We start from the raw sequence: 72,089 nt of genomic DNA, 5'->3' as shown, positions 1-72,089 counted from the left end.
TCTTTTCCAGAGGTCATTTCCTCTACCAGTACAACCTCAGCTATGCCATTAAAGGCAATACCCATGGAGCTGCACCTCCAGTCACAGAAAGAGTGGCACACAGGTGTGCCTCTGCAGTAGGGATGCCTCATCCACACATCAGCTCAACTTCTCCTTCCCATCCCCTTGTTACCACCTGCACTTCCAACACACAACAAAAGAAAAGGATATAAAATATTTTACAGCAGAAAAAATAGATATCTATTCCCCCCACCCTTTCTTTTCCAGGACACTTTCAGCCAAGCAGATGCAGCCCATCTTCTGGCTGCACAACCATCTGCCTGTGAAGGAGCTAAGAATTGGGAAGATTTTTTAAACAATCTCTGAAGAAGTGACACAAACTAAAAAGTGGGATGAGCTACCCCAAGAGTGGCTGTTTTGTTACCAAGAGTCACCAATAACAGCAAATCTGCTTTGCCTGTGTTCGGATTATAGTGCAGATACAGTGATGAACAATATGTGAAGTTGTTAGGTCAATAAAGAAAGATTATATCCCTCTTTTGAATTATTTTACTTTTATTGCTGGATAATAAACCTGAACAAATTTTCATATATCGAAAATATGTAAATACATAAACCAAAAATATGATTCAATATTTTTATACATTATTTAAGGTAAACCTGTTTTTAATCTTCGAAGTTTCCATCTCTAGGTATTTCATGATGAAACGTAATAAAAAAAATTATTAAAAAAAGAGAAAAAATATCTACATTTTTGTGCAGATGTGTTCACAAAAGCGAAATAATAAGCTAGCAATGTATGATATATTGTGGAACAAGTTATATCTCCATAAAAATGACACTCACTTTTGTTTGACAAATATTTTATTGCATGTCTCACAGCTATTAAATAATTCCCAGTTTAATTTTTGTTGTGTTCTAAACAGTCAATAGTAAATACTGTATTCCCTTGCTCTCTTATATTTTCATCTATATTCAGAAAGAAAACTTCCAGGTTTTATCTTGTTTTCTTTTTCATTTTATATACAGAACCCAGTAACTTTTTACCCTAGGGCTCAGTTCTTAGGATATATGGTGACAAACTTGCAAGCAATCAGATACAATCCTGCATATCTCAGCCTCTCTTCCAGGCTAGATAACTGGAATGTTAAGGAAGCTCAGTGTGCACACTTAAGAGCTCATTTTCTGTCTCTCTTCACTTGCCATTACATACGGGCTCCTTAATCCAGTTCTGGTTCTTATCAGCTTCATCCAGAATTGTACATTATCCCTGTAAAGATACCAAAATATGGAGACTTACATTAGCATGTCACAGGTGGATTAGTCAGACATCAAACTGGGAATTAGGGAACCTGTCCTGTGATGGCAAAACACAAATTACCTGGGAGACTGAGGATGCTGTAAGCCTTAGTGGTTGTTACTGCCACTTGACATTGCACTCCTCCTGAGGCACTCACTTGCTGTGTGGCAGGGGGATAACCCTTGTAGCTGATACTTTATTATTTTGTGAGTTCTGCACCAGACAGCAGGCACTGTTGATGTGTTCCTGGTGTGCCTGGCTGCACAGCCACTCCTACCTGTGGTCAGTGTGCCAGGGCTGCTTTGCACCCAGGAGCCCCCAGCTGGGAACCTGCATGCCACTCTGCTTCATTTCTGGACCCTGATCAGCTGCAGGCAAGAAATAGAAACACAGCTGCTTACCACAGAGTCATCCCAGGCATGTGCAAAGCATTTGGAGAACTTTCAGGTCAAATTGGGATGCCCCTTAGTGTGTGTAAGTGACTTTCCAGACTGCAGTGACTTCTGTTCTGGCCATATTTTTCAATATATTAGAAATGCATGTGACTTAACAGAAATAAAAGAACACTGCTGAAGCAAAATACTCAATTCACTTGATCTCAACAGAGATAAAATGAGATTCTAAATAAGTAGCTAAATGGCATAAAATTTGGAAGTGACCTTTGTCTTCAGTGAACTATAAACAGTGGCAAAATGCATGTGGCAAGAAACTGACCCATTTTTATTTAATTTTAATATGTCTCTGTAATCCTTCCTGACCTAACTGCCTTCCTCTGGTGTGACATGGCTAAATATCTATTAGATCCAGCTGATTACCAGATTTATGTGTTACTACATCACTTCTTAGTATAGGAATAGACTAAAATAAGGCTGGCATGTGCCAGCCTTGCAATTACATTAGGCAAAAAAATGTAATATGTAATTTATACTTAAAAATGGAGAATACTTGATGCAGGAAAGAGTCAGTCTGTCAGAAATTCAGGGTGAAGTCTGAATTGCTAGGCTGATACACTAAATCAGGGTTGTAGTGTGGCCATAGTGTTTGCAATCTTGTATTGGAAAGCCTTACACAGGATTTAATGTATTTTTCAATCCAAGCCTCATTGCTTTCCCTGGAGAGAAATAAATGTAGGAATGAAGGATTTTATTTTGTAAGTGGAGCAAAAAAATGTAATGGCAGGAAGCATCACAAGAGCAGTCAGCAATTTATTCTATAGTTTATGTGTTTGAAGTCTTTCAACATCAGTTTGTAGCTCTGTCAACTTTAATATCTTAGAGCTCAGTCAGGTGCTCCTGGCTTGATACCAGGATCTTTAAGTGTTTGCTTTCATAGACTATAATGATGGAGTCTTGTAAGAAGAGAAACCAAAAAGAAGTGTTGCTGCTGTGCTAGAAAACAGATGACAATACCTGCTCAATGTTCATACACAATGTCAGCTGGGTAATTAATACTAACCCCATTTCTGCTGATGGAGTGCTTTCATTACACTATTCCTCTCTATTTCTGTTACAAGACACCACAACCTTTGTCTTACAGATAGAAAAACTGAGTGTCAGAGAAGCTTAAATGACTTGTTTAGACCAACCCAGTGAGTCAGCATTACTGCCAAGCAGGAAAATTACACCTTTCAAGCTTCCATGGCAGGACATAGTCTACTACAAAACATCAGGACTCTGGTCAATATTGTATAGCATGTTAAAATGCTTTGTTTGGTATCTGTTTCTCCTTTCCAGCACAGAGCACCAGGGTGACCTTGCAACGAAGTTGTGTCTTCAGCTTTTCCCACCCAACCAACAAACCAAATACTCAAAGTACTGAATCTGTATGGCCTGGAAGTCACTGATGTTAAAGAATTTTCATCTTCCCAGCATTTCAATGTGCAGGGTGTGTCTGAATATGAAATTTGAAGGTTAGCTTCTGGGAAAGGGGAAAACCTAAAGGAGTGTCACCTATAAATTTACTTTCAGTGGAGAGATTAGGAAGTTTAAATGCAAGACCTTTTTCCAATATCCACCAGAGATGTGTAGTTTTAGCATGTCCACCCTCAGATACCTCCTAAAAGTTTACAATTAAAAAAGGACAAGTAAGGACAAATAAAAATTGCGGAATATAATATAATATTTACTGGTTGCAGTTCAGTTTTCTGGGTAGGAAAAGATGCAGTAGATCACAAGATAGATTCATTGTCAGCAAAGTTCAGTGAAATTTCTGTTATCTCAAATAAACTAGCTGTTAAAAGGTACTGCTGATAGGATTGTCAGCAAGAGGAAATTATTTTAGCTCTGTCCCAGTATTGAATTGTTACAAATGGAAAGTACTATAACCTTGAAAACTGAGATGTTCCTTAAACCAGCAATAAAAATCATCAAAACATGGCTTTGGACAGCCTTTTTAACAGAGTTTTACATCTGAAGTTAATGTTGTAGTATCTAAGGTGGAGACATTATGGAGATAGCAGCATCTTGGCTCTGATCATTAAAAATCTAAGGAATTAATGCTGTTCAGAAATAAATTCTACCAAAGTGCCTAAAAACTGGACAGTACAATCACATGTATCCAGACACTTCAGTCAATTTTAAAAAATTGGTATCAAGACTTAAAACGTAAATTTTGACAACAAAACATTATTATTTCTTTAAGACCATAATATTCAAAATTAAGACAATATTCAGAATTAAAAATGGTGCTAAACAAAATAAACAAACCCTATTTTATAGAATGTTCTTCCTAAATTTTACATCAATTACTACTAAATTCAGAGGGTCTTAAATTAAATACCTGAGAAAAAAAGTTTTCCTAGCAGTCTCTTCATGTTTTTGACTGGTACAACCCTTGTTATAAAAACTAAATTATAAAAGAATAAATGTATAAAATCCATTATATATATATATATATATATATATATATATATATATATATATAAATAAAAATGCATTACATAAAGATTTTTTTCTAATTTATCAACACATAGCAATATAGAATTTAAATGTATGGCCTTAATATTATTTTTAATATGTCTATAGAAATACATGATTTATTATATATATATATATATATATATATATATATATATATATATATATATATATATATATATATAATTTTTATATAATTTTTATATAATAAAAAAGCACTGAAAATTTTGGTCTGTAATTCCCTGTCACTGTCAGTGCACACTGCCCATATTTATCCCAGCCCATAGTATGATTTTTCCATTCTGTTCTTTTACAGAAACTTGTAAACATAGAGAAAGCTCTCTACATCTCTTGTTCAGCTTCCCCCTGATTTGTTTTGGCTCTCAGCCCCACTTCAGATGTACTCTCCTCGTGAAGGAAGAGATGTGGAAAGGACACTCAGAGGTCATCTAGTCCAAGGTGGGACCTAGCAAACTGCGTCACTGCTGCCATTCCTACAAATCAGGGTGATTGTGCATCCTCCCTCACAGTCTGGAGCACTTAGCTGTCCTTGAGACTCAACTTCTTCCCAGGGTCTGCATTAGATTTGTACTGCGACAAATCCATTACCTAAAATTTTATCAACACTGGACAAGAAGAAAAAATTATTTTTTTTACTTTTCAACAACTTTTGATATTTGAGGATTATTATCACATCCCTCTGAGCCTTTTTGAGGAATCCTGTTTCCTCCAGTGTTCCCTGGCAGGCTATAACTTGTAGTGAGCCCTGCTGCTCCCCTCTGAACTTGCCACAAATCCACCTCAAGTACCTCAGACCAGCTATATTAATCCAACTGCTTCTAGCCAGGGCTAGTCACAGTGGAAAGACTAATTCATGCTTTGCAGCCTCTACTCCTCCTTTGAAATCCCAACATGAAACCTGAGTTCTTCACAATAGCACACTCTTGCTAAATTGTGTTCAGCTTCTGATCCACCTACCTGGGTCTTTCCTTAAGGAACCAGCACTGCACCACCTGTTCCACAAGTATTATTTGAGAGTTAATAGCTTTACCTTGTATTAATGCATATAGAATTGGAGATAGCAAACATTTCTGGATGAGGGAGACCTTTCCAAAGATCCCAGTTGAATACATGCATTTTCCTGTTAGACTGTAGATTAATGTCAACTAAAGTTGTGGTTTCCTATTTTTTTTTTTTTTGGCACTAGTCTATAGAATTTGCCTCCAGACCTGATTTCCCTAACTTGTTAATGACAATGCTGCATGAGAATCAAAAGCTACATTAGAGTCAAGATATATTACATCTTCTGCTTTCCTTCTCTCTACAAAATCTGTTACTTTCTCATAGAAGAAAATTAGATTGATTTGATACAATTTGTACTTGGCAAATCCCTGTTGGCTATTGTTCATCTCATTTGTTATCTTCAAGGTGCTTGCAGACAGTTTGATTATTTGCCCCAGTGTTTTTCCAGGAACTTGAGCTGGTTGGTCTGTAATTCTCTGTTTCTGTCTTTCTCTTGTTCTCCTCTTTCTCTGTCTCTATCTTTTCCTCCACTCTCCCATTGCCTTCCTATTTATTAAACTAGGCATTATATTTACCCTTTCTAGTAATTTGAGTTCTCATACCTTTCTCTGAGCTCTCAAAGAGAATAGAAAACAACTTGTTTATCTAAGATGGTTTATAGGGCTATTTGCAGTCACTTCAAAAGAATTAAATACTGACATGTAAAGACTCAGGCCTACTCCAGTATTTACCTTCATACCCCAACCATTTTGGTGAAGTAGATGTGGAGATTCATTTGCATTAAGATGTCAAGCCATTAACTGAAGCAGCTGAAGCTGCTTTTTCCTTGTTCCACTGCTCCTGCTGAAGGACAGCGACCTGGAACAGAGGAAGGGACTGACAGGCAGAGGGATTGTTTTACACTCCTCCTGCCACACTCATCTGAGTACAGTGCTATGAGCCCCCAGTATCATTAAATCACTGCTGCACTTTAGCAATTTACTGCAGCTAGAGCCTCAACGAAATGGAACACAAATAGTTCTTGTCCTTCTGGTGACATCAGTGACTACAGTTTCCTCCCACTTACTACTGAGTCAGCTCTCCACTAGATTTTCCACATGCTAGTAATGTATTTACAGATGTTTTCTTTTTCCTCCTTGTGGTCTTTTCTGATTGTACCACACTTCACAGCTTGGTTTTCCTAATTTTGTCCATATATACTTACCCTGTTCTTTTATCCTTGTGCCTGATATACTGACCTAGTTTCAATTTCTTCATGCTTCCTTTTTGCGTTTGAGGTTAATGAAGAGCAGGAGATTTAGTCAAGCTGATTTCTTGCATAAGAAGAGCTTGTGATTGTGATCTTAATAGTGTTTCTGAGAGGAACAGCCAAATTTCCTTTTTTCTTTAGCCTTATTCCTCAGGAGAGCTAACCTACTAATTCTCTGAGGGCATAACTTTGCTCAGAAGCTTTTAACTCCATTTATTCTCCATTACTTTATTTAAGACAATCTGTCCTGCTTAGGATGGGACAAATGGGACAAGCTGTCTAAATAAAAACAGTCAGATCAAGTCCATGAATAAAATTCAGCTATTGCCTGTGGAATAGGTCTTCAACCGAAGTTTCTTCAGGGAGGCCCTGATTTTGAAACGTAAGAGTGTATTTCTAAAGTAAAATAAGAAATTGTAACTCCTGATGGCTGGACTTCTCAGTTTCACAAGAAGAATGTACAAATACTAACTTCCCCTTTCAGCAAGTTTGGAAAATCAGTATTGCAAGAAAGAAAGTGAAAAGTTTTCCTGCTGCAGAAAACAGCTAATGTGACTCTGCTATTTAAGCTCTACATTAAGAAATCACTCTACATTTTATTCTCCCTGAAATGTGTGAATTTCTTTGAGTTTTTGTGCCTTTACAGCAGCTCTAAGTCTCTAAAGGAGATCTCCTTCTGACATTAAACACCATTATGCATCGTGCAATCTTCTTTGATGTAGGATGTAATTTCAAGTATCCATATGCAGACTCATAGCTTGCAGCAGTCAGCACTGCCACTTAGAAGTTATTATCATGGGGTTTACATTTCGAAAATTTCTTTTAATCTTTGAAGTCTCTCTAGGGAAGTCACTCATGTTTCTCAATGAAAAGTTGAAATGGTAACAATCTTCTAAAAATGTTATATAGACAATTTCAGTATTTTTAACGACGTTGATTACTTAAATATATTTCAAGTCCAAATATAAGAGTTTTGAGTTTACAGTAATGGGTTAATAGATTGCCCATAGCAATTAGTGCTCAATGTGTAACTAACATTTTTTTTATTGCTGATCTGAACCTATCCAAACTATAAGAAGAAAAAATGAGAATAAAAACCCCAGTTGCTGCTGATATACAGTCAAGACCCATAGTCACAGGAAGCTGTATAGTCACTCCTGCACACAGGTGCAAGACTTTATTTGTTCATCCATCAGCTTTAACAGTTACTATAGTAAGTTGCAAATACCTAGAGTATTAAAATCAAATTTTGGAGATTCATGATAAATTATCTAGGATTAAGAATACTTTTTGGAGGTCAGTAAGAGAAAACATATGTGACATTATGACCGATCAGAAAGGAGATGAAACTGATTTTCTTTGTTGTAAATCAGAATATTGCAATTGTGAACATTCATGAGTGCACTTGCAAATTGTTTCGAGTGAGATCAAGCCTTAATCACTCAAGTTGTAAGTGAGGACCATCAAGTATTTAAGAAAGATAACATGGGTAAACACTAGAATTAGTAAAAAATTACTCTGTTACAAATACACTTTATTGTATAAGAGAGAACATCACTTTAATGAATATGCAACTCTATGAGTTGTGCACATGTAAATGATAATCAGATATCTACTTTTTGTGAGATCTTTAAATTCTCTGTAAGATAAGCTACTGACCAAGGCAAACCTGAGGTCAGTATTTTCTTCAAGGGGCAATAAATATCTGTGTTCACTGAAATATAGTTAACTAAATGTGAAACTAGCACAGGGTAAATGTAATAGGACCATCATTGGCTCTGGAAAATAAAACTATTTCATGGTGGGTTTTTTCCTTTCAAATGTACTGACTTTCACAGATCAGGAACAAATAATTGTAATGAAAAGAAAAAAAATATGGAGAATTTTGTTCGTGGGGCACTAATGGACTTGCAAAATTGCATCTTAAAAAAAATTATGGAATGTTAAACATCTTCTCTAATGGCTAAAAGCTCTGACTTTATTTGTGCAAACAAGGCCTGGCTTAGCTACCTCTGGTCTCTGCCTGACACTCTGCTCAATCAGCTTCTGAGACCCCAAATAGGCAATGACTTACCCTTAGTATCTGCCAAAAACTGCAGGAGTTCAGAGTGAGCTGCCTCACATCCAGGCTGCTGGAGCCAAGCATGCCACTCACCATGGAAATATCCATGGGTGCTTCAAACTAAACTGAAAAATGAGCTGTCTCAAGGTAGGAGAGAAATTGCCGTTGTGTTTTTTGTTCTGCCTTTAGATGTGGATTTCATTTTTCTAAAATTTTTTCACTCAAGCATGTGAGATTTTTATGAAAGCCTTGGGCTCTGATTTTGTTGATACTCAAAGAGTTTCCAGGTTGGTTCTGCAGGTCCTGAACTCCCATTAGAGGTGAGGTTTCTAGTCTGAACTCTTACTGAAGTTACCTAAAGTCACTGTGATGTATATCCATGCAGACAACAGTTGGCTTTGGCCCCATGAACTCCGTGACAAACACAGAAATAACTCAAATGTTCCCAGACTCTATATTTAGTCAGCCACTGTTTATGGATACATGTTGGTTGTAGAAGTTTGCCATTTTTGAGGCAGCAAAACAAAAAATATATTTCGTTTTCCATCAGGTGGAAGACCTAGTTTTACGTACTCGCTTGGTGAGAGAGTTCAGTCTCTAAAATAATTATGGATATCTTCAAAAGAATAATGCAGTGATGTTGATACACATTCAACCAGTCCAATTTTCTATCTCTGAAGGTACAGTAGTAAAACTCTCCCTGAGAATATCTCCCACAAAAGATTAAATATTTGGGAGGTAAATTAGAACTCAGTTATCATAAGCCATACCAGGAATTACCATTTCATGAAATCAGTGGGGACATGGTTTCGAGAAAGCCAAAGCAGTGAAGCTGATGTTACAAAGATATTTCCAGCTGCAGTTCTGGCTGTCTGCAACAGAATTTTTTATTTCAGAAGTTTGTGCTGGAGCAGCAAATCCAGAACCCTTAGAAATGTACAGTGTTTACCCTGTCCTGTGAAAATTGTGTGCTTAAGTAAAGCAGTTATATCATTGGCCTCCTCTAGGCAGTCCAGGGTAGCTGGTTTTGGTTATTATGATCAATACATACAAAATATTTGGAAATCTACAGTAACACATTTGGAGGAGCAATAAATGAAGAGCTGAAAGCATCACAAGGGACATTGACAAGTAGAGATGTACCAGGCTGACCAGTAGGAGCCCCTGACCATGGCAGATTCTTTCAGTGAAGTTCAGAGTATTAATCTCTGCATGCATTGCTGGGAGCAGGGCACAGGCCTGCCTAGGTACCCAGGCTAGAAGCCTGCAAAGTTGACTCTGTGTGTTTGTCTCACAGACTACCTCCCTATTCAGGTGTTGTTTTTTCCTCTGAAAAAACTAAAAAGTCCAGTGCTGGTCTTGAGATAGATCCCACAAAGTTAATTTATTGTTCAGTTAAAGAGTTGAAAATACCAACTGTCTTCCAAAAGGCTTCAGTGGTCATCTACTAATTCTTAGCACAGTCACCTATTTTCATCTTTCTAAGAAAAATACACAAATGAATAAATAATTGCTATGCTAGTTTCTGGCAGTATGTGTATGACTCACCAGGCACTGCTAAATTCCTTTCTCAACCAGATGAACTCTTATTGTACATTACATTTTTTATATGTTCACCAGGGTATTTAAATCTGCATACCCAAATTAATCCTAAAAGATTTATAATAAGATTATCTCAAATTCAGCCTTTCAAAACTACAACATGTAGCAGGGTTGTCTAGACTTCCTCCTAAGTAATAAAGACAGCTATCTTTGGGTGATGCCCTTCTCATCTGATGCTGTTATGAGTGCCAAAATTAGTTGAAATTATTTATCATCTGAGGACATTTCCATTTACTGACTGCAGAGAAATCCAGGGCAATAGCATAACGCCATCAAACTACATTTTGTCTTCAGTATGAAAACTGACTTTAAAAGACCCTGTCCACTCCAGGCACACATTTATTTCCATGTAAAATTGCCAGAGCTATAGAGAACTGCTCTGGGTCAAGCATAGCTGTTCAGTGAGTGAAGAAGGCATTGCAAACCCTTTTGCAGAGACACTACAGCTCCAATAGCAACTATTCTCTCAATACAGAGGCAGAGCTAGAGAGGAGTAGAATCGCCTGAAGTCACAGCCACAATTCCTTTTAACTAACTCGTTTGTAAGAATGTATCTTTTAGTTGGTTGAAACGGAACGACGTTCGCACTGCTGAGCGTACCGTTGCCATGGTTTCGGATTAGCCCTCCCCAATTCGGGGTCCCCACTGAGACTCTCCCAAAGCAGACGCTGCTCACCAGCTCCTTTCCCCCGGCCGCCCTCCCCCTTCCTGCTCTGAGGATGGAGTTGAGAATTGGAGGCACAAAAGCTGCAAATCACGGGTTGAAATGGGAACAATTTACTGGGAACAGAAATGAGATAAGAAAACTAACTGTAAATGAAACAATATTAACAACGAAAGGTATAAGACAAAGAAACGATTTACATGGAAAGGGATACTGACCCCACCGTGCCACTATTCCTCCAACCAGAAGGGAAAGTCCTTCTTTCCCCACTCCAGCAAAGATATTAAGTGGTATTGAGTAGCATTACAAATTTGGCCCTGCCTCATCCCACTGATTTGGGCTGAAACCGGGACAGTAGGGAATACAATTTAATACTTTTCTAAAAAACATCTTCTGTTTTAAACCAAAGATTGAAAAGTTAGCAGCATTTTTTAAATTGTTAAGAAATCCAGAAGGAAAGGTTTTTTTCCTTCCTTGATACCTTAAAATTTTATGACTTTTCACATATGTCCATGTATCAACCTCAGAATTCTGTAAGATAAAAGCTAATATAATCAGCAGGACCAAAAGAAATGAAGAGCAGAAGCTTTTCACTTACAGAGGAGGAGAGGAGAAGAGGACAGGGATCAAAGTGCAATAATTTTTATTGGATTAGCAAATAAATTATAATACAAAAGCTTTTTAGAACTGACAATTGAAAGAGGAACTGCAGAAGTCTGTAAAGTTATAATTGGTTCATCGAATTAAATCAGATAGTAAAATATTGGGTGTCACAACCTCTTCTAAAGACTAGCTCTTAAATAGACACTCTTTATAGGATTCATTTTCTGATGAGATGAGAGTCATTTCACCTAACTTTAAATATCTACTTTGTAGCTTTCTACATCTGAGAAAGTCTCCCTAACATCCCTTTATATCATCGATAAAAATGACAATTTAGAGTCCAATTAATTTGATTTATTTTGGTTGCCTACTGTGACATGAGATGAATAACATGCAAGAAGAATATTTTCTTCTCCACAGATTAAAAAAAGTCTGTGGGAGAACAAGGTCAGATATTTATATCTATATTGTGGGGCTCTGAGTTTGGATAAATTCATTTACATGGTTCACAGAATATCATCTTCATAAACCTTATTTATTTCAGGTATTGGAATCATTTAGGTGAAAAATGTCTTGTCTGGAGGTAAATGATGTAATATCTGGAGGTAAATGATAATATCTGAAAGAAAAGGGTAAAAGGACATGATAAGCTTTTGATTTAGTTTGTTGCTCACTTTTCAAGACATTTGGGATTTAAAATATTTCTGCTCTTATTCAAAATTAATTGCAAAAATCTCTGTCACAAAAAGTCTGTGTATTTATTTACTGGACTTCATTTTCCTGGATAAAGTGAACAGGTTCCATGTATGAGGGAGTTAATCCCAGCAGAGCAGTGTCAGAGTTTCAAAAGGCAATGAGAACTGCAAGAAGACAGTGGTGAGATGATATCTCCTTTTGGGTAATCTAATGTAGTTGGAAAGAGCAGACAAGGCTCCACGACATCATCTTGTCAAATGTCTGCCTTTTTTGATTGTGTTGTCTCATCTCTGCTAGATGACAAGGTCTCAGTAAGAGCTTGAGATATTGAGCATATGATTGCTTTTAATTGCTTACACAGAGAAGACAATTGTGATCACAGGGAAGCAGAACTTTTCTTGTGAGCAGGATTTTGGGCACCCTTCACTTATACATGTGAGGGACTTGTGTATTTTTGAGGGGAGCATCTTTGTGTCTTTTGTTTTACATATTCAGCATCTTTGAGCTTTGCAGTAAAACAGGCCAATGCCTTAAAAAACATAATTTGGATGCCAGGATCATACAGATTTCAAAACTTCCTCATACAATATGCTTTTTTAGACCTTGTGGCTCCCTCAGACAATGCAAGTACGTAACTCGTTGATAGAAATATCTACATGTCATGACAAAGTGCTCTAGAAATTTTATATAATCACATTGAGAAATCACATCTACCCTCAGAAAATAAGAGTAGCTGCAATCAGCTATCAGAAGGAAGATTGTACTGAGAGTTTCTCCATTTTTATCAAAGGATGTTGTGTTTTATTTGTATTCTTTCATATATGTTTAATCCAGTTTCTTCACAAAGGAAAACACCTGAGGTGCTTTTCCATAGAAACCAATGGGACTTGGCTACCTGTTTGCTGCACAAGTAGTGCCAGCATCAGTCCATAGGTTTTTGGGCCCTTGAGGATGGTCACAGAATGATGCATCTCATTGCTGCAGCTCCCAGTGACCTGTTCTGGTTCTGTCTCCTGATTATCTCATTAAAAATCTGCTTCACCTCTTCAGGTGGCTGCTTCCCCTCTTCAGTCACTGGGTGTGGGTTCCTGTGTGCAAACTCACCCTACCACACCCAGATTCCCCTGGGGATGGTGAGGTCCTCCCTTGGCTGGGGACCTGACTCCTCTGTGCAGCCTTGAGAGGGAAAATGAGGAGAGCTCCTTGAGCCAGTGGTTATTCTTAATGCAAACTACTTTTGTGGTGGTTACTTGTCTCGTGCTCTTAACTCTAAAATTCCAGTTGGATCAGGAATTTGAATGTGGTTCTGCTCTTTTACTAATCCTTAGTATCTTTAGGACTGGTACATTGCTGTTGTAGCTTTCCTCCATCTGTATATTATGTCTCAATTAGAATGTACTTTTTCTTGAGCCTGGTATAAAATGCCTTAAGTTTTCTAGAAAAATCAACATTAATTATTAATTAATTAACATTCACAGCAAAGGAAAAATAAGTTTTTTATTGCCCATTCTTCAATTAGAATAAAGTCTAAATCAAGTTCAATCTTCTTCCTTTTCTACTCAGATTCAACAGGATATTCCTTTTCATTTCTGTATATACAGTATGAGTATGAGTAAAGCTTTCTATTGATTGTTTGAAGATCTTTAATCACATTCAAGAAGACACCTGGGAGGAATTTTTATTCTTTTTACATTTAATCCCTAAGTCTATTAAAAGAATTCATTTCCAGAAGAATGAGCAGAACTTTGTAAAATCACTTCTTCAGTATCAGTGGCTTCTCTGATTAGCACCTGGTAACAAGAAAAGGACTTGTCAATGCAAAACTAGCAGGAGCCCCCAGTCCCTAGGGTGGTGATTCACAGATGGCAAGAGTGACTGGGAACTGGCTTGAAAGAGAGGGAACTACTGAAAATAGTTTAGATGCACTAAAATATTTGGTGAAGATCAGGACAAAGCAAATATACATCATCTAATTACCTGGAGAAAAGGCAAAAAAAATAGCATGCTCTGAAAATTTTTTGGTTTTATATGTAAAGTTTAAAATCTGAGGGTACAAGAAGAAGGAGCATCTGTAAGAAAGGTCACTTAAAAAAAAATGTTTTCATCATGTTAAGATATTACATCACTATTTTAGAAAATAGGCTAGAAAATAAAGGGTTTTCATAATTTCTGTGTCTCAAAGTAACATTTCTGCAGTAAAAAAATACTCAGCAGCTTGTCTGGAAATACAGTCCTATGATTCAAAGAGTATTGTGCTCTCATTCACCAGTGGAAATTTTTCTCCATGTCTGTAGCTTGTAGGAGCCATTATGTGGTGATATTACCAGACCTAGTATTTACTATGATTCCAATACTTAGAGAGGAAATTCTGGTAAGTTTTTTAGGAGTGATAAACACAGAGTGCACCTGCTGTTCCTTCTTACATCTGGCTTTCTGGACTTTTGATACAGGCATAGAAAAGAAGAGACTGCTACGGTAGCAGGAGCTATTCTCAGCTAGTCAGCACTATCTGCAGAAACAGACTGATTCACTGTGATTGCCACTCAGCAGGACTTCAGGTAGAAGTCATATGTAAATAGATGGGCTAGAAATGGATGCCTGTATTCATTAATCTTTCATTAGATTCAATCTCAAAATTACCCAAAGGTTTTACAAGGACTTTCTAAACTCTAATTTGGCCCCTGGCCTTTAAACCAAATGAAAGCTATTGATTGATGTTCTGGCCAGGATGCAAATGAGCCCATCATTTCCTGAATCAGGCTTTATTGGTTTAGATGCACTTTCATACATCTGAACAGAGAAGCTGCTTGGAGATGAAAATTTTTATAAAGCTTCATAGTAAGGTTAATATTGGGTTAAATTACCTAATTAAGTCTTAGTAAAAGCAAAGACTTATTCTACTATTTCCAGAAATTTACAAAAACTTACTTTGCTGTCCTTTAAAATGAGAAAAAACACAACAGAAGTTTAAAGACAGGAAAATACATATTCTCCAAATTAAATTTTAAAACACTACTCTCTGTGTTACCCAAGCCTGAAAAGCACAGATATCTGGATATAGAGCTTACATTCATATTCCTTATGGAATGATCCATAATCCTAAAGTGAATTTTGCTGTGCCCTCTACCATAAGAGAAGGAGCTCAAATTGTTGTACTGACCATCCCAAGGCCATGGGAGTGTCAGACATTATCCACAGCAAATTTTGCAAAACAACATAAGGGGAGGGAAGAAAAAATGAGAAGTAACAACAGACATATAATTTCTTTATATAAGGAAAAGTAAGTTCTAATTATATTGTCATTGAAAAATACTATCAATAACTTAGTACACTGTCTGTGTCAGTGAGGTTTTGACTTTTATCTGATAGACTATTTGGTTTTGGGGGCAAGAAAATAGAGAATATTTCTCACAGAAATAAGAGCCTTTCTGACCAGTTTTAGGCAGCTTTCATTGGAAATGATGCTATATTTCCCAAAGTAGAAAGTAGAAATGAAATACAAAGATCTTGATACGAGAATGGCCTTGTTATCATTCGGAAGACAACCCCAAGTCAGACCAGGGAATAAGGAGCAACATACTTTTTATCTAATGCAGTAACTTACCCCAATTTACTTTGGGGAGTAAATAAAAAAAGCATTAGATTAAAGTAAATTGGAGTAAGTTACTGCATTAGATAAAAAGCAACATACTTTTTATCTAATGCAGTAACTTACCCCAATTTACTTTGGGTCAGTGTTTTCATATTTTTGCCTGAAAAAGAGAATGTTTTACTTTTCAGAGGTCAGGCGTTAAAAATAAAGTTAGCTGAAGCTAGTTGGTATTTTACAAGAACAGCTTTTATTGAAACCAGTTTTCTGCTGAAAAAAGTCTGATTGAAAACTTCAAGTAATTCTTTTAAATACCTGGTTGAGGCTTCAGGTCCTTAAAAAGCTCCAAGAATGTGGAACATGTAGGCAACAACATTTCAGTGTGTTTTAACTTAGTTTTCTATTAATATATTTTTAAATCTATGAACATTCAGTTCAGTACAAAACAGTATTTTCAAAACTAACGCAGAAACAAGAAAGACGTTGTTGGTTTGGTGCTTCTAACGGATTTTTGCTTGAAAATACTAAGAAAACTGCAGAACTGGAATAATATAAATCAGAGCAATTGTTCCTACTGCTATTCCAGAAGAATATACACTTAGAATCACTGTAATCTAGTAAACAAAACATGCACTGGAGAATATAGGGGAGCACAAAATAGAATAATGGCTGATAACACATTGCTGCTGATATTAAAATGCTTGTAATATTCTGTTTTCAATACTGAAAATCAAGGAGTTCACAAGAAACAACAAAAAAGTGCCAAAGTTTGTGACATATTAAGAATAACGCTGGACTTAACTCTCTTTGTGTGTATTAAAATAACTAAGTGGAAAATATCTTCATTAAATTATGCACTTTTTTTTTTTTTTGCCATAGATATGTTTGCTGTCCAGGGATCATTGTCCATTCTTTTGATCTCAGTAGAGTATTATTTAACAGACAACCTACCTGAAGTTAGACAGATTTGAAAATTTTTGTCACATGACTTTAATCTTCTTTGGATGAAAAAATGTTCTGCTGGGCAATTAAAAAGATCAGAGTGGTGGTATGAGTCTGACCTACTCTAAATGCTAATGAGATCCAAACTGCTGCCATGAACTTCAGAGAAGGAAAAAGCCTAAAGAGACATATATATTGCTCATGAGACTGTTTCCTTTACTCTTTAACCCTCAGGTCTTACTACAGTGAAAAATCACATCCAGGGACATTGACTGTTTCTCATCACAGTCATCAGATTTCCCCAGAGAGGGTGGCAGAAGCTGGTGGAGTTGGTCCCTGTCCTGTACCTGTCCTGGGGATAGCTTTGCTAAGCTGGCATCCTTTCACACTACTCAAAATTCATTTTGGCTCCTAGATGTGTTTTTCTGTTAATCAGCTGCCAATCCATTGTATAAATCTTTCCAGAGTATTTTTTAAAAGTTTCCAGTCTAGCAAAGCAAGGCTGTATAGGCTGTTTCCAGACTTGCTGTCTCAGTTGTCTTGGCAGGATCCCAAGCTGTGGACATGGAGTGGCAGAAAGCCTGCTCACAAAGGGGAGATGGGGGGAAGAGGAGGGGAAAACTGAAATGTGAGTGCAGAAGAAGGAGCTAAATTTAAAGAAGAGGTCATAACCTTGAAAATGGGTAAGACCATGTGGAAACAGGATGGAGCAAAGGAGTTTGGGATAGTCAGTAGCCAAGGAAGGGTTTTGCAAGCTGCTAGTTCACCCTTCCTTCTCAGTGGTATCCTAAGGAGAAAGTGGTAATGCCACTATCTCCTTTAGCTCAGAATGCTAATCCTTCTTGGCAGGCAATTCTAGAGGGACAAGGAAAAGGGAGCAAAGAGACCATGGCTTCCAGTGACAGAAAACTTAGCAATATGCTGGACAGATATCTGAAATGTTGTGCAAAATACACTGCTGAGACTGAAGCAATAAATTCTTGCTTAAATAACTCTATTAAAAAGTTAGTTATAGGTGTCTAAAAGTGGCCATCCCAAAAATCATAGGGTGACAGACAGCTGCCACTTACCCTTGCATCTCTTGGACTTTAATTATATTATTAACAGGTTAGTGTGGGCTTATTGTTTTAATCTGTTTAAAGGAAATGGATTCCTCTCCTTTCAAGAAACAGGCACATTCTCTCACACATAATTGCACATGCATCCTTAGGAACAGAAACTACACTGACTGCTTATACCACAGAATATAAAACTTGGATAAGTTAGGCAAAGTCATACTCTGAATGTGCCTCACAGGTCTAAGTGTTAATACAATAAGATTTGTTATTTTCATGTTCACATAATAAAGAAGATAATTTCAAACTTCCTGTAAAAAAGAATAACTTTAAAGCTAGGACAGAATTTGCAATATTTCAGGTTTAAACAGGCCTGCAGACTGTAGTGGCATGTCAGGCAAGGGTAGATGCAGAGAGATCACAGCAGGAAGTGCAAATCTGCTTTAGTGCATTTAGAGTTTAGAGATGTGTCAAGAGATCTGTCCAGTTCAAACAAGCCTGCCTTTACACACATAAAAGGTCCCACATTTTTGGGGAGGTCTTGGCATATGACCTTATAGTTATTGGTTTGGGTTTTCCTTTTAAATAACTAAACCAAAGATGATCCACCACATGTTATGCTTAAAGCAAAAGTATTCAATATTGCAAAAGGAAAAATTGCACAGACTGGAAAGCTTTTCCCAAAGAAGGAAAAGCAAACCTCTTATAATTGCATTTCATCTGTAACAGAGAGCTGTATTCTCAGTGATAATGAATATCACTCTTAGAGCATCAATTAGTTGCACAAAATAATGGGTTCAACAGAATCCAAGAACTTTTTCCAACACACATTGAATATCCCTGCTTCTTTCTGTAGCAAATGTTTAAATGTTTAATGTACAAATTATTTTGAAGTTTCTGTTGTTATTATTTGACACACATTTTTGGTAGGGTTCTAGCTAAAGAGACAGTGTGTGCCCTTCTATCTACTCTCTAGTAGCAGTGCAGTGTCTGTTTCATTTGACTGATCCTAACACAGCTGATTTTCATCTGCCACACCTGAGTAAATCTCAGCAGCAGTTGTTGTGTTCAGTCAGAGATGCCAACTGGAAAGTAATCTTTTCATCTGTGACTGAAGTGGAACAAAGCACATGTCCTGTGTCCTGTGAGGAGTGGCTGAAGGAGCTGAGGGTCTTCAGCCTGGGGAAGAGGAGCCTTGGGGGAGGCTTTATCACACTCCACAAGTGCCTGAAAGGAGGGGAGAGCCAGGTGAGGCCCAGCCTCATCCCCCAGGACCCAAGTGACAGGACAAGAGCACACAGCCTCCAGCTGCCAGGGGAGGTTTAGGCTGGACATCAGGAAGACATTCTTCCCAGAAAGTTTGATTAGATGTTACAGCCTGTGAGGTTGTAAAGTCACAGTCTCCAGTGGTGTTTAAGGAAGAACTGGAGTTGGCACTCAGTGCCATGGTTTGTTGTCATGGTGGTGTTAGGTCACAGGTAGGACTTGATGATCTCAGAGGTCTTTTCCAGCCTAATTGATTTGATGATTCTGTAAAAAAAAAAAAGTTGGGAGTGATTTTTTTTTTATTTTTCAGAATATTCATAAGAGAATTGAGAAACTTTAAATTTTTTACTTAATTACTTGAAAAATAGTCCAGAAGTAATTAATCAGAATTCTTTTGTGAATATCAACATTCAAAACTTCTATATTTTTGGTAATTTACACAACTCACATGGTAATGTCTTTTGTGATAGATTGATCTCTATAATCAAGCATCAAAAATTAAGGTATAGAAATGAATAGAAATAATAAATATGTTTCAGCAAACATTTTAGCTCAAGTTTGTCTTGGGTTTTTTTTTTTCAAATTTGCCATTTTAAAAAGCTTGATACCTTTATTTTAATCTATTTTTAAATGAACATAAAAGGATGTAAACACAGTTGAAGTGACATTTTCCTGACTCAGTATTTGCAGGATACAGAGAACACTCACAGAATGGATGATGCTGTGAATGACTCTGCCAGCAAAACACATTTCATTGTCTTCTCAAAAGCTATGTGTATGTTTTGACACCAGCAAAACAGCAGAGTTCCCTTTACAGTGGGCTAAACTCACCAGACAGAAACATGCCTTATGAATAGTTCTTCTTTTGGCTGGGATAGAGTTAATTTTGTTCCTAGTGGCTGGTACACTGCTGTGTTTTGGATTTGGTATGAGAATAATGATAACACACTGATATTGATGTTTTGGCTGTGCTGAGTAGTGCTGACCCTAAGTCAAGGACTTTTCAGTGTCCCATGCTCTGCCAGTGAGGAGGTGCGCAAGAAGCTGGGAGGGAGGACAGCTGGGACAGCTGATCTAAACTGGTCAAAGTGTGTATTCAACACCATAAAATGTCATACCCAGTAAGTAAACTGGGGAGAGTTGGCCAGGAGGGGCCAATAGTTGATCAAGCCAGGCTGGGTATCAGTCAGATGGTGAGGAACCGTACTGGGCATCACTTATTTCTCTTGGGTTTTATTCCTCTCTGGTTTTACTGTGTCCCTTTTCTGTGCTATTATTTGTATTTATTGTTATTAATAAATATATTAATTATTTCAATCTTTAAACTATTTCAATTAATAAATTATTATCTTAACCCATGTTTTTAACCTTTTTTTTTCCAATTCTCCTCCCCATCCCACCAAGAAAGGGGGAGGCAGGTATGAGTGAGCAGCTGCATGGTACTTAGTCAACAAGCATCTCTATCACCATTAAAAATATTTTCTGTTCATTCTTATTTCTACTCTGAGTATGTGTTTACATGGGTTTTCTGTGCTTTTGATATATAAGTGTCAAAGCTGCCTAATTTCCTCCTGAGCTGTAGAACTGGGAATTGACATGAAACGTCTGTCATTCTGCAGCAGCACCAAGGATCTTGGCCTTGAAAACTCTGTTCTTCATTCTTTCTAAAAGAGAATATGCATCTTTCTGTAAAGAATATACAGAGCTTCTCAAAAGTAAGTAGGACTGGAGCCCAAATAAACTGTTTTTCATTTGCTTCAGCATTACAGCTTGATGCCGTGAATTTAAATTTCTACTGGACATCCAGGACTGCAAAGAATGCAGAGTTTCACATCACATGTCCCTGGTTTTGGCTTCAAGTGAAACTTGGTATTAATTAAAGATTCCTGTCATGATCCTTAACACAGGGAGAAAAAATATTTTGTTGAATAGTCAGAAGTGAATGGGTAGAAACAGCAATAAATATAGGAAATACAGAACATACAGAAAAAATATTATTCTGCTCCCCCAGAAAGGAAACAAACATCCTTACTTCCTTCTGTGCTTATTAGGGGGAAACAAAGAAAAGGAAATGGCATTTTATTTAAAAACATTTTTGCTTTTTGAGACCATGGGTGATTTGTAAAGTACACAGTTTTCATGGTGCCTAAGACAGTGACACAAGTTTTTCAAAGTACTAATTTCCGTCATAGAAATAATTCCCATTATGTACAACTTATGCTGTTCTAAGCAAATCTAAATCAAGTAACAGACTATATTTAGAATTATCAATCACATTTTGGAGAAATAGATGCAATTAAATCTTTTGTTGCTATATATAATGAAAAGGCAGAAAAGTATTATATAGCCATGGACATTGTCAGTTGAAGGGAACATCAGTGGTTTGGATAGAAGCTAAATAGACTAAGTTCTGCTTTTAGACATAATGACAATCCTCTCATTACGAGAATTTTATTTTATTGCAAGTATAAATTAAATATCCAAAACAAAGTTTTTTAGAAATTTTGGTTTTCCAAACCCCAAAAGTAGCATAATTCTGCAATTCTCTAATGCCCAAATGCAAAATTGCTACTCTGACCATTTTTCTGCTCTGTCTACTAGCTATATCATGCCAGAAACCTCAAGTTCTCTTTTTGACAAAGGCTTTGCTTAAACTAGCATTTGCACATATATTTTGATATACTTTAACGTCTACATCTGACTGAAATATTATTACAGTTTTTAAGTCTGGGTATGAAATTCAAGTACAAGCAATGTGTGCTATTATGGATACAGGAGCAAAAAATATATAAAGTCTGGGTAAACAATTTCTTTCTACCTTAGACAGAGAGTTAAGCAGGTGCTCTTTTCCACATTTGAAGGAATGTAAGCTTGCTGACAGTAGCAGACTATTTTATCTTTGAGTACTATAAGTACAAATACCACCTAGATGATTGATCTCTAAGGGTAATGCTAATTAATGTGTCACCTATATTTTTAATTACAAGTTTCTTTTCCTGCACAGTCCCTAGTTACTCTGTGGGCTAGTTCTGGCTGGGATAGAGTTAATTTTCTCAACAGAAGCTAGTTATGGGGCTGTGTTTGGGATTTGTGCTGGAAACTATTGATTACAAAGAGATATTTTAGCTAGTGCATAGCAGTGCATACATGGAGTCAAAGATTTTTCTGCTTCTCACATTATCCCCCCAGCAAGGAGGCTGGGAAGGCACAAGATGTTGGGAAGGGACACAGTCAGGACAGCTGATGCCAAATGACCCAAGGCATATTCCAAACCATAGGGCATCATTCTCAGTATATAAAGCTGGGGGAAGAAGAAGGAAGAGGGAAATGTTTCGAATGATCTTTCCAAGTTGCTGCCACATGTGATGGAGCCCTGCTTTCCTTGAGATGGCTGAACATCTGTCTGCTCATGGGAAGTGGTGAATGAATTCCTTATTTTGCTTTATTTCTGTGGCTTTTGCTATCCCAACTGAACTGGTTTTGTCTCCATCCATGAGTTTTGTCATTTTTACTTTTCAACTCTCTCCCCTATCTCACTGGTGAAAGTGAGTGGCTTGGTGTGGGGTTTGGTTGATGGCTGGGGTTAAACCAATAATTTCTCTAAACATCCAGGGAAATTATTCAGAGCTACAGAAAAGTTGCCTTCTCCCTTCAAGCATAAATACAAGGGAGAGAAAAATTCTTTGCTGCCACAGAGCTACCTCACTCCTGGCGCCTCTTTCAAGCCTGAATATGTACCAATAAGAACATAGTGAGCACAAAATGTGGGAAAAAAGAGTAAATAAATCTATTTTCTACTTTCTTTTCTCATGAAAACACGAAGGTATATCATACATAGTATAGCATGTGGCATTTTTGTGCTTTTTAAAAAATTATTTAAATTTTTGTTATATTATTTTTTTTCTGAACCTGTTAAAATGGAAGCAAAAGAATCCTCCTATGCAATTTTAGTACATATTAAATAAGAAGCAAAGACAAACTTATTTTTAACAATCTCTTAAAAATCACCTTTAAGAGCTTGGCTTTTGTATTTTAAACCCTTTTAGTTACTTTTATGGTAGCCACTGGTGTATGTACATCCAGAAAAATATGTGCTAATAGGAGTGATAAATTCTTGCCTTGATGTAGTCAGGTGGGAGAGCAAACAAAACACTGTCTTTACTCCTGCCTGATAAATGCCACCATAATATGGCTATTTATTGTCAAAGAAGAATTCTGCCTCCTCTATGAGTTTTCTTTTCCCCTTGTGGCCCACTTGTAGGTTTCATGGACATCTTGCCAGTGCAAGGACATTGACAACAAATTTCATAAGGAAAAATTAAATGAAGAACGGATATTTCTCACATAAAAAATTAAATAAGCTTTATAAGGCTCTTTTAAAATGTCCTATGAAGGAGTAGTTGATAATATAAATGTATGTTTCATTTGTGGTTTATAGCCATATAACTTCTCTCACTGGGCTGAAGGGTAATTAAGCTGGGCTCAAGTAAAACCTTTACTAAAGGTCAGACTGTCTGGGCTAGAACTGTTTAGGTCACAAAATTATGGGGCCAAGTGAGAAAACATGTCATGATGAGGAAATTTATATCATACATGTGCCTTTTGAACATGTACACATTAAAAAGGCATTGATGTTTTAGGGTTGTTAGAAAGGTTATTTGTGTTCCTCTGAAACACTTGTCTTACTAAAAAAAAAAATGGTCTAGTATTAGGTCTGCCAAGTCCTAATGTAGGAAGTGTAAGCAACTGCTTCATTTTTTGTGGGGTGCCAATGCTATTTTTCTTCAAAAAAGTCTTATTTGGATTCTCCTTTTGTTTTTCCTCTTTGGATTCTCCCTTTGTTTTTCCTTTAGATTTCATTTTGTTTTGTTCTTGTAGTAATTCTACTGTTACATAAATAAAGTGTTGGGATGTTATTATAACTCGTATTGCTGAAATGAGCAAGGTGTGTTTCAAATAAAGAGCCTTACACAAGAATAATGGCATGTGATTCAATTTACCTTTAAAAATATTATTTGTTGTTTCTGGTATAAATCCCAGTTTGCTCTAGGATAGTATTGTGAATTATTCAAGGAGCATCTTATCTTGGAGAAGAACCCAAATTCACGCCAGAAAAATCAACTCTTTATAAAGACACTAACAGCAAAATACATTATTAATTACTTTTTTATTGTGACAGTTCTCTTCAGAAAAAAAAAAAAACAACAACACAACAAAACTCTCACACACTTAAGATTCTGGAATTCATATATTTTTTTCTTTTCTTGTAGATCAAAAACATGATTAGAAGCAGCTCTTGAAGTCTCATTCAGTGCTGGGTGCTTGTGCACTGTTGCTGTCTAGACCCAGCTCGGGCAAGGAGCTGGGAGCCACCTCCCTGAGCAGAGGGATGCTGGGATGCTGCTGCCACGCCAAACCCCGGCCTCTTTCCCTCCTAAATGCTCTGCAGCCTCTCAGCCTGATTGACTTGGAGCAGTGAAACTGATGTGCTCCGTGTGACATGTGCAAGGAACTAACTGAATTTTTTGGATGAAATTTCTCGAAGTAATGAACAGATACGCAGGGATTTATTTTCTTCTCTTCTTCCTTTGTAACATTTAATAACATGTAACCCTCTGGTCATTTTTCTTGGGTTTGAGTATCTAATGATCAAATTCCACTGCTGCTATTTGGCTAACAGCTAAAAAGTCTAAAATAAATGTGCAACCTTGATGTTCAGAGACCTACTGCAAATGCAGATGAAAGGGCTGGAAGAATATATGTCAGATCTTTTTTTTTTTCCCCAATAATACAGAGAAGGTTTCTATTGACTGAGAGTCAGAAAGAGATGACATCTTTCTTGTCCAGGTTTTGACAATAACTTTTACTAAGTAAAGGCAGCAGAAGTAAGAAGTGTAACAGTATTAAGAAGGGGACAAAGGAGATTGCTTCCTAAAATTGCATTGATTGTTAAAATCACCCACTGCATTGCTAACAATAGGCATTTTGACAAGCACCATAACTACTTGTTAACTGTTGAAACCCAGCAAGAAATACAGCTCAAACAGTACTCAAACAGGTTTGGAAAAATAAAAAGGAATTTTATGGGGTTTTGTTTGTTGGGGGCAGGCAGTAAGGGAAACAGACACTGAGACAGAAAGGGTTTTTGGGTAGAGTTGTCCTATATTTTCCCAAGCAGGAAGAGGAGTTCAGGAGGCAAAAGCATGAGACAGGACAAGGTGAGGATGTCATGGAAAAAGGGAAACTTGGGACACGCTGTCAAAGCCAATGCATGCTAGGAATCAAGTGCGTGTGTGTGTGTGTGTGTGTGTGCGCGTGTGTGTAATATCTGTCTTCCTTCATGAAAACAAAGGTAATAAAGGTCCTTGCCTCTCCACCCGTCTCATGGAATCTCTACATACTTTCCCAAGGAAACTGGGAGTCTTTGCATATGTTTCTTTTACAGGAAAAAAAAATCTGATGGATCCTCTTCCGACTGCAGGCTTCAAAAGTTCTCTCCCTTCTCCCTGTCTGATCTCACCTTAGTGGTCCTTCTCTCTTCAGGCAAAGATGCACGTGGGGAAGGAAGAGAGGAGGAAAAGGGAGGGCTGAACAATTCCATTGAGCCTTGGCTGTTCTCAAGGAGCAGGGACTGCAGGATCTAGGGTCTCTGGTACACTAAAACTGCCTGAGCCCTTCTCTCTGTTACCGTGATAGCTATGACATAACTATACGATGCTAACAACCCCAAAGCCTCGCTGTGTCAGCTACTAACAACTGACAGGATCGCGGACTGTGAGCACATAACCCCAGGCAGGGAGAATGAGGACCCACCAAAGAGATTGAAGCCGTTCACACCCCCCAGCACTGCATTGTTTTCTTCCTGTACTCATCCCCACGAGGTGTTTTCATTGATGAAAATCTCCTCCCGAGAGGATGGGAGCACTTAACACCTACTGAAGAAGTTCTCTTGAAGTGTTGATTTTTTCCAGACAGACTAGATGTTTTGCAGCAGTACAAAAGTACTTCAGCTGCCTTAAAATTGTGACTCCCCAAGGTACTGGAGAGAAGATTGAGTTACTGGAACCTCCTCCCTCTCATTTCCACCTGTTGGAGCCTTGCTTATCTTAACTGTCTGGAAAGGCTCAAGATCCAGCCACGTAAATGAAATCTATGTTAAAATCATTTACCTCTGAGCACTTAGGATGAAGAGATCTTCGGCTTTGACAGTTTAGCAAGTAGTGAATCCTTTTGAGGAAAATTACAGTTTATTGATGTTGTTAAGGACAAAGTACTTTATTTCCATATGTTTTCAGTTTGCACCTAGGCAAGAGCTGACTGATTTAATGATATCTAAGAGCCCTATGTCACTAATATCACAAGTAAAAGAAAAAAAAATCGAAGGACTTTATCTAATCTCCCTGAAACCTGTCTAATCTAGGACAATCTGTCCTTGGTCTCCCAAGTCTAGACAGAATTTTAGATAGTGATATTATGTGCTATTAGTGCTTAAAATCTTTGCTGTACTGATCCTTAAACCCATGATGAATAAACTTTTTGAAGACATCATTCTTCTGCATTGTGTCCACGTCAATGTATCCACTATTGTATCCCCCATTGTCACCAACAGCATGAGATCATTTGATTCCCACTCACCTTCTGGCTTTTCTGCTGTTGGTCACTCTCTCCTTTCTTTGGGGAGCAGAGGCAGACATAATTTTTCTTTTGAAATGTCACAGAGCAGAAAGGTTCTAATCAAATTTTAGGTCTCCCCCAGCCCCAACAGCTCATGCAGTTAACACAGTTAAGGCAGATATCTACCTTTTAGTTTGCTTCTGCATCTGTCCACTTGACAGTTTTCTAATTGCCATTCCATAGGCCTTCCCAAGCCCTTTAGAGGTGATCCAAAGCACGTCTGGGAAGACTCTTGCTCTGATGTGCTCCTGTTGTGTACAATAAATAGTTATTCCTACATTTCCTGAACTTGTCTGATTTCAGTCCAAAGGGATATAATTGCTTGCCTCCAGCTCACTGATTTTTCTGAAAGTCAAGTTTGCCTTCATTATGTGTTATGAACAAAAAAAGTTACCTTTTTTTTTTTAAGAGAAGGAGCTGCAGAGGAGTTTTCAGTTGAGCTAGGAATTGATCGCTGGCCAAGAGTTCTTTGTTAGTGAAATGTTGGAATCACCCGTTGAGTATCCTTAAGTACCGCCGTTTAACTCTATTGTGGAGAATTCTTGTTTTTCAGAACCACCCTAGCCTGTTGCCAGGAGGATGACAACCTCCCCTCGGACGGTGGGGAGAGGGAGAAATTTGCATCTCAGGAGACATGCAAATTTATTTCAAACCCCAACTGCACTGGGACGGGACCTTCACCAAATCCTGGAAAATACCCCAAAAAAGACGAGCCAAAGCAGAATTGAGAAGTCAGGGTAGTGTCTGGACATCAAGGCTGTGGTCCGGAGCCGGCAGAGATGCTTGAAAGCCTCGGTCACTACTCGCCCCAACTAAAAACGATGTCAGTCGGACCCAGGACCCCCTGGACTGATAACCTAAACTGAGAAACCTGGATATACCCGCACTGCCCTTGCGAGGACAGGACTCCCGGCTCTGGCCCCTAGGGGACAGAGCTGCAAATCCTCCTCTTCTGAGTCACTGCTGGGAGCGGCGGCAGAACTCTGCAGATCTGCCAAAAACCCCACTTTGAGCTGATCACTTTAATAAAGGCATTAAAAGGAGGAAAATCTCCTGCCCTGTTCATTTCATTATGTTAACACTTCACTTGACAACATTAATTTCTAAAGTCAAAATAATCAAGACCTGAGATCTCTTTCTTTCTCTCCAGCTTAGCAAGATAACTGCTGGCAAAGAGAAAACATACTGGTAAGAGTGAAAATAGCAGTGGGTAAAGAGATGGAGGGAAAACCTGACAATATGGTATGGTTTGATTTTCATTTTAACAAGGGTAGATACAAGCAAAAACCCACAGAATCCATATGCATCAGCAGTAACAGTTTTCACAAGATATTTGAATGACTCTTAAACTCTTTGTTCCAACAGAACATGTAGGCTTCATAGGCACCTATATATGTGGTAGATGAGATTTTGTTACTTGTGATACTTTTTACTAATGTCATGAAGCTGGAAACATTAAGTTAGGCAGTGAAAAATCTCCTCTAGCAACTCCATTCTGCCAGGGAAGTCCACTTGTGTAGCTTGAAAGAAAGGCCTACATTACACACCTACTTTTATCAATGTTTTCTGCTTTGGTGTGTCTTCTGTTTTAGCAGACCGACTGTGGCTTGTACAGTTTCCTGTTAGAAGTGATATGGTTCCTTTAACTAATTTTTTTTTTTTGGTTGATGAAGAGGAGATGAGATCACCTATCAACTATGACTAAGTCTCATTGCTGTCAAGGGATAAAAATAGAGTAATGTGTACATGCCTGAAGAAGTAAAAATAAGCCCATGTGTGTGACAAGGTGGGCTGGTTCCATTGGCTGGTCTTGTCCAAGGTTATCCTATGTTATAAGTTAATGCAGATGGTTGTTGAACAGATTGGGGCCATCCAGCAACACCTAGCAATATCTAGCAACATCTAGCATCTGTTCACCTAGCAATGTCAGATAAGAGGGCAGTTGCCTCTAAAAGCCACTTACATACTAATCCACTCAACAGTTTTCTGCTTGTACATCTGGGACTGAGGCAGGATCAGACTCTAGCCATGACCTCACATAATCCTCCTCCTGTAGTGACACCCTTGCATAATACAGAAGAATATTTGCAGTGTCAGGGTCATGTCACAGCAGTACAAAGAGTCAGAAGTGGCACGACTGTGTCAAGGAGTTTTTAAACAAGGCATGGAGCCCTGCACATATCTGTCATATGGCCTTGTGAGAGACAGAGTTGGGAAGCCCTAAGCAAGGCTGTTCCCAGATGTAAGGTCACTATCACACAACAATAGTGTCCCTGTGAGGTGCTCCAAGACACAATCATCACATTTGACCATTAGATTATCAAAATGGATATCGTAACAACATAGTGTTGAGTTTGAAAGGAAATTATTTTCATACCTGAGCCAAGAAAAATTTTCCAGTAACAGCAGGAAGATCCAACTTGGATGCCTACAAAGTTCTGTGAGTTAATAATGGCCAGGCAGAGGGCCAGTAGAAATATATGGTATTGTTTAAAAAAATATATATTCATCCCTTTCCCCTTACGCTTTGCCTGCTGTTTGCCTTTCTGGACTGCAAGTGCTTCAGAGCAAAGCTTCATTTATTGCCTGAGATCAGTCATATTACTTACTTAATCAACAGCTTCTAATGATAAATAGGAGTAATATAAAACATTAATGGCTTTTTACCCATGTCTGCATCTGGCTCTCAGTGAGGTACTGCACTTGTTACTGCTGCATCTGACCATATGCTCCCAGGGCAATCCCTCTAAAGTCTTCACTGCAGCAATACACCTGGGACATGAAAGCTGCTGGCAAATCCCTGACGTTGGGGCTGGAGGCAAGAGACAGAGAAACCAAGAGATAGTCAAGAGATCTATGAAACCAAAGGGTGTGGTGTGAAAATGGTAAAGAATAGTGAAGAGATAAGAAATCCAGGTAGCTGAAGATGAACCCTGGGGCAAGGAGCAGGCAGGAACAGAGCAAAACTTGTCAAGCTTGATAACAGTGAGATTCTACAAAACACAACAAGCAGCTGACACGGTGATAAGGTTGGTCTTACAAGCCAACACTTAATACCAGTTTTGGCCGAATGACTGTCTGCAGTTCAGTCATCATGATGGATAGAGCAGCATCTACCACACTCTGGCAAGAACTTAGGGCTGATATTAAATTCTTCCCAGAAAACAGTAATAAGATATGAACCTCTTACATGTTCCTACACAATGATGGTGTAGCAGAGTGCTGATGCATTAAAAAGACATTGAAAAGAAGCAGTGTTTTGCAAGTCTTTGCACCTCACTGTAATAATAAACAATAATTGGTCATTGTCATTTTCCCATATTTTTCCTTCTGGATCTTTACAGGAATCTTACACCAGAGCATTCATGTCTCATTAGCTTTCAACAAGCTACTGTAGTCACTTCCCCAGAAATGGCAAATTTACAAAAAATCATTTCTTTTTAAAATTTATATAATAAAGATTCAAGCAGGAATGTTTGTACAAAATTCTAGTGCCCATGTTATTCACAAGACCAGACTGCCACAACGAATCTCAAAATCTGCAAGACAATTTTTTTTTTCCTCATTATTCTTCACTTTCTAGTTTTAATCCCATTCAGTTTCATTAGTATTCCTTCACTATGTTGTCAGTCTGCATTATGGTGGGGGTTTGGAAGACTTTTAACAAAAGAATTCTTGCATGTGCTACAACCCTCACCCTTTGTACCTTCATTCAGTGCCCAGTAGAACGAATTTCTAAATGCCTGCATATTGCAGGAAACCAACCCTTAATGAATCTTAGGGTGCAAGTCTAAACAGATGACAGTAGTTTCCAATCTGCTATGGAAACAATATATTTTAATTAAGTATAAGGTTTAGTACAATTTTCACTCCTTATACAAAAATGCACAGTGATTAATAGACGGCTGACAAGACAACTCTAATAATTTCTGATTAAAAGCTTTTGTTTCATATTTTCAGTCACTCTCTACAGGGAATTAATTACTGGAAATGAAAAAAATGAAGGTTCATGCCATTTAATATCCTTGAGAAAATGGAAGGTAATCAACTGTATAAATTACAGTGGCATATGCAGGCCAGCCTGTGGTCAAAATTTGTACAACATACCCCAGTCAGTTTTTGAGATGGTTAGACTGAAATACATGTGCAGGGTAAATCTGTTGCAAGTAGCTGCTCCATAGTTTTAGGTAATCAGTGAGCAGATGTATTCAATCAAAGATGCCATTGCGACTTTTCTTCACTTTGTGATTTTTTAAATGACATTTACCTATTTAAAATGGCCACTACTGGAGTTCAAAGCATATATTTACATAACCCTTTCATACCCCATATTGCACTTTAAATAAGCAAATCACCTTCTAAAGCAAATCTACATGGAAATATACATGAGAATCAGACATCAGGCTGTGCTAAGTACTGATCGACCTACCCAGACCAGGGTTTCAGTTGAAAACTGAAACCATACCAGCTAAATTGGGGTAACAGGTACTCCAACAAATGTTCCCAAACCAGCTTTACATAAAACTAGGGACAAAAAAGAAAATGAACCACTTTTTATTATCCATAGTTCTCAAAGAGCTGTTAGTTCAAAAATTTACCTGGGAAAATATACTTGCAGAAAGTCTGATTAGACAATCTCTTAGTTGACGTCTGTGATTCTGGAGTGTTTTGCTCCTCTGAGTTGATTGCATTAGCTTGAGTCAGTAACAGCATTGTAAATGTTCATCTAGATATGTCAAGGTACTTTCATTTCAACACAAATGTTTGTATTTTTTTTCTAGGTCTAAGCCAATTGGCAATCAATTATAGTAGCTGGAGTGCAGAAGTACAGTACTAGAGAACAAACATATGCCTTCTGTGCATGGTAACCTTTCCCTGCAGAAAACCAGCACCAAGTCATTTGATGCCTTATCACTGCTACTTGAAGTATCTTCCATTCCAGTTTGTCACCAGTGCCACACAAGGCCTGTACTGGCCACCTGCATGACCTGGGAGAACTTGATGTGCACTTGTGATAATCTTTTGTTTGTCCAGGGATTCTTTATGACTTTTTAATATTGCCTTGATGACCACCACTTGTGGTGCTCAGTTGTCAGTAAGCTTCAACTGAACTAATCTGTTCATTAGAGAAAACCTACTGTAAGAGTTTGAACCATTATATATATAGATAGCCATATTTATGAACTCGTGTCATTTGAAATTTCCATTGAAGAAATTCAATTTTACAAGAAAACTGAAAAATTTGTCAGAAAGAGTAAATAATTTCAGGTCTGCCAATAACTTGGCTAAATATTCAGTGTTGTCAACTATATTACTTTGTTCTGGAATTAAGAAAGTTATAAGATGGCAGTAAGATGTAAACAAAAGTTGCCATCACATATATATATTTATAATCAGTGAATTAAGTCTCTAAAGGACTGTGAAAACTATCTGGGTGCAAAGAACCACTGGCACCAGGGCAGTTTTTGCGATGATGACATTAGTTTAAAAACAATACTAAATAATGAGGATGTTACTTAGTAAAGAATATGAAAGTGTGTATTATTTGTTCTGAAACTGTGACTCACCAATGTTCCCCTCATCACCTGTATCAGGAGGAGTTTGTCACAGGCCATAAAAGGAGTTGGATTCTGCCACTAGTTGGTGACACAGAAGGTCTGCTCGGCAGAGGAAAAGAGAGGTACAAATTATGATCAACATTGTTATGAACCCTTTTTCACACTAACAGACAGTTACATGGGGAAAAAGAACTGGTGTTGGTTAGCATGCTCTAACCAACTGAGCTAATCTCAGGGGTGAGCAACTGCTCTTTGCGGTATTAACAAAAGTACCATCAAGGACTCGGGTTTTGAGATAATTTTTATGCTCTCGTTTTCTTTCAAGTCACCTTGCCCCTGCTTTCCAAAAACCAGTTGTTGTCTTACAGAGAGGTGCAGCTATGACTTCTGAAAGACAGAAGGGCTTCTTTCTCCTTTTTCTGCTGCTTTTCAGCATTGCAGGAGAGGTTTGCTTTACAGCTTCAGGCTTTCTTATTCATTTTCTCTCTAGGGCAGACACTCTTTTGTCACAAGTTAAGGGATATCTCTGTAGTCATCATACAGACAAAATCTTTCTTGAAATGATTGGAATTTTTGGACAAGAACTGAAGAACTGGGTTCTATACCACCAAGAGTATTTTGGCTAGGAGTTGTCAGGGGAAATGGTGATCCTCAGCTATTAGAGCTACTTGAGTGCATCATCACAACAAGCACTAAACTGGGAACAGTGCATCTTTAAAATGCACTCAAAAATCATGGTTTAGAAAGGGACTAACCAAGATTTTCGAGATCAGTTGCAGAAGTTTTCCTTTAAGTATATTGGAATCCTACATAATAAACTCTGAATATTGAATAAAAATATCCTAGAGAGGACAGTGGAGCTCATGCCTGCTGAAGAGACTCAAAATGCCAGAGAAATAGGAAAATAATAGAGCTTGAGATAAAACAATAAATGCAATTATGATAACTCATTTGCATTGCTTTTTCTCACTGCAACTTTTCTTCATGAATAGCTGTAAAGCGTTGTCATTGATTAACAATTCTGAAATGTTTAATGTATTTTCTCATTTGCAAATATACCTGTGAAGCTGGTCAAAAAGTAGGGCATACTGTTGAGATATAAAAATATGGTCATGAATTAAGTTTTGACCTGTGTAGGATACTGAGTGACCTGAGTTCTTTCACTTCATCAGTACTTGATGCTTCACAAACAAATGCTCAGCACCTGATTTGAAGAAAAGCCATTTAAATTAATTTGCATGTGAGGTTAAAAATAGCAAGATTTGTCATGTTCTTTACAAATTCCTTGTTGCAGAAATTATCAAATAGGAACTAGGGGGTATGTTTGATGGTACTGACTAAAGAAAATTTTGTTACTACACATTTCCTTTCTTCAGCAATACCACCTCTCTTTCATCACATCCCAGGCCCAAGCAGTTGTGCATACTCCCTCACTTCTGCTGGATTGCTATCAGAGATCAGTTTATTGATCTTAATACCAATGCACCAGCAAAAGGAAAGGATATTGGGAGGAACAATTTAGCTGATGCTGGCTATGAGAAAAGGTCAGTAGCACCATAGCCTCACCATCACGACAAAATCTGTCACTACTGCTATTGATTAGGTCAAATCTGCATTAAAAAGTTTTGGTTTTGCCAGTAGCAAAACCAGCACTGTCAATAAATTTTATATTGGTTCAAGAAGCAGATGAATGTTGTGACTGAAATCTGTCTTTGTAATTCAAGTTCATTAGCTGAAGAAATTCAAAGTAATTTTAAAATAGCTGTATCTTTTAGATGATTTCTGAAAAATGCCTGTTTCTAAAAATATTGATTTACTATACTACACAGTCTGTTTATTCTGGTGTTCAGCTAGCCTTACAGATATAAAACTCTTCCTTATCACAACTTAATCTGCTTTCCTGTTGATTAAATTTTTTATTCATTTATGTTCGTCCAGACAATAGACAAATTCCCCTCTGCAAAGCAGTGATCTCTTACATTTTTTTATGCTGGTAAATCTTTATATTTTAAGGATTTTGATATTACTTAGACATTATAAAAACACAAACAAACAAAAAAAAACCAAACAAACAAACAAACAAACTACCCTCTTCTTCCCCTCCCCTCTCTCTACCCCAAAATCTTTGCATGGAGTCTGAACACCAGGGTATTTCCCCACAGGTAATGGTCATCTTTCCTTAGGATGATCTTAAAAGAGACTTTTACCTTTTATGACTATATTAGGATTGGAAATTTCTGGAAAAGAAATACTATATGAGGAATCATCACACGAGTCTTTTATAACATATGCTTGCTAACACATTTATATATTTTAATTCAAATAGACTGATATTTGATGCTTACATTTTCCTGTCCTAAGAGAAAGGAAGCAGAAAAGGGAGAGACTTCAGCCGTGAAACCAGGCCATTCATAATTACCAGAGTAAGTTTCTCAAGCAAAAGTTTTTTTATTTCTACAAAAGAGAATTTTTTTTTTTTCAGTAGCACTAACCTACAGACAAAAGAAAAAAAATCCACCTAGCAGACAACTGTTCATGAAGTAATAAAACATTTGCTTCAGGATTCTGTACATAATAGAGCAAAATACCAAAATACTTCAGTTTTCAGTATAATTTTCTGTAATCTTTCTGTACTCCTAATTGGAGACTTAAAGTGACTGCTGAGTCAATAGTAGCAAACAAAGAATCATATTGATCCTCAAGTCACTTTTCTGACTATGACTTAATTCTAATTTTGATGTTTAACACAGACTTACCTGAGAAACAGTGCAAGTCAAAGTACGCATCTCACTAATTCTCTTAGTGGACTAGTATAAGCAGCTTTTTACATAATGGTTTGTGTAGTCAATTAGCAGAGTATTAGCCATAATAGATAACGTTCTTACTAAGACCATATTAATTAGAGCTTAAACACAGCTAATCTGAGACCTATATTGAATTTATATTATTATGTAAGCAGAATGTTTCCGCAGGCAAGTCATTTCCTTCACAGCATTTTAAGGAAAAGGAAATCCTAGCATCTGACACATAAACATGCCGATTTTATCAGAGTATGGCAAACCACTTAATGCTTCTTAAAACTTGAGTGGGCCAGGCTGTATTACAAATAATAATTACGAACAGTAAAGGACAGAAAGACTGAATACCTTTTAAATTTATTGGAAAAACAGGGGTGGAATTGCAAGCTAAGAAAATATCTGCAAGAATTAAATGGATGTATGTTTCTGCTCCTCATTTTGTCTTGAGTTACACCTCAGCTCCAGAGTTCTCTGGTCACTTCTCTTCATCAAAAAAAGAGTTAGTATCTCTATGTGGACCCATTTTTTAGTGATAACATGAATTCACCAGTTATGAGACAAGCATTCTCTGAAAATAATTAGGAATCTTGTCTTATACAGATTAAAATTAATTTTTAGTTGCATGGATTTGTGGCCTCCTTATCACTTTGTTCAGCAGTTCTGCAATATAACCAAAGCTTAATACGTCTCTGGTAAATCAGCTACCTGGAGAAATGCTGTAGGCAAAAGCATATTACATTTTTAAATCACAGATAACCATGAAACTCAGTAATTGCAAATTTACAAGCAGAGAAAATTTTGGGACAGTATCAAAAACTATTGCAATGAAACTAAAACACTATCATCTTGACTTCTGCCATGAATTGTGGCATCAACTGCTGTTAGTAGAAAAAATTCCACTAATATGAGGCTGAAAGGGCCACAACATTCTGTTGTTGTCTAGTTACACCACTGAGAATTATTGCCCATCTGCATGCCAGAAGACAAGTTACTCTCCTGGTTGCTGAAATGAAGTGGAAGAATGAGGGCTAATATGGTTGTAAAGGCTCATGCCAAGAGTCATGTATGTAACTGGGGCACACCAGGCCAGTTAGCACTGTAACATCAGATGCAGATTTGACAGCCTTTGACAGCCTCCCCCATTTTTATCGAAAAGCTATTTTTGCATTTGTAGTAATTTTTTTTTTTTAATTTTTTGTGAAATATCCCTTCAAGCATTATGGGATAATTAAGTATCAGACATACTCACTCATATCTAAAAATATCAGCCAGCAGTGCTTTAAAATCTCCCCAATTTATGCATCATTATTTTTGGAACATGTACTTTTATTTCACCAACAGAGGTCACTAAACCACTGAGAGAGAACCATAAGTGTTCGGTGGGAACACACCCTAGTCAATCTTCCTAACATCTTTTGATAGTTATTTTCAAAGGGCTCTTATTCAGCTGCTTCAGCAAATATAAGCTCAGTTAACAAAAAGAGAGAAAAAAAAGAATAGAGTGTATGCTTATGCACTCAGGGAAATGAACTTTAATCAGGATATGAATTACACAAAACACTACATTGTTAAAGATATTTCAGTATCAGAATTTATTTAAAATATCTATTATGAAACCAGTAGCATACATACATGCATAGGTAGGAGTATTGTTAAATCAGTTTTTCAAGATTAAAACAGGCCCTGATTTAAACTATAGTGTTTTGAATGACCTGCTGAATTTTATTTTTCAGGCTTTGTGCTGTGGAAAACCAACCTAGTGGGGAGAGAGTATGAAGAGGAGGATCCCAGAGAAATAACATTTAATGGTATTAACACCAGATAGAAGCACAGGAGAAACCAAGAGCTGTCACTGACTTGCTCATTTTGGCAGAAACACTCAGCTAATGGAACTGTATTAACACATCATTTTCCAACTTTCAACTGTAATGAAAAGCTATTTTTACAAATCATTACTTTCAGTATATGGTGTTTCAGCCGCATGGCTTCTATTAGTGTACAGGGGAGTTTCACAACCAAAGCTGCCTGTGCAGCACTGAAAGTGCACCTTTTATGTTGAGCTAATCCCAGAGGGGAGTCAGCACTTGTGCTCGTGTCCTTTTGACCTTTATCCTTTTAATGCATTTTGCCTCAGTAGCAAAAGGTGAAAACCTAGTTTTTATGTTTCAAAACAGAGCGTTTCAACTCTGATTCTCAGTGAAGCTAAGGAAAGTAACATCAGCTCTTGTGGAAATGTTGAAAGTCCCTGGCTCAGCAATCAACAATAGCTTTACAAATGTGTTTTTAAAATAGCTTTCCTGGTAGCCCTTTGAAGCTCACCCCTACAGCCCTGCTGCCATCCCTCTGAACAGCTGTGAACATGTGAAATCACTGGAGTGGAAGATGTTAATTACTGTCAGCTACTGGAATTTCTCCAGGGACCTCTTGTGGTTAGAAACGTGTTTCCCTAAAGAAATGCACTAGGTGCTGGGATCATCTCTCCTGTAGCATACCCGAATCCTCCCTTCTTAAGCAAAAGGAATTTCTCATTCCAAAGCAAAACTCTAAATATTCACTTTTAAGTGTTCTTCTCATATGACACTGATTTTTCTAAGCAATCGTAACTGTAGAATCTTTTATTTCTGTGAATAGAGTACCAACAATAGGGAACTGAGTTTTTCAGGGACTAGGTTTAGCATATATACAGATTTTCATTAAAAACTGGGGAAACAAGTCCAAAATAAAAAAGGAACAAAATCAGAAAACATAGAAAATAAATTGACAGACAGAAGTGTGGTTAGGGCTTTTTTTCCCCCCAACTAGAGTAATTTGAGCCTGCTTTTTACAGCCAAGAAAAGGCTACACACCTTCCCTCTGTGTCATCAGAAAAGGGCACAGACTAATAATGGTCTTTTTTCTTCAGATTTACCTCCTGCTACCTATTGGCATTTTGAGTCTAAACTAGTTAGCATCAGGAGCTTGATGTGATGCCAGCAAGATATTACCCACAGGAACCAAAATAATAGCAGATGAGCTGGCAGATCCCCAGAAAGGGAAATAACATAAAACTAAGATTCCAAGTCTAGCCCTTAACTGTGACAACTACAAAGCACCTTTAATGACTGAACACATCCTTAAATATACCTTGTAGATCCCTCTGCAGTAGTTAAACCTTGTAATCACTACCACCCCCGCAACAAGACCAAGTCAGGTAAGTCTCTGGCTACAGAGAAACGAGGATGAAATCCTTAATCTGCAGGACTTGACTCCTAACGAGTGAAGACAAATGCTGAGGACATTTCTCTTGTCCTTTCCTGTAGGTGAGAATGGCACATGCTCCCCTGTATCACACTCCATCAGCACCAGTCTTTGATAATCTAAGGGAGTTGAAGGAAAACAATCACCCTGATCCCCAAGAATGCTGTACCTTTACCAGAAGTCCTCACCCAGCCCCAGAAGGAAGGTGTAAGTGGGAAGAAGGAAACTGAATGTAATGGAAAGTAAACATCTCAACTGTGAAAACAGTAACCACCAGCAGCTACAGAACTCACTCCTTCCTTGTTATACTTAAGGACAAGTACACTGATATTCAGTGTTTACAGAGGTAAAAGTCCCACAATTACAGGGCCAATTCCCTTTTATGCAGGCCATTAGTGCTGTTGTATTGTACTCCTTCTCCAGTCCAACATCAAACGCAGTGATTGGGGAGTAGATAGAGCTCAGGTGAAGGATTGCTTAATTCTTTCAAAATGGTCACTGCTTAACAGCACAGACCTTCTCCTAACTCCGGCTCAGCTGCTGCAGGCCTCTAACAAGGCTTGAGATGGTAACAGAGTGTGTTTCCCAGCTCATCACAAGCAAGAATGAAGGTAAAAGTAAATACACAAACACAGAACTGTTATATACAAAAAGTTTAATTGAAATACCTGTATAAAAAATATGATCTCCATACATTTCACACCGTTAAACAGAAGAAAAAAAATCCAAATCCAAGCTGCATAAATGCAACCAGATCACAGAAACACAGCTATTAAAATAAATTAAGGTTTATGACTCTGCCACTCTACCTTCCAGAGCCAATGCACGGAGACTGTACAATGTCAATAATTTAAAACCCTTCCAAACAGCATTACTTTACACTTCTGGTACAATAATACCAGACAAAAGGCATACTGACTAACTTTAAAAAGTCATTCTATTTCCCTTAAATTAGACTTTGTACAACAATTTCCCATCTTCCAACAAAAAACTGGTAAGGTCAGAAATTTTTTTTTATTTTTATTTTTTTGTAACCAAAAGTTGACAGGAATGCAGAAAAAAAAGTGCCATGGGCAAACCACTAGAATTCCCATGGGGAGAAGGAGGGGAAAGCACAGTGTTGAATAACTCTAACCAAATAAATTAACCAAATAAATAGCCACAGTTGAAAACTGTGGGAGGTCTTCTAAAATCCAAACAATAAATAACTGTATAGTACACGGGAAAAACCAAGTTTACATAAACACATTATACAGGTATGGAAAACAAAAGTAGAAGTCCTTGAATATTGCATTGATTGTGCATTCAACATGCCCATACATACTTTAAGACTCGCAGGGTGACAAAAGGCCGGGGGGAGTTGAGAAAGGGGCTTCTCATGCCCAATGGTAGAGATGATAAAAGGAAACATGAATAAATGTTTCTGATAAAGAAGCCGATATACCTGTTCATATTTCTGTGCAGGCTATAGGAAATATTTTGAGCAGCAGAGGTGGGTTGGATTTGTAAGGGGCAGGGGGGCAGGAGTGAAATGTCTGTGTTCAAGTATTCCATCACCAGTGGATGGGACTACTTCATTCAATCACCGAACAGGTTCTCCAATGCATCATAGGAGCTGCTTCCCCCAGCACTGAGTCTAAAGGGAGCAAATTCCTATAATGAACTGGATCTTCTTTGGACATAGACAGCTCAAAAAAGAAAGTCCCACTGAAGCAGCTTTCAAAAAGGCACTCAAAAGCAAATAAAATCTAGTCCAGGCTCTATGAGAGCAAAAAAGTTTACCATGTATTCAAGAGGTCACTGCTTTCTTAATAAGGTCAGTCTTTGACTAAGTACTGGCCTGCAACTCCCAAACATCAGCGTTTCCAAAGGAAATCTCTCATTCCAAAGCAGAAACCAGCAAAGGGGGAAAACAAAATCAAGTCCCTCAGACAAAGATTCAACTACAGAATAATGAATGCATTTTTCTAGCCCCTCCTATGTATTGGCAGCAGCACTGTGGTCTTTCTGCTTGAAGCTCCCCCTCCCAGTGCGAGGTCCTTAGTAATTCACAGACTCTCATTACTTGAACTTGTGCTAGATACATCAGTATCAAGGGTCCGTAGCCTTATGTCACAGTCCTCAGACTTCACGACTTCAGATTTGTGCATCCATTGATGGTCAAAAATCTGCTCAAGTGTTGGTCTGTCTGAAGGCCTCAGTGAAAGGCACCATTTGATCAGCTGTTGACATTCTGTAACAAAAAAAGAAAACCATATTAGAACAAAAAAGTAAAAAATAAGACAATCCTCAGTAACAAAAATCCACCCACACAAGCTCATGTGTACAAGACCATTAAAAAAAACCCCAAACGAAAAAACCCATTTGACTTCTGCAGAACTTACCAGGTGAAATTCTTCTCCTGAAGTATAATCGCCCCCTCAAGATTTCTTCATCTTGCTCAAAAGGGATGTCTCCACAAACCATGTCATATAACAGAACTCCCAGAGACCATACTGTTGCTGACCGCCCATGGTATCTGTGGTATCTGATCCACTCTGGAGGGCTGTACACTCTTGTTCCTGAAAGGAAAAAAAAAACCCAACGCAATTATAGTAAAGGTTTAGAGTGTTTCCTCATTATTCAGTTCCTTCTGGCAGAGCTAAATTAAATTCAAAAATTTGACATTTAAGAATTTAAAAAAAAAAAACAAAACAAAAAAAAAAAACACCAAAAAAACAACACCAAACCCAGAAAACTAAACAGCTTTAAATTTTTCACAAGCCAAAGCCATTAGCAGTGTAATTTCAGGTCATCTGCAGCGTTACACCATAACAGACTTGGCCCATCCGGTTGTTCTATTTTGTTGCAAGGAATAACACAGCCCCATCAGCTGACTGTTTACTGAGGCAAGCTCCCTTTCACTGACCACGTGGCGTCTGCAGCATCACACCAAAAATAGACACAAAAGGACAAAGGGGGCTGGCAGGGAGGAGGAGAGGGCGACAAGAAGGTGAAACTCAGGTCTGCCCGCATTACACGGGGCTAATCTGCTTTATCCAATTCCACAGGGCAGTAAACAAAATAGGGCTGCTTACAATTTCTATGTTTTTAAGGCCTCCCCCTGGGGCTTCTATGCGGCAGCTTTTCCCAACTCGCCCCCCCCTTCTCCTCCCTCCAGTGTGAGGGCTCCTTGGATACCAAACAAAACGGGGAATTCGTGATGCCGAGGGTCACGTGCGGCAGGGCTTCGGGTTTCACAACAAACAGATGTGAGTGCGGCAGCTGGGGGCGGGGGGGAGCGAGACCCCGGTGTTACATCAGTCGTACTCCAAGGACTGGGGGAAATGCTCCCTCTGGTCACATGCTGGCTTATGTTCAGCTTTCCCACCTCTAAAGCATCGACCTCAGCCGGTGTAGCAAGTAATTTCGAGGGAGCGCATTTGTCCCCATCGCTTTAAAATCTGCAATGCGGGATTTCCAGGACACTGGCAGAATGGGAGCGGGGGAGGTACCACTCCGAGTTAAAAAAAACGCCGCATATAAAAACTGCATATCCACACATGGAAACATCCGACACTGGCAAAACCTCCATGTAAACAGATCGCCCTCTAGGAAAAAAACCCCGCTTTTTCCAAGACAGGGAAACATAAACTGCTGCGTCACTGCCTGGAATCGCTTCTTTCCTACGCAACTGAACACCCCTAAGCGGCTTCGGGTCCACAGGTTTCCATTACCGATAGACCTGATATGAACCCCCGCACCAGGGGCTCTGCTTGCTGTCACTGGTCACTGGAAAGGGGCTAAGCGGCAGCTCTAGGGAGGGCATCACCCCGCGAGGGGCACGGGAAGGGTGGGACGCACGTACCGTCGAAATCGGTATAGACTGTATCCTTGAGGAGGGCCCCTGAGCCAAAATCAATGAGCTTCAGCTCGCCCGTGCGGAGGTCAACCAGCAGGTTCTCGTCCTTGATGTCCCGGTGCACCACGCCGCAGCCGTAGCAGTGGCGCACCGCCTCCAGCACCTGCCGGAAGAACCCGCGGGCCGTCTCCTCGTCCAGAGCACCCTTTTCCGTGATGAAGTCGAATAGATCCTTCACCAGCTCGGGCCGCTCCATGATGATCAGGTACCCGTCGGGCCGCTCGTACCAGTCCAGCAGCTTGATGACCCCTCTGAAGCCGGAGCCCACCTTCTTGAGAAGGACGATCTCCAGGGGCACCATGATGCCACTCTGGGCAGAAAAAGGGGGGCGGGTTAGCGGGGGGTGGCGCGGCCCGGGGCACCCCCTCGCTGAGGGGAGGGAGGCGGGGAGGGCGTGCAGGGCGGGGAGGAGGGCGCGGCCGGCGGGCCCCCTCTGCCACTGCCGCAGTCCGAGGGGCGGGCGCGGCGCTGCGGCGGCGAACCCCCGCCAAATTCCCTCCCGACGCAGAGGCCGCGCCAGCGGGGCGGGCCCCACCACCCACACAATGGCCTCGCCGCGGCGGAGCCCCGCGGCACCCCCGGAGCCCCCCCGGGTACTTACAATGGTGCCCCACTCGGTCACCCGCTCCTTCACCACATGCTTCACGGCGACCTGCGGAGAACGGAGGCGCCGTGAGCGGCGGGGCGGGCTCAGCCTGCGCCCCGCCGCCGAGGGCCGGGCCGGCCGCGCCCGCCGCTTCCCGCGCCACGCTCCCGCCCGCCGCCCCCGCCCGGGCGCCCCGCGCCTCACCGGCAGCCCGTCGGCGATCCTGTTCCCTGCGTACACGGTGCCGAAGCCCCCGCTGCCAAGCACGGAGCCCACCTGGTAGACTTTATCAAAGGGCTCTTTCTCCAGTTTCACTGCGTAAACAAGAGGGAAAAACCCGCGTTAATGTCCGCAACCCCGCTGCACCCGAATAACAACAATAATAATGATAATAATAATAAAAAAAAAAATGTAAAAAAAAAAAGAGCACAAACGCTCTGCCTGGCAGACCCATACTGTGTGCGCTGCCCTGATTCCGACCAAGGCTTTATTTAAAAAAAAAAAATCTTTTTATGTTAAAAAAAATTTAAAAAAAATAATAAACGCAGCTCCGGGAGTTGCGAGACGAGCCCAACGCCCCGGTAACGCAGGGCCGGTCCGCGCCTCTCCGGCGCGGCGCAGGCAGGGACACCCCAGCCTCGTACCTGGCTGGAGGATCTTCACCGGTAAGTGGTCCATGCTGGGGCTGCAGATGTGCGCCAGCGAGCCGAACTTGGAAAGCAACATCTTCCGAGGGGGGGAGGAAAACGTCGAGTTAGTTCCCCGCGGCAGCTCCGCCGGCGTCCTCTCGGCTCGGCGCGGCTCTCCTCTCTCCGGAGCCGGCGGAGGGCGGCGGGCCGCTGAAAGCTTCTGCGCGGCTCCTTCTACGGCCGGGAGCGGGAACCCACGAAGTCCTTGGGGGTCTGTCCCCGCCGGCAGTAGTCCAGGTGTCGGTCGCACAAAGTCCTCCAGAGAAACGCAATCAGCGAGCGCGCCGCACCCGCGTTCCTTCTTCCACCCGGCGAGAGCCGCTCGGGGCGCAGGCAGGCACAGGCAGAACTATAGCCCTCCGCGGAGGCAGACAAGTCCGGGGGCTCCGGATCCGCGCGTGGAGCCCGCCCCTGCGGGGGCCGCGGTGGCAGGAGCGGGCTGGGCGCCGCAGTGGAGCCGTGGCGGGCGGAGGACAGACCGCGCCGCCGCCGAGCTGCCCGCGCGCTTCTGAGCCGGCGGCGCCGCCGAGCCGCCTCTTAACTCCCAATATTTTGGTGCGGGCAGAGTGCGGCGAGCGCGCCGAGAATATCCCTCCGCGGGGGAGGGGGGGAAACACCTCTCCCCGCCGTCCCCGCCGCCCCCTCCCCTCTGCGCCGGAGCCCCCGCGGGGCGGCGGCCGTGACTGCAGCGCCCTATACCGCCGCACCGCACGGGCGGACACGGGGAGGGCGGGGGGCTGGGAACTACTTGTTCTGTAGTAACCGGCGCGCAGAGTTACACATCGTCTGAGAGGAACGCATCACACATTAGCGGCAAAAAAAAAAAAAAAAAAGGAGGGGGTAGAGATTCTCCCGTGCGCGTTAACGCTGCCGCGCGGCCAATCGCCGGGCGCCCTTTCAAAGGGCTCCCGGTGCGGCCCAATGAGGAGAGCCCTCATTTGCATGCGGCGCGGGGCCAGGCGGCGGCAGGGCGGGAATGCCGCGGCGCGCCGGGCGCGCCCCGCCCCGGGCTGCGGGAAGGTCGCTCCGAGCCCCCGCGTCCGGGGCTGCACGGGGGCGGGGCGCCAACAGCGCCGGGGCACGGTGGGTCGCGGTTCTCCGGAGTCCGCCTGGGGCTCCAGCAGCCCTGGCATGGTGGTCGGAGCTCGCTCATTTTTGCCAGCCGGTGCTCCCCAGTGAGCACGCGGCGCGCTCCCTCGCCCTCAGCAGCGATTTCTCCTCCTCCCCAGCGCTGCCCCCTCGCCTCGGCGCAGTTCGGCCCCGTGCCAGCGCGGGGGGACGCTGGCGCCTGCCCTCCGCGCCTGCCTCTGTCAGTCACCTCTCCTGTGCGGAAGCCCCGCGGGGCCGGTGCGGCGCGACGGCGGGCGCCGGAGTCCTGGCGGCGCAGCTCGGAGGAGCTGAGCGGTTCCCGCCCCGCCGAGGCGCCGCGCCTGGAGAGGGCACGGAGCTGCTCTACTGCCCGGCGCTGCTGCCGCCGCCCGCAGCCCCCCCCGCAGGGGGCGCTGCATCAACAGGAATGGCGACCCACCGGGCTCGCGGGGGTCCCTGTGCCCTGAGGCCGCGCCGGTCACCACGCTCCTGGCTCCGCCGCTGTCCGCGGCTCCGGCCTTTCCTGAAGGAACACCGAGACAGTTAGGGGCGCCCAGGCGGAAGGAGAAGCCCGAGGGCATCTTGCCGAGTCTCTGTCCACCAAAGCTGTGGGCGACTGCTTTAGAAATTGGCTGCGATGCTGGATGGGCAACAATATCTTAATAACCGCTCCAGCAGCTACCGAGAGCCCAGCCCAGATGCGCTCCCAGGGCTGGCGCTCAGGCCGGCAGCACCCCGCCGTTTGCAGACAGCTTGGCGGCCACCCCTCCGCACCCTGTCACCGCCACGCCCGCACCGCCGCCCTGTCACCCACCGCGGCCCGGTGCGCGGCGGGGAAAAGCAGCGGAGTCGGAGAGAGCGGAGCTCAGCGGGGATCCCTGACGGGAGGGTGTTTGGCAGCCCCTCCCACCCGGGGCTCTCGGGGAGAGCCTAGCAGTTGGCATTGTCTGATAATAGTACCGCTGTAATCTCGGGCGGTCGTGCCCATAAACAAAGCAAGGACTTCTAGGGAGAGGTAATATCTTTTATTAGATTAGACCAGCTGATGTAAAGGTCAAGTTTGCAGACGCAGTTTCAACCCTTCATGTCCCAGAATGTATTTTTTGAAGATAGATCTGTTGGGCTATTAAAGTTACTACTTCTCATACATACCAATTTGCAGAGGCTCCAAAATAAACCACTGAGTTTATTGAGTAGCTGAGGAATTCAGGAGGTTTCATGTTTATGGATTTTTTTTCCTTAAAGCTAATGATATGAGTTTATGAGATAAAGCAATAAAAAAGCACTTTTTTTTTCTTTTTTTTTTTTTTAATTTATGTTAGAGCCTGCCTTTTGGCTGTCTCAAATCACATTATTAAAAATTAATACATGTAATATGTTTAAGTGCTAATTATTTAGGGTATTAACACTGCGAGTTTTTACTAATTCCTGCTTTTTTTACATGACCAGGCATGAAAAATCATGCATGGATCACTAGTCTGTAAACATAAAAACATCAATCCTTGTCATTCCAACTATACTTGGAATTGCTTAAATTCATCTCTGTGTGTGGCCAATCTATAGTAAATCAGTGATACATTTGCCTTGAACCTGTTTAGGAAATAATACAGTTCCCTCAAAATCCTGTTGCATTTAAGCTACATCTTCAGCGGTGTCAACTATTAAAAAAACATGACATGACATATCTTTCCACAAATATATTTGTAGCAAAATGGTCATCTGAAAATTCTGGGATCAATTCAGGCATTGATGTAACTCCCAATCTGATTTGTATTTTCACACCAGTGTGAAAGGGAGGTTATTTTACATTTAACATTAAAGAAAACAAGATAGTTACTGTAAAAAAAGAAAAAAGGTGATAAGGGGGTATTTGTCCTTCATTCACTTAATTTTGGCAGACAGACATTTAATTTGTATACAGCTACAAGCACTCTTGGTTTGACAGAATTACAGATGGATCCCAGACATGGAATTTACCCTGTCTTTACACATAAGCCTTTCATGGGTTTGTGGTGCTCCTTTTGATCTGGTTTGGAACATGCAGTTTAGTGGTCCTAAACAATTATAGCTGCAGAAATATTTTATAAACTAGTTTTGGCCACTTTAACAGTGGCTTTGCAACTATAAATGGAAAATCATTCATGAGCAGGATGCCAGTTTGCTTTAGGATTCCTTTTTCTGTGCAACAGTCCCTGAGCTGGAGTGAGTTTGTCAGGCACAGAAATACAGAAGATCCATGGAATTTTCTGCTTGCAGAACAGTACTACCTTTAGGCTACCTTTTAATGTCTTTATGGAACCCAGCTCAAAATTTGCTGTGGCACATCATCAGGTACTGCACCAGTGATATTAATGGGCTCTAATATATACTTATAGCCATTGTAGTGTTGGATGGGACTACCAAAATGCATCTGTTCTCCTAATGTGACCATAAGGAAGGCTGCTAAGAATGCTCTGGCAATAAATGTCCATTAAACTTACAAGAATATTGGTATTTCTAGGTCACTCAGCCTCCTTATATGTCAAAGCTCCTAGCTCCCTTAATGACTCTTAGCTTGATTCTCTTCAGTCTCTCTTTCATTTGGCAAGAGAACAAACTGAACACTGTGCTCTAGATGTGGCTTCATCTGTGCTGAAGAGAGGGCAATAATCATGTCCCTTGACCTGCTGGCTGTGGCACTCCAAGATGTGGCTAGTGTTCATTACTGCAGGCACACACTGCTGACTTTGTTGGTTTGTGGTCCACTGGTTCTTCTCCTGTGGCACCGTTAGTTCCAGCCTGCACTCTCCCTAACTGTCCTGTCCCACATGTGGGATCTTGGCATTCTTGTTTTTGGAAGTCCAATACAGATGTATGTGTTATACATTTATTCAGCTAGTTGAGGTCTCAATAGCAGCTGTACCCTCCAGTATATCAACAGTCCCCCTTGATTTGGTGTCACCTTGTATTTCCAAAGGTCACGGATGAAAAAGTTAAATAATATCAGCTATTTTATTGATCCTAAGAAACATCCCTTGGAATCACCTGCTAGTTGGACTTGAAATAGTTATTAGCTACCTTTTGAGGCCCATGACCTGGCCAGTTTTTAATGCACCTTGTAGTATACCTATATCATCCCAGTCTGGCTGCAGATGCTGAAAAACTATCAAAGTTCTGGCTACAGGCAAGGGGCGCAACACCTACTCTAATCTCACCCGGGAAACCTGTAATGTAGTTGTAGAAAACAATCAGAGTGACTAAACACAGTTTGTCCTTGGGAAATTTGAGATAGCTGTTCTCAACAACATTTTTGTTGTTGTGGTAATGATTTCTATGAATACTTGCTCTGTAATTGCCCCAGCAATTGAGAGAAGGTTGATCATCTTTTCACCACCCAGATCCTCCTTTTGCAATTTCCTAACACAGACGTAACATTTTTGCAGTTAGAAACCTCCTCTGATCACTGTGACCTTCCACAAGGGACTGAGAGTGCCCTTCCAATGACTTCTGCTGTCACTCTTAGTACTCTCAGATGTATTCTGTCCAATCCCATGGACATGTATGACATTTCTATCTTGTTTAATTAGACCCTGACTTAATCCTTGCTACTTTACATGGAACTCTAGGATCCCTGAGAGCAGACTATGCCAGTAGAAACAGATAAAATGAATACTCGTGTGCTGTGTCACAAAGTCACCTGATGCATTCAGCAGCTGGCCTAGATTTTTCTCAGTCTCTTGTTTTGCTGCAAAAGTGTCCTTACCCATGACATCCTTCATCAATTTTAACGGCATGTAAGCATTGCCCCTCTAATTCCATCCCTGCTTGCCCAGGAAATGCTCCTGTGCTCCTCCCACTCATTGTGTCCCCACTTCCACCTCCCATATGCTTGTTTTTTGTTGTTGAGCTCAGTCATATATACCCTGTGCTGCTAAGGAAGGCTTCTGCTGTATTTTGCTGTTTACTTGCAAATTAGGACGTATAAGAAATGTGAGTCACTCTGCCAGGTCCTACAGATCAGTTGTTAGGCCACTTCTTTCAGCAACTCCAGTGCTTTTCTTTTGACCAGTGTCTTGTGAAGCCACAACCTCTCTTTATTTCTTTGGATCTAAGAACATGTTGCTGAAATTATGAATGATTAGAGAATCATAGAATTGTAAAATATGCTGAGTTGGAAGGATCACCATCTGGCCCTGAGCAGAGCACTCAAAGACTCACACCATGCGCCTGAGAGCGTTGTTCAAATGCTTCTTGAACTCTTTCAGGCTGGTGCTTTGACCACTTCCCTGGGTAGCCTCTTCAGTGCTCAACTACCCTGTGGGTGAAAAGCCTTTTCCTCATATCCAACCCGAACCTTCCCTGACTCATTTTCACCTTGTTTTCTCGAGTCCTGTAATAGGTCATAAGAGTGATGAGATCAGTGGCTGCTCCTTCACTCCCCCCCATGAGGATATTGTAGACTGCAGTGAGGTCTCCCTTCAGTCCCCTCTTCTCCAGGCTGAAAAGAACAAGTGAACTCAGCTGCTTCCCCTCCAAGCCCTTCATCATCCTCATGGCCCTCCTTTGGACAATCTCTAATAGCTTAATGTCTTTTTGATGTTGTGGCACCCAAAACTACCCCCAGGATCTGAGGTGAGGCTGTCCCAGTGTAGAGCAGAGCAGGACAATCCCCTCCCTCACCCGGTCAATGATGCAGCACCTGATGCAACCCAGGACATGACTGGCCCTCCTGGCTGCCAGGGCACTGCTGGCTCATCATCAACAGAAAGAAATGGACAATTTCTTCAGTAACACACTGTCGCAGTGCCTCTCCAAGCGTGTGCTCGGAGTCACCGCAGCTTGCTCTGGCACTGCAGGCAGCAAGGGATACTCTCCCATTCCTCGGGAGGTTGGGAGAGCGGCTAAGTGTTTCGCCTTTAGGACAAGACACTTGCACGACATCAGTAGAAAAAGGAGAGTGGACTCCAGGTGGGGGTAAAGTCCAGGTTTATTCCAGAACTCTAACGGGAATCCTAACCCAGGGGGACCAGGCCAGCTGGCGTCTGCAGGGTGTTATAAACGGGGGGGGGGGGGGGGGGGGGGGGGGGGTAAACCAGGGAGGGGGTTTGCCCGCCTGCCAATGGAGATACAGGAGGACGAGGGAGGGGATCAGGGAAATGGGCAGGCTGGGGGACCAACAAGGGCCACCCGAGGGAGGGGCCCCGGTGCCTGAACCTATCACTCGACGCCCTTGGTAGAAGTTTCTAGAGGGACGGAATGGGCTGTCGAGTGAAGGACAGGACACTGGGGAGGGGTTAAGGGTTCGGCCACTTTTGGGGAACAGGGGGAGGGGTAGGGAGATCGACATTAAAAGGATGGGAGGAGGCAGCAGGGGCAGAACCATTCTAACAGGGGGGAACTGGGATAAACCAAAGTACAACTTAATGCAGCTAAAACATATAATAGCACAATACAACAACACACCATACATTTTTGAATATGGCACATTCTTTTCCCTTTATCAATCAATATCCTGAGTGTATTCAGTCAAAGTTGACTTGTACAGTAAACATTAGTGAGACCAGTACTGAGGAACTGTTAAAAGAAGGCTGAAAACTGAAAGGGCTTCCGAAGAGAATACAATGGTTAGGGCTGATATCTTAAAACATGAAGCTCTACTAGCTCAATCTACTTTGTTTACTTGACCTCTTTCCTTAACAGTCTAGAAGTATCTGCACTTTATTTATTTTTTCCCAACCTGGTATCTGTTAGTTCTTCAAATCTCACACAGGAAGATTTTCCCAGGCTGAGAACTGAAAAAACAGCAAACTCTAGATGTAAAGGACAGGTGGGTAAAAGAGCCTTACAGTGGATATAGTTCTCCCATAGCTGAAGACCTGGTATTGAAGCTGGGTTTAAAATAATAGAAGATATGTTTGTGAGTATAAAGAACTTACAGATTTGGTACACATCTTGCATTAGATACCATGACATTGTGTCAGGTGAAGTCAGACTGGAAAGTCTCTGGAGTATTAATATTTATGATTGAAAAAGCATGGCTCTGTACAGAACTGAGTTCTCACGACCTCATCTTTCACTGTTTTGCAGGTGGCACTTTGTATTCAGCAGAGAGATTGCACAATTTCAGCAGCTGTTTTCCCTATTTCAAAAAGTGTATTGAAGAACTAAAGTGGGATCCAGGAAAGGTAATGAAAATGAGGATATGAAAAAAAAAAAAGCTCTTTTGAAAGATTAGGTCTTTTTTTCACTTTAGAGGGAAGATCAAGAAAGGGGATACAGTAAAATAATGGTCTAGGTACCAAAGATCAGATGAATGTCTTCTCTCTCATTTAACATGAGCTGAGAAACACCAAGGAGAATTAAAAGGTAACTTTCAAAACTGAAAAAGTACCCAAACCCAACCTGTAATTACCTCTATATATAAAACTTGTAATTAGACCATGGAACTCACTGCCAAGTCACAAAGGCCAAGAATGCAACAAGATTAAAAAGAGCATTGTATTTTTAGTGATAACAAGTATATTCAAAGTTATAATTGGAGGATAAAAATAGTAGAAGGGCTATTAAGTATCAAATTTCAATGTGGGAAACAACTTTACGTCTTGTAGAATGAGTTGATATTGTCATCAGCAAATTAATGAATAAAGAATGTAGGCAAGGAGTAAGGAATTTGATCCACCTCTGCCTGCTCTGGAGTCTTTATATAGAGTAAGCCAAAGTGGTAGAGTAGTTTGTGTACCAAGGCAATTCTTAAGAAAGTCCTGTATTTGCTCCTGTAATTCTGTTTGTGCTAGTAGTGTTATATTTGAGCTGCTGCAATGATGTGAAACATTGATCTGTGTTCAATGATTGTTTAATGGGGTAGTCAAAATGAGTGGTCTTCAACCTATAATCTATGTATTAATGGAAATAGTAAGACATCACAAACTGTTCAATGAATTTTATGTTTGCCCACATGCCCCAAATAAAATCAAGGGAAAAAACGATGTAATAGCAAAAAACCCCAAGGTTTACTTCTTTGTTATTTTGTAAAATTACCAAATTGCAAAAGTAGGAGAATACACAATCCTTCCATTAAAATTAAAGAAACACTGAAACATTTGATCTCAAGATTTTGTGTAAAAATTTAGAGGAACATTTATTGCATCATTGTTGCATCATTGCTGTATGGGATGAAGGAAAAAAAAACCCATTGTTTTTATGACTGTGTTTGAGTTTTATAGAAATATTAGAGTACAGATGAAACTGGATTGTGTTCTACCTTCCCTTTGAAGTTTGAAGATAAGAAAGCCTTATCTGAGTTGTGACCACCATAGTTGTAAGATTTAGATCATTCCGTTGTATCTGTGAGTTGATCCAAATGGCTGTACTCCCAGTAAAGTAATTCAGCAATTTGTTAATAATAAATTCAGTATAACAGACAGTGTCAATATAAATATGTCCTTCTATATTTGAGAATGGATAGAAAAGTTTAATTGGTTTTCAATAATTAAAATGATAATAAGTAATAAAATTGCTGAAGTCTTGCAAAAAGAGACAATATACTGAGCTGTCACCTCTCCACTGGATCTTTCTTGAATCTCACCACTATATTTAAACTCAAACGCAGTACCAACATTGTAAACCAAATATTATGTTTATGTGGACCTATGTTACTAATTTCTACTCAATATATAGATACATTGCTAATGTTAAAAACAAGAAGGTTAATTTAAAGGAGACTGAAAGGACACTTGGTGGGCAAGTTCAATGAAGAACTGCTATAATAATATGGTAGCTGTAATATGAACATAATAGAATAAGTTTGCATTTCAAATGCAATAGGTCAATGCACTTTGGCATAACAGTTTAAGTTGTCAACCAGTTTTATGACTACATAAGTTCCTAATTAATGGTTGATGAGCCAAAATTCAGCAGTAGGAGATATTCAGATCTTTCCTACTGCCTTAGCATCACTACCTGTGTGCTTCCACTTCCACTTTCACTGCTCAGCTTCTCAACCACTCTGTAACAAGAAAAATATTATGGAGTTACTGTAATTACAGAAATAAGATCTGTCCTTTGAACCATATACAGGAGGGAGCCACCAGATTACTTTGTATGGGTGTGCCCCTGCTCTGTGATTGACAACCTACTGGTGTTCCTGGTCTTTGCTAATCTAAAAGGATGTAATTATTAACCAGCAAAAACTCCCCTCCTGCGCGTGCATCCCATGTGTAGTCCTCTGCAGAACTGCCCCCAGTCACTTCTACTTTTGTTAGTACTAGACACAGAACAGCATCTTTAGCAAGCTGAGGATCCTCAATACTGTGCTAGTATAATTGAAAACAGAATTTCATGTGGAGGAGAAGGTTATGTATTGAGTAAGTTTTCCTGTAAGTATAATTACTCTTGCCAGAATAGGCTGCCTTTTTTATTTTTTGAAGTTAGATTAAGTCTATGAGAAGAATGATTCCATTTAGCATATACAAAAAAGTTAGTACCTGATTTGTTAATGTACTATTAAAATAATAATAACAAAAGAAGGGAAGGAATGAGCATCCATAAATGATCTTTGATCGAGGCTCAGCTGAATGCACTCCAGTAATTGTATTATAATCAAAAATGTAGTAACTGTCCTTGCTCAGTGTTTTATTCATAGATAACTAAAATATGTACCATAAACCATATGACTGTATGATCAAAGGACGCCTTACTGTGTGTGTCTTATCTGTAGTAGTGTACTAATTTTATGATAATAATATTTAATTTTCTGTCATGTTTCCATGGACTTTATAAAGAATATAATAGTCTATGTTAATAGTTTATGTGTCTTATATTTTTTTAAATGGTTTTCTAAATGTGAAAATCTAGCAACAAATATGCTACCATTCTATTTCACTTTCTGAAAGGATGACTTCACTTATATTTCAAGCTGGTAAGTCTCTTAGGTCGATTTAAAATGTGTCCTCAGAAAAAACAAGAAAGGATAACACAATTTGGCAGCCAAAGATGAGACAGTAAGTCCACCCTGGTTGAAGAAGATCATGTATTACTTGAATTTTTTTTGACAGTCATTTTTGACCAACTCTCAGTCCTTCTGCAGACATTCATCAAGAAGAAGCGCATGTCTTAAAAAGAGTTTGGCAGAGGGCAACAACAAGCATCTGCTTGTGAATGAAACTTTGTTTTGTGATGAAAGTACTAAAATACCCCAGTGCTTAAGGCCTTATAAAAGAAGGAAAGATCTATTTTCTAGACTCTTGGAACTAAGACATGGCACAGCTGTAGCTTCTGAGGAAAGTCTTCCACCAGGCTAATGGTACTCTGAGTGTAGCAGTCTCTTAAACGAAGGGTGTGTAGTTTTGAGCACAAGATTCCATGGATACCATTGTGGAGTCCACTAATAACTTTTATTTATTTTGGGAATGTTCAACAGTAAAGTGAGGGTAGGCAGTGTTAATTATTCTTGAGCCTTGAGTATTTAAATTTTAAATGAAATCACAGTTGAAGCATTGTGACTGTGTCCTTCCTGATTAGGGTAGTCTTGAGTGATGGAGGAATACTGGACTCTAAATCCTGGTACAGGTTATCTCTGTATTTGTTATTTAAAAGGGCACTTATACTAAGATGTGAAACCTTTATGTCATATGAGGTGAAAAGGAACAAAAATATTTGCATTTAAGAAAGATACAGGAAAAAGGGCATTGAGGGAGCTGATAGCAGTGTTGAATATGCCACTAAGAATGTCATTTAGTTGGTACTGAAGTAGAAGCTATGGATAATTACTAGGTTGATGGAGCTGGAAACTGTATAAGATTGAATGGCTTGGCTACAAGAAAGTGAGTAGAAAAGTAGAAAGTGAGAGGTATATCCAGCACTTCTTAAGCTAGGGTATGGTGAGTAGGCCTTTTTTTCTGGATGACACTCAAGAAGGAAACTGATAACACACCACTCTCTCTTCCACAAATAGCAGGAGCAACTAACGATATTCTGCTTCTGAAGACTTTGGTTGTGATAGTAAGTCAGACAACATTAAGTAGTCCAGGATTTGTATTTAAAATACGTGAGAAAGCCATTGCAGACAGTTCAAATTAGGGTCAGAGACAAAGGTATCTAGCACTTTCTGTTAAGAACTGTGGCTTCTGTTACTATGTAGAGTTTGGGTTACCTCCTCACATGGAGAGCCTCTGTCATTTGCTTCTTATTCTTGCTTCACTCAGAAGTCCTGATGCATTTAGTTAGGTGGGCTAGCAATAAACTTTGAGTCAATTTTTCAGGAATAATGCAGTCATCTTGCTGTAACACTTCAGTGAAATATCAGTCATGTTTCCAGAGAGGCAACCAACAGGAATTCACACATTTATATACTGCCCTCACGTAGTTTTAGATCATATAAATATGAACTGAAAGAAGCTGCCCAGAGAAGTGGTGAATCACCAGTACTGGAGGTTTTTAAAAGGTATGTAGATATGGCACTTAGGAACATGGTTTAATGGTGGACTTGGCAGCACTTGACAGTTTATTACTGGACTCAGTGATCTTAAGGGTCTTTTCCAACCTAAATGATTCTATCATACTAGGAGCAGAAGTGGTATTTGGTGATTAAATAAGATTAAATAATAGACTTTAACAATTCCCCATTTAATTTATGTCCTGTTGCAGCTGTACCATTAGTTTCCCTTTCACCATAACGATTCTAATTTGAAACATTGGCAAAAAAATTTCTGAAAGGCAAAACAAAAGGCAATCTGGAGTCTTCAAAATGTGATTAAATTCTCAAGGATCCTGATGACTTACGATTTTTGGGGGAAAGTAACTCAGGCCTGTTAATCTTTTTTGTGCTAATTTTTACTTGATTCTCTTCAACATCATCCTTAGCTAATATTGTAAAAGGAAATATATATATATATATATATATATATATATATATATATATATATCTCACTGTTTTTTGATGCTACAAAAGCACACTTAGCTGTGTTCCAGATACAAAACAGAAACATACTGAACTCGTCTGCCTTTTCCCACATTATTAACAATTTTTTGTCTTCCTTTTCTGATGTAATTTATATTCATGCTACTCTGTAAAAGCATTCACAGGAACCAGGATTTCTTTTACTCCCAAATTTTATTAAAAATCAATTCTTGTACTTATTCTTCTTGAATGCAGAATTTTTCTGCCTATAGTTTTAATTTCCCCTGTTACCTGGTTTTCTTAACATAATGTTTTACATTTTTTGATTCCATATTTAATTACTGTTCTTTGCCATCTCTCTGCAGGGAAACTGGGTTTTCTGTATCACTGATACTTAAAAAAAGAAAAATGTGATAAACTTAATAATAATTTCCTACATTTTGAAAATGTGTGAAATACATGGCTTGAAGGTAGTGTCTCTGAAGTTTAAATCTAAACCTCCATAATTACAAATCTGTCCTGAAGTCAAAAAGAAGAGAATGAATCAATGCTGTGTTGCTTGCTACACAATTACTTTTCATACCATTTCCTAGAAGATGAACTTTGCCGTGAAATAGAAGATTTAAATTCATTATATGAGTGTTGAAGATCATATTTATATGTGTAAAAACTATATGTCTGAGAATACTTACAAACTTGAGGCACCAGATCAAGATCTAATATTTATTACTTCCTGCAGTTTTGTGCCTTGCCCCTAAGAAGGGCACTGCCACTCTTGGGACAAAGCTGGCTGATGCACTTGCTGGTCTAATTATTAACATAAAGCATCTTAAGGCTGAATCCTTTTAGCTGAGAACTTCCCCAAGAATAATAAGTCTTGTGTTATAAAAAAATATAATATAGTTATTGTTTATTTCAATTCTGTGCAAGTAAAGAGCAGCAAAGTTTATTGGTACCAGTTCTGCCTGACCACTTCTAATTCCTAAAAGAGGCTGTTATATCTGCTGACATTTATTGGTGTATTATGATTGCCACTTTTGTGTTTGTTCCCACCTCACAAGGATTTCAGGCTCAGTTCTAATTTCTCAAATAATGTTTTTTCTCCACTGAATTAAAAAGGATTTTCACTGCTATCAGAGAGATTTAAATAAGACAATTGCAGACACATCTATACAGTTGTGGTTTTGCCATCCTGTTGTTTTTTTTATCATTCCTATTTCATACTTAAGTTTCCTGGAACAAAGGGGCATGTTTTTTACCCCTTTTTTCATCTCAGGTCAAAAAGCTAAAAGAATACCAATTTATCAGTCTTGAGGGTCATATATCGGAAAAATAGATTTAAATGAGTACAGTCACATATCTTGTACTTAGTTTCATTTTTTTGTGGTATGTGTCAAATTATATTTTTTTGCTTGCTTTTGGTTTTAAGGTTGGTGTTTTTTGTGGTTTTTTTTTTTTGTTCGCTTATTATTTTTGTTTTGGTTTGGTTTTTGTTTTGGTTTTTTTTGTGTAGGTCCATGGTTATCCATATTGCTGAACTTTGCCTTTTGACAGGAAATAACAATCAGTGTAAAGATTAAAGAACAAATGCAATTCATTGCTTGATCTGATTTCAGAGTTACATTGCAGATAACATTGCCATAATGCACATTGCATCTGCTGTATAACATGAAACTGGCATGATGGGCTTTAAGAGCATGATAAGGAATCATAGAATGCATTGAATTGAATGGAAAAGCTTTCCTCTTAGACTAGTTGTCACTGTAATGAGTCTTTTCTTAATGCCATAATCATGTTAATACCAATGAATGTCATACCAAGGAGCAAATCAGCTTTCATAATGTATGAAGGAACAGAAATACCTGATACACTTGTGTGTTAAACTGTACTCCTAAATGTTCAGAAATAGGTAAAATATTTCCCACTGCTTCCTTCATACAGAAGTAAGACAGCAAAAATCTGGTATTCAAAATTCACAATGGATGCCTTCATTATGTCTTCATACTGTCAACAAGATGAGAATTATATTGTGATGGACCAAGTGTCTACTACAGACTATACATAGTACTTCAGTAAATTGCAAATGTAAACTTATTAAATTGCCTTTAATTCCAAAGGTTCCTAGTGTGCCTGCTCTTACACCAATAGGGAAGAGCTGCATCCACAGCTTCATCAGCAAATAGGGTTCCTCTCCTCTAACCTGTCTGTCTCAAGGTATCTGAGTGTGGAACTGTTCTCTATTGCTTCCTCCTTATTTCTGTGATGACATCTATTCTTCCCAAAGATGTGATTATGCATTGTTAAGAACATAAAAGGCTCTCCTAAAATATTTTGTATGCAAGGTGTCAATGCTGTCAGCTGAAGGTTTTTGGCCTTGTTGTAAGAATAATTTCCTCTGGCAAAGTGGTTGTCTTACTTGTTTTTCTTCTGTATGAAAGTGAAGAACAAGAGAGAAATAGTACATTAAAGCCTTCCAGGATAGTCCTGCTGCAGGTGCCTGGAAGTGTGACTTGACCCAATGGTACTATATTATAAAAATGAGGGCTGTCTGTCTTTCAGATACTGTGGAGTTTTTTAATAAACAAAGAGTGGATAAAGACCAAAGAGCATTGATATGGTGTGAAGGCACAGTAGTGCACAAACTTCTGGATGTTGGCTGGGGTAAGCTCTTCAAGGGTATCCTAAGATATCTAGTCTGTGTGTGGATTTGCTTTGAAACTCTTGCGCTCTGAAAAATCAAGAGGAGACTCTTGAATGTAGGTGCTGAGGCACTCAGAAAAGTAAGGTTTGGATAGCATTGCTATACAGTTACATAAAACATGTGTTTATTTAAAGTAAGTGAAGTTCTAGGATAATAGTATCCTTTTCATCTATCTTTCTCTTAGTGTTTCATCTATCTTCACAAGTAACACCTTTGCTGGAACTGTAGATCTCTCCTTGAACATGGACCATCAGTTCTCCTGTAAGAATATTTATTTTTCTAATGGGCCTTAGTACTCCTGACTGGACTGTGAATGGGTGTTATTGTGGAAAGATGTGCTCTTTTTCCTTCCCTACATGCTTTCCTACCCACAACATTCCCAGTGCTTTCTTTCATTGATATTAGCATGCAGTAGAACCATGGCTGATTTATCCCTTTGTCATTATAGAATGAGACTAGTAAAGAAATAGCCAGTCTCAGTGCACTTAAACATACTTTGTGTAAGTCAGTCATCAAAGATGATCAGGAGCAGCAAGACAAAGATGGCACTTCAAGAGCCAGCAATTAGATTCACTTAGGCTGCAGTAGAGCCACATTTTTGAGTGTTGTTTAGTGGCAGCAAGAGATTATTTAAACCAAAGGTATCATGGTTCAGCCCTCCATTGTTGGCTATAAATCTTTGCTTTCACCTTTATGCTGGTGCTCATACTTGTCTAAAAGGTGCCCCACATGAGATTGTCTCAAGGCAATACTTATTGCACCACAAAGTATTCCTTCTGAATTGTCAAATCTGGAGGAAGTTGAAGGAATATGGGTGAATTTCCTGTGGAATCAGAAAGGTAGTGTACCCCATCCTTCACTGTGGAACCACTTTAGTTCTCTTCTTCTGTGGGAGAGCAATATAAACACCCTGTTCAGATCCCATAAGTAAGTAGGAGGAAATCTGTTTGTCCAAATGTCAAATTCCAAATTCCAAAACACTGCAACATTCAGTTTCTAGATTTTGTAATTTGCAGAATCCCAAGTTCTCTGCTATGCAGATAGAATCCAATAAGCAGAAAATGTCAGAAAGAATCATTGAACATAAAATCTAATCTCCTCTTTAGCCTGTCACCTCACTGGAGGAACTGGGACAAACTATATCTGGTAAACCACAATCAGTATTGTGCTACTTATGACTAGAAGCCTGAGAGCAGAAATGTTTGACTTAATATGAGCTTGGGCAGGGAGGGAAATCTCTTTCTCTAAGTATCATTTAATTATGGGGGGGGGTTTGTTGGTTTTTTTTTCCCTCCACCAATACCTGCATCATTGATCAAAACTTGTACTAACTGACAATGCCTTAAGTAAAGGCATTCTGAGTTGTACTGTTTTGTCTGTGACATTATGATTGCATGTATCTACAAATAGCTATTGCAACTGAAGCAAGATAGCCTACTATGGCTTTCCAGGTGCATACTGTTTCCTTCTGTTATACTTCATCTTATCCTGAGCTTCAGCTGGAAATTTCCATGTGCTCTTTCTACTTTCTTCTGACACAATCAGATAAGTTATTTCAAATAATTTATTTAACAATGTGAAGGCAGATGTTGCTTGAAAAAAGCTAGGAAAGACTTTGCCCAATTTAGAGCAGAAGAATTGGTAAAGGAGTGCTGTCATGGGAAAGCCTTGAAGCTGTTCTGGTAATGACCCCCACCTTTCATAAAGCAAATGAATTTTCTCTTTACCAGCAGGAAACTGACTATCCTTTGCTACAGCATGCCATTTTGGAAAACTGTAGGTGTAGCAATCTCCAGTGACAGTGTGATGATGGAAGACTGGGAACCATTGTACCATTGGCTGCCACGGGGTATATCTGTTCTCCTTCCTGCTCTCTAGTGCTGTGGATTGATAGCACCAGTCGTGCCTGCCTATGCCAGCTGAAGAACTTACTGCTTCTCTTCTGAATGCAACTAGACTGTAGATCTGTGAGTATCCCTAACATACTTCAGACAAAAGTATTAGCAAGACCTGCTATTTAAATCCTTTAAGGCGACTTACTTATTTTGACCAAAGTGAGTTAGGGACTCCTTTTGGGTGTGTATCTGAATGTGTCAGCCTTAGCTCTGCACAGCTACATTACAGAGTTCAGACTGCTATATCTTTTGTGGCTAGACTGCATCCTGTACCTGAAGTAGACTTATTTAGAGCAATTTTTAATATTTTAATTAATTTATAGATACATTTTCTTTCCTTCTTTCAAGTTAGTTGTGCTTCACTTAACAGCATGTTCTCTGAGTCATGTTTCATTCTTCATCTCCCTAGGCTTCTTCAGCCTCTTTGGAGATAGAAGACATGATCATATCTCTGAATCACAGATTACTGGAGGCTGTGAGAATGTACAGAACTTATATATTCTATGCTTGCCCTGTTTGTGTGCTCTCCCCTAGGCACCTGCTAATCATCACTGGGGAATTGGGAATTGAATATGAGGCTAAGGCGATCTTTGGTTTTACCTGTTATGGTTTTTCTTATCATTTATTTCTATATGGCTCCAAGAGGACCACAGCTACTCTGTGACTTGGCAGCTTGTCGTTCAGTAGGGAGATACTTCTCACTTTTCTGGCCATGTGCAGTCAAGAAGAGGGAGAAGTTGAAGAAATATGTGAAACGGTGAAGAAAAGTATTTGGCCTTTCTACATAAACATGCAAGAGAGAAAGGAAAGACAATGAAAGCAGGGAATACAATGAAGAGGTAGGGTAGATGCTCTTCATTGATAGAGAAAGAGCAAAGGAACAAGGAATCTATTAGTAAGGCAAGGCACAAACTGAGGAAGACACTATATCAAAGGGAAACAGTAGCAAACTATAGTAAAAGCAATACAAAACTATAGTAAAAGCAATACAAAATGTTTACATAGGATTTTAAGAACAAATAGATGGCAGAATTTGGAATTTATTTTTGAAATTTTAAAATCTTTAGAAAATAAAAGCATTAAAGAAATGCTTTTTGTGAATACTGTAAGTTCTCATTAACAGGGCAGTGTTTTCAATGATGGATTAATTCACCTGTTCAAAATGCTTCAGTCATCAAATCATGGAACTTAAAATTGCAGTGTTTGTATGTATGTGTGTGTGTGCATGTGTGCCTTTGTGGTTTGGGTGAAACTGGTATTTTTTCATTTGAATCAGACAAAGGTGGGGCCAGGGTGTTTTCTTTCAGGCATTTATTTATCATAGTTTACTTTGTTGTTCAAACATTGTGTGACTCCACCCTCTCCCATTATTACCGAGCAAGGATACAAGGCTGCTTCAGAGAGTTTCTATGTTCACCTGGTGTCAAATTGGTTTCTAATACCTTTAGGAGAAAGACTTTGGAGGGTAAATTGTAAGTGCTGTATTTGGACTGCAAAAATCTGTCATTGGAAGCAAATGATGGTGAGAGAAAATTCTTATGATATTCCTTTTTTAATTGGAAATAAATTGTCCCTTTCACTCCATTCCAAATTGTGTTGTTGGACTTTGTGCATCCAGGATTGTATCTGCTGTGTTTAAGAATGTGTGGGTTTGATCTCCTGGAAGTATTTCAAAGGAATATGCTGTCAGTCCATGTAAGCACACCTTCATCTCCCCCACAGACAGTCTACCAGAAGTGGTTGCTCATGCTAGAGGGAAATGGTGATCTATGCTAAGGGTGTCACAAATCACACCTCATGTTTCCAATGCAAATGTAGAGCTCCAGGAAGCAATCTGGTTCCTTCTATCCCAGTACTCCCTGCAGGGTGATGCAACTCTCTTGTCTTTAGTGTAGAATAGTAGCTGCAGACAAAGGTAAATTCATTAAAATTATGGCTGAAAAGGAAAATCAACCCTCTTAACTACTTCTGTGTGTGAAACTGGATCATGAGCCCATACAAATTTGTTGTGCTTGGACCTCTTACAGCATGTCTAGATCTCCTCAAGTCTCAAAATAGCAGGAAAGAGAGTGGGATGAATAAAAATAAGGTGAATTGTCAGTCTCCTTGGGAGAGCTGTCAGTATGTTTCCTTCTGCTGAAATATTTCTCACCTTTGTGTAGAGCAAAGTTCCACGTTTCAGTGGTGCTGCTGAAAATTAATTTGTTGCAGAATTTTGCTATGTTCCAATATAACACACAGAGAATCTCGCCTGTCTCCTCAGTCATAAAGTTTTCCATGTCTACTCAGTAAAGTCACCTGTTCTTTTTTTGCTAGATGTAGATTCACTCTCAGAACAAAGATTCCTTTGGTGTGTGTAGCACCCTAACAGAGAGCACCATATCCAGAAGCAGAAGGAACAACTATGCAAGGGAGCGGATTCATCAGAGGTCAGGCAGGAACATTTCTTGTAGATGACTAATGGTAAGGGATGGGCAAACCTTGTGTTGTTTTGAGGTTTTGTGAACCTTGTGAACTGTACTTTTGGTTTCACAGGGTTTGTGAACTGTCCCCCCTCCTACCTTGTCCTTCTCCCTTTGGTATTTTTCAGAATGGGGGTTTTGTTGCTGTTGTTTTTTTTTTTTTTACTGTAAACAAGGGGTCCCTTTCTGTATGTGTTAATGCTTGAAGAATTTTTCCACCTCAGCACATTCTCAGCAAACTACTGGGTGTAGAAAGTTTCTGTCCTTATCATCTCTTCTTTTTCTCATTTTAATGATATTTTTCTTCTCAGAGCACAATATGGAAAAGGGACCTTCTGGGTCAGTATCAATAGAAACCACAGCTTATTATTTTTCTAGGTCTATCTAGCTCAATTTTTAAACAAGTTATGTTTCTTTCCTTTAGTCTTCATTTAATCTGATTTATCTGATATTGTGCAGTTATATAGTAGATTTTTAAAAATTGTTTGCGTTTGTCTCTGCTCCCCTTTTTAGTCACTCAAATGATCTTTAAAGGCGCAAATCAGAATTAGAACCCTTCTGGTTTCATTAAGGTCTTGCATCAAATGAGGTCCTTCAACTCCACAAAATTTAAGAGGATTTTAGAATAGAAAATCATATTTTTAAATAATTGTCATCTGGAGGAGGGAAAGTGCTCAAACAGAGACTTAAAGAGGTTGTTTTATAAAACTACCTCCTCATTTAGATCTCTGCTATACCATGCCTGTGTGCTACATATTTAAAGTGGGTTGATTTATTGTGTAAACTGCTACCACTTTGCATTTGGTGAATTATAAGGAGTGAAATTTTCTCAGACTTGACATTGGGATGGCCTGCAAGATGACCTGAAAGAAATAGTTGGGAATTTGGAAAGTTTGTCTAGTGAATTGTGTTTTGAATATCTTTATCTTACAAGTTGAATAGATTGTTTTGTCCTATTTTTGCCATAGTATTATGGTAGATTCGGTAGATTATTGCTGTTTTGTAAATTTTGCCATTAGTGAAAGCCAATTATGTTAATGAATTCTAGCTGGCCAATCAAAGAAGAGTCAAAGCTATTTTCTGTTTGTAAAATATACTAATTGAGATCACAACACACTGTTTAATTGTGTTGGTAAATACTCTAATGTTTCGTTTCTAAACAGTTCATTTTAACAGAGAAGGAAGGGGGGAATTTAGTAATTTGCCAAAAATTAAGACATATTTTCTAATTACGCAGATTATTCATTAGCACCAATGCTTACAAAAATCCCTCAAGGCACAAATATATATAATTTTTAAAAAAGGAAGTAATGCTTTTATCTAAAATAGAACTTAAAACAGAAATCAAAGCCAACTTTGATGAAAGCTTTGCACATTTTAAGCTGACTCTAGGGTACACAACAAATAGATGTGGAGTGTTGCAAAACTTAAATGTTGAAGCAATGGAGCACAGTCTAAATAGTGCCAAGATATAGGAGAAGAATTGTTCAAAAGACCTTGGGGCAATTATAATGAACTAAATATGCAAACTATGCTGTGTGTGCAGCATTTCTGTACTGTTTACTACGCTGCCATAAAAGGATTTCTCCATGAAGAAAATTACTTTACAAGAATTATAGATTTATAATGGTAACAGGCATCCATCACTGTATAACTGGAGAAAAATTGAAGGCCTTTAGTTTAATTCAGTCCTTCATGCAGGAATATCCTCTTAATTTGCATGACTGTACCAGAATTAATATTAGGGCCACCGACAGAGATGTGATTTTCTATGAGCAAAAGGATAGATTGGCAGATTTATATTCCCTAAGCACTTTCCCACAACAACTCTTCTGATGACAAGCCAACCTGGCAAGTTTTGGCTTGCAGTTTCGGTGGTTTGCAAACTGTTTCATTTTGAAAGTATGGGAGTTACTCAACACCGGGGGCCAAATGATGATCTGAATTGTGCTGGAGTTACATTCACGCTTCTCTGGTTGCTATTTTGGAACAACTGCTAATGAACACTGTTGTTCAGATCGTGATCCAGTCCAGTTTCCTATACCTTGTAGACGGTGGTGGAAGAAAGAAAATGAGATTCACCTCATCTGTGGTAGATCTTTGAATGTGTCTGTCTTTTTTGCATTAAGTCTAGAGAAAGCCTAGGGCACATATTTTATACACCTACTGAACTGCCCTGCTGAGATGTGTATCTCTGCTCTGACTGTAGGAGCAGTCTGGTTACCCAACTACCTTAGACCAACACCTCAACCTTTATACAGCTAGAATAAGGCAAAGGGAAATGGACTGGAAAGGGAGATGATGTATTCTTCATCAATGCTTTTGAAAGGAAGTGTTCCTTTACATTAACAAGTTTTGCTGTAAAGGTGTTAATACTTTTTTTTAATAGGGCAGGTAAATATAAAAAGTTTGTAAAACTTCAGAAGGCACTGTAATGTCATCCTGAAATAGGAAATTTTAAAGAATTTGGTTTCTTTGAAAACTAAGTGGAGGAACATGAAATCTAATGGAAATACTGCCCTCTCCTTTTTGCTGATTCTTCCCAATAGTAGGAATTGAGTTGCTGCATGGAAACTGCTTAACTACTTTTAGGGGTACCAGAAAATTAGAACTTGTTTGTATTGGTTTGTTGGGGTATTTTTTGTTTCTTGTGGTTTTTTTTTTGGTTTTTTTTTTCATGTGATTGCACTTGATTGACTTTGTTTTCCTGGAAATATAAGCTCTGATTGAAAATATTAATATAGCATTTCTGCTGCTCTCAGTGTCTCTCATGGAATGACTTCATGCTGCAGTCATTCCTTCAGCAAGGCTCAAACAAACCCATTGGGTAAGTGAAGAAATAAAGAGCTACTGTAAGAAAAACTCCATCATGTTAAATGTAGGCTAGCCAAAGAAGATCTAAGGGAGACTGGAATGTTTCTTGTATCAAAGAGCTAATTACTGGTGGGTGGAAAAGGGATAAGGATGGTCATGGCCCAAGGTAAAAGTCATAAATCAGTTTAGACTTTGAATTAGAAAGACTTTTTCAAAAAAGAATAATGCTCTGGGACAGTCTTCTGGGTGGCAAAAAAAGAACTACTGTTAAGATGAGCTTGGTCACTTTAAGAAGAAGTTTATGTAATATTATATAACAAAAAACTGCACTTGGTGAGCCAAATATTGTCTTTTGATAATAGATTTTGAAGGCTGTAGAGCACAAAGCACTCCTGTACTCTCTGCTTCTAGTCAAAGCTATTACTAAGTTGCAATATATAGCTTTGGATTGGGGTTCGGTGAGAGAGAAAATGTTCTTCAGTTTGATGGAGAAAATAGAAAATTTGTATTTAAGCCTTATCTGGAGTAGGAAAATTTCTTACCCATTTTTGGCAGTTGTTCAACTGCAGAAGTAACATTTGTTACACAGATAAGAGTACATAAAACTGGAAACCCCCCACTATTACACCCTTTAACTCAGATAATATTCCTGTTTATGTCTTGGGTTTTAAAACTGATTTTTTAAGATTCAGGTTACGTCATTACTATGGCACTGTTTTGTGCAAACAATGGAATCTGATCTTTAGTTTAAAATAATGGCAGAATTTGGACTAGTATAAGACAGTTTAACTTCCTATGCAGGAAGATTTGTGTTCATGTCCTAAAAATCCCATGTGTACATGCACACACACTCTGATATATGCTCTTCACCTATCAAAATATTATCAATTAAGATTAAGAGTCGGACTTCAATCTGCAGGTGCAAGGGCAATTTCAGACTATAGCCTGTCCTTAAAATCACCCTGTTGTTAATAAATGACTTTTTGTAAAACATACACATACTTTCAGATAAGTCAAAACAGTGAACAGAGGTCTTGACAAAAGTCCTGTATATTTGAAATTGTTTGCAGATATGCATGAGTCTGTAGCACGGCACCAATGAACGTACTTGGAAAGCAGACACCCTGCAATAATCACACTGAAAAGGATTACTGGAGTCATTTTGCCAGAGACTGGACTAGCAACATCTGAGTTAACTCAACTGTATAGCTAAGTCAGTTTTTATTTCTTTTCCCCATGCTACATGCTGTTGTAATCCATATGTAATGATTAAAGGCTAGTGAAGTGTTACTTCACTCTTCCTGAGCATACTGAAGCTTTCTCTTTAAATGGAATAACCATGTCTACAGTGGTTGTTTTGCTCAAAACAGTGTCTCAGCTGTGCACACCTTGTTCTCCTCATGTTTGTACCTTTCTTGGATCAACTAGATGTTGTTGAATCCTGTTGTAATGGTTTTGTAATGTAATTGTTTTCCCGAGATGTCTGTCTCACCTCTCCACTGATTGTCCTGTTCAAAACAATCAGTAAAAAAGAGTGTTTGCCTGCTGCAAGACATTATCCCACCGTTTTGGTCAAACCTATAGTTGTAGACACTTTAAAAGCTTGACCTTTTTTTTTTTGTTTGATTTTTGAATTTATTTAGTGACTTTTGTTTGTTTATTCTTGCAAGTCTTTTCCAAGGACAGTAGTCTCCCAGAAGCTGATAGGATAGTCACTTTGGAGAGCCATGCCTAAAATAATTAAAACGAGATTTAACATAATTTTTTCTGCTAAAGACCTAAATAAAAATATTTTATGTCTGCTGTTTAATTGTTTTATTAGTCTTTTATGTATGTAAAGCAAACACATACCAAAGAATGTGGCTTGAAAGTTTATGGTCTGTGCCTGTGTTCTCCAGCAGAGTTTTAATATGACTTTTGTTGTTAGAAAAGTTAAGAGTATTGTTAGACAAATTTTAAAGGAGAAATGGGAAGGAGGTTTTAAAGGGCTGTATTTACAAGTCTAGCCACTTCACATTAGAGTTTTCACTACTGTGTTCTGTAATCAGTCTCCAAGATTAAATATTGACTGACAACAGAAGAAATTATCTGGTGGTCAGAATTATGAACTAGCTCAGTGAGTGATCTGGAGCTGAGAATTCTGAGCAGAATTCTGAACAAGTAGAGTAGGATTTTCTTCTTAACCCTAAAGTTAAACGTTTCCCATTTAATCACCATTTTTCTTGTAATGTAAGAAGATGGATGAAAACAAAGAGAATCACCTCTGGAATATTCAGAGCTTGAGCATTTTCTTAATTAGAGTGCTGTATTTCAGCAACAGCCCTGGAACCTTGCAACAGTTCCCTGCTGGGATGTGCATGAGGTGCATGTAATTTACAATAATCTCTTAGCAACAATATTTCTATGAATTGATAAATAACTGCATATTTTTTCCTGCTTAAAAATTATGTCCTTTGATAGTACTCTGTAGGAAATGTCACAGAAAGAAGCAGAACAGTCTTGAAAAATTTAATATGGTTGCAAACTGAAACAGATAATTTTTTCAGTATCAGTCTAAAGAAATAAGCTGAAATAGGTATTAAACCCTTTATGAACAGCACTCATTAACCATTGCAACACTCAGTTAAGATTATTGCTATGTCAATGTAACACACTCACAGTAGAGTCTATGACAGTATAGCACAGTCTGTAGGACCTACCTGGTGTAAAATTCCTGTAGCCAGAACACCATTAAATAAAGTGATGCAAATAACACAGCCTCTGATCTACATCTTCAATGGTGTCAAGAAAAGTAACTGGAACAAAAGTTGCTCTTATCTAAGTCTGGGAAGAGTTAGATTACTGTTTCTATGGCCAACTCTAATTGTTCAACTGGCCAGAAACCTCAAAAATTCTAGAAAAATCTAATTTGAGGGTGGGTGATTTCAGAGACAAATGAGCATCAGTTAAATGCTGACAGCCCCCTTGCCCAATCCACCCCTGATACATAGATGTCAGCAAGATGAGGTGCTTCCTCTGCCAAAGATACTGTTTCTTTGTCACTGAGACCTTCTGAAAGGTGCAAACAGCAGCTTTGAACTTTTGGGAAGCCCATACCTATTATTTTAAAGTTGTTGGCAGATACTTATCAAATCATCCCAGGTCTTAATGCCACTAAACATAGGAATTTAATGTTTTGGTTTTAACAGTGGTAAAAAAGACGAAATTAATCCTAGGAGACTGTGGTGTGTAGGAAATCACACACCAAGTAAAGGTAGTCGTCTTTGTGCCCCATAGGGCTGCCTTATGGGGCTTCATTTCTAATATCAGAATGAGTCAATGCATAGTGTGAAGAAAGGGCATTTCCAGTTTTCAGCTGTCACCTTTGCCAAATGAGATGGAATTCACTCCCTAATCTGAAAACAAGAAATAGAGAAAAAAGGTAAGGAGTGAGTGGATTCCTTGAGATTAACAGCTTGAATCCAATGACAGAGTCTAAACAGGAAGCCACATCTCTTGACCTCCAGACTGTGCATGATGCTGTCTGACCTCACCCTTTGTGAGTTGGTTTTTGAACATCACTCTTTCAACCTTGCCATGCAACAGGTTGTAAGGGATATTTGCTTTTATATCAGTGATGAGGAAACCATTGAGGAGTAGTACTGAGTCAGCTGGTCTATTTATAAAATGTCAGAGACAACACCTGGAGAGGAAGTATGCATTGCTGGTGCACTATTTAAAAAAGATTAAACAATGACCTACCAGATAATTATCTCAGACGCCCAGAGCAGTAATCTATCAGTTGTGAAAATTCTTCTGCATCCTAAATCCATTTTAAATAGAGAAAACTATCCACATGTTCCTGAGCTTGTTGATAGTACTCTTGGATACGCTGACAACGATTGCTGAAGTCAGAAGTGATCCACACACTCAGTATGCTGCTCAGAGCAGCAGCACTTGTTTCTCACTTTCAAATTGTTTCCTGAACAGGAAACATGGATTGTGGGTTGCTTTTTTGGTTTTCCTTCTTTTTTCCTATTCAGTAGCAGAAATTAAGAAGCTTTCTTTTCAGATATTTATCGCTTCATATTTCAGTCAGTTTGACTACCTTAGAGCAACACTTTACCAGGCATAATCACAGTGCTACTGGCTGCCCACACAGGGACCTTGGTTGATCCAGAGGCACTGGAAAGATCTGGTGAACTGTCATCTTCAGTCTATGATACAATCTCAAGCCTTGTGATTCCCAGGGACTGGGAGTCTCTTTTGCGGCACAAACCTTTCCGCTAATGGCATGCAAGCTGAGACAATAAGATGGAATTCCTCACAGAATTATCCAAAATCTCTGGTGCAATCTAAACAAGGTACTTTCCAATATACAGTTAACACACAGTGTGCAGAAATGGAAGGCATGACTCATTCCACTGTTTATCCTTAGTGTGAAAGATTCCTAGAATGACCACAGTTCCATAGTTCTTCTGTGATGCATGTACTTGTTGCATTTCCCATATGCTGTCCTGTCTGAGTTAGGTAGACACTTGATACCTGAAATATTGAACATTGATATTAAAATCATGATATCCTTCTATGGAAGTGCTTCTGGAAGCATGAGAATAGTAGGACTGTGAAGATACATATGATGCCATTACCCTCGCTTAGGGCTTGTGGGACTAATAAGGGCTTTTAACTTGGCTTCATAAGTCTCAGGACATGATGGGACTAGGAAGTTGGCATACGGTTAAAAAATTATTTTCATAGCTTTTGCAGAAACAGTCATAAATTTCTGTTTGACTTCAGTCTAGTACTATCTATTTTAAAATGCATTGTTGCTGAAAACTTGTAACAAATTAACTGTTAGCTTCCAAATTCCATCTGAGCATAAGAACTTCCCAGATACTGTTCAGTTAATGGCACTTTTGCTGAATGCAGAATCCATGTTTGATTATTCTCTGCTAAGGATGAAGAGTAACTCCACAAATAGGCATGTAAGAAAAAAGAGAAACAAGTAATAATAAATAATGACAATTAAAATAGTAAAATTGATAATCTTTCTTTCTTTCTTTCTTTCTTTCTTTCTTTCTTTCTTTCTTTCTTTCTTTCTTTCTTTCTTCCTTTCTTTCTTTCTTTCTTTCTTTCTTTCTCTCTCTCTCTCTCTCTCTCTCTCTCTCTTCTTTTCTTCTTGTTCTTCTGGGCAGAGTAGTATGAAAATACTACTTTTATAAGGAATATAAGTGAAGCAAGTTTGCCCCAGGATTTCTTTTGTGCATCAAGGTATACTAATGCTACATAAATTATTATTTCAGTTTTCCTATTCATATAGATACCAAGAGATTTGAGTAAAATCTTAGAGCTGTCCATTAAACAGCAGGAAACATATGGTTACAGAAATGTAGTTGCATCTTGATAAGTTTATTTTTTAAACACACTGAATTTAAAATTATTCATTTGGATGTATTCCCATTTTTTACACGTTTACTTTAACCTTGCTTAAAGTGCTTATACAGTATCTTTCTACTATAATGTCCTGAATTTTGTGAACAAAGTTGACAGTCAAGAAAATTACTAGGTAATGACTAAGTAGCTTCTGTCCATCCTGATTTATTTCTGAAACACGATAAAACCATCACAGATGCATATTACATTGTACAGAGAACATACATATGCATGAAAGACAAATACATTATACATTTTAGTGATGTAATTGTGAAATATGTTCTTTTTACATTCCTAATTATGGGGCAGAACAGATGGCAAAGATTTAGTTCAAAGTAATATATATCCATTAAAATAAACGATGTTGCAAGCCATTCATCAGTGATAGAAGAGTTTACTACTTCCTTGGAATATAATTAGGCACTAGTCTGGGCTGCAAAAAATGTAATTATTTCAAAGTTTATTTTCTGTAGTCATTTACAGTCAAAATTAGTTAGAAAACTGTTTGAAAGCTTGCCTTATCAGGTGCAATGCATTGAACATGGGTCTGTCGTTTGGCAGCATGAGGCATTTTGCAAGGAACGTAACACTGAGCGAGGACTATGAGTGACATTAGTTTTGACTCTGTGTGTGACTCATGTTTACACTATTGTAAGTAATTGAAAACTAAACTCTTCCTTATAGTAACAGGTTGCAGGAAGGTTGTGTACTGTGAAAACTCTCAGAAGGCTGAACAAACTAGTCCTACAGCAGTCCTGGGAAGGATCTGTGCTGTACCTTTTGGGAGGGCAGACTTTTTTACTGGAGGCTAGCACATTTTGAAAAGTGCTGTGCAGTGATATGATGGGCTTCAAGTCTTCCAAATCAATTTATATAATGTTGCTGACTCTGATTAACATTTGCCATCCCTAGGCAGAGTGCCTTGCAGCTGTGGTGTTGCTACTTTGGACAGTAACACACAGTTTGGGTGACATGCTGAGCAGGAACACCAACCTCCTTCTCCCTGCAGACATTATGGAGGGTAATAGGTGCCTCTGAAAAGTGATCCAGATGCACTGAGAAAAGTACCAGTCACTTTAAACCAACTCCATAAACAACTATGTTTTGGCAGTTTGGTAAAGACAGAAAGAAATGTCATTACTTAGTTTCTTAGCAATAGATGCTGCAGCAGAAGTTTACATTTAATTGGAGTGCCATATGGCTCAATGTTTGCTTAAAGTGCACAATATCAAGGAACTTACTTGGCTTTTCCACCAGAGGCAAAAGGCTAGAGGAAGCCCTAGGTTTGAGGCTACAGCCACACTATAAATGAAACAGTCTCAGGAAATTTTCCCAGGCTCTAGAACTCAAATTTTCTACATCATTAATTTGCTAGTACAGTCCTCAGCATGGTTTTTGGCTTAAGCTAAATAGTATTTCCCTAAGCAATTC

The 72,089-nt window shown here is 39.3% G+C and overlaps 1 protein-coding gene and 1 long non-coding RNA gene across 2 annotated transcripts; one reads left to right on the top strand and one right to left on the bottom strand.

Moving 5' to 3' along the window:
- Positions 1-38,871: 38,871 nt before the first annotated feature.
- Positions 38,872-43,885, bottom strand: PIM3 (Pim-3 proto-oncogene, serine/threonine kinase). The gene is made up of 6 exons (XM_059847259.1): positions 43,365-43,885; positions 42,925-43,034; positions 42,736-42,786; positions 42,081-42,444; positions 40,618-40,794; positions 38,872-40,466 (listed from the first exon to the last, which is right to left on the bottom strand). Exons 1-6 carry the CDS (start codon positions 43,444-43,446, stop codon positions 40,282-40,284), a joined length of 969 nt encoding a protein of 322 aa, XP_059703242.1. The 5' UTR covers positions 43,447-43,885; the 3' UTR covers positions 38,872-40,281.
- Positions 43,886-50,339: 6,454 nt separating this feature from the next.
- LOC132327754 (uncharacterized) lies at positions 50,340-67,019 on the top strand. The gene is made up of 6 exons (XR_009486595.1): positions 50,340-50,662; positions 57,934-58,035; positions 58,260-58,336; positions 59,806-60,042; positions 62,287-62,433; positions 66,317-67,019. It is a non-coding gene; the product is annotated as an uncharacterized LOC132327754 (long non-coding RNA).
- Positions 67,020-72,089: the final 5,070 nt, after the last annotated feature.

Source organism: Haemorhous mexicanus, chromosome 5 (genome assembly GCF_027477595.1).
Source record: "Haemorhous mexicanus isolate bHaeMex1 chromosome 5, bHaeMex1.pri, whole genome shotgun sequence".
In the NCBI taxonomy this organism is placed as follows: Eukaryota; Metazoa; Chordata; class Aves; order Passeriformes; family Fringillidae; genus Haemorhous; species Haemorhous mexicanus.
The sequence above is the reverse complement of the archived record's forward strand: the minus strand, read 5'-3'. Positions and strand labels throughout refer to the sequence as shown.

Coding starts and splice junctions, on each gene's coding strand:
- PIM3 (XM_059847259.1), bottom strand. CDS start 43,446: ATGTTGCTTTCCAAGTTCGGCTCGCTGGCGCACATCTGCAGCCCCAGC. Junction 43,035..43,364: donor GGTGAAGATCCTCCAGCCAG/GTACGAGGCTGG, acceptor TTGTTTACGCAG/TGAAACTGGAGAAAGAGCCC. Junction 40,467..40,617: donor CAGGAGAAGAATTTCACCTG/GTAAGTTCTGCA, acceptor TTTTTGTTACAG/AATGTCAACAGCTGATCAAA.